Source organism: Lactuca sativa, chromosome 7, assembly GCF_002870075.4.
Source record: "Lactuca sativa cultivar Salinas chromosome 7, Lsat_Salinas_v11, whole genome shotgun sequence".
Classification (NCBI taxonomy): Eukaryota; Viridiplantae; Streptophyta; class Magnoliopsida; order Asterales; family Asteraceae; genus Lactuca; species Lactuca sativa.
The window spans coordinates 101,866,715-101,938,803 of NC_056629.2; the positions used below are offsets into that span (position 1 = coordinate 101,866,715).

General features: G+C 37.1%; 2 protein-coding genes and 1 long non-coding RNA gene across 8 annotated transcripts; 2 read left to right on the forward strand and 1 right to left on the reverse strand.

Moving 5' to 3' along the window:
- Positions 1 to 20,890: 20,890 nt before the first annotated feature.
- On the reverse strand, positions 20,891 to 23,624 carry LOC128127027 (uncharacterized). Its single transcript, XR_008225026.1, has 2 exons — positions 23,488 to 23,624; positions 20,891 to 21,369 (listed from the first exon to the last, which is right to left on the reverse strand). It is a non-coding gene; the product is annotated as an uncharacterized LOC128127027 (long non-coding RNA).
- LOC111888992 (uncharacterized protein PB18E9.04c-like) lies at positions 23,436 to 28,303 on the forward strand. Of its 6 annotated transcripts, none has more exons than XM_052765223.1 (4): positions 23,436 to 24,416; positions 24,824 to 25,356; positions 26,273 to 26,575; positions 26,753 to 27,671. In XM_052765223.1, the coding sequence occupies exons 3-4, from the start codon at positions 26,441 to 26,443 to the stop codon at positions 27,416 to 27,418; spliced, it is 801 nt and encodes a 266-aa protein (XP_052621183.1). In that variant the 5' UTR covers positions 23,436 to 24,416; positions 24,824 to 25,356; positions 26,273 to 26,440; the 3' UTR covers positions 27,419 to 27,671. The 6 variants fall into 6 exon arrangements, 5 of the variants coding, with proteins under 5 accessions (XP_052621183.1, XP_052621184.1, XP_052621182.1 ...); XM_052765224.1 differs by having other exon boundaries at positions 23,436 to 24,320; XM_052765222.1 differs by having other exon boundaries at positions 23,491 to 23,630.
- Positions 28,304 to 31,753: 3,450 nt separating this feature from the next.
- LOC128127299 (uncharacterized) lies at positions 31,754 to 32,397 on the forward strand. Its single transcript, XM_052765754.1, has 2 exons — positions 31,754 to 31,862; positions 31,934 to 32,397. The coding sequence occupies exons 1-2, from the start codon at positions 31,754 to 31,756 to the stop codon at positions 32,395 to 32,397; spliced, it is 573 nt and encodes a 190-aa protein (XP_052621714.1).
- Positions 32,398 to 72,089: the final 39,692 nt, after the last annotated feature.

Consider the following 72,089-nt stretch of genomic DNA (forward strand, 5'->3'; position numbering starts at 1 on the left):
AGTTAGGAATCTACCTGGGCATTACTATGGTTTCCATATTACTGCAGAAGGTGATACATTTATCAGTGATAGTACACTGGTAAATTTGGATGAACCTAGCAGCTATAGGGAAGCCATGGCAGGCCCTGAGTCTGCTAAATGGAAAGAGGCTATGGATAGCGAGATTCATTCCATGTATGACAATCAAGTTTGGAAATTGGTTGACAATGTACCGGGTCGTAAGACAGTTGGGTGCAAATGGATCATCAAGAAGAAGACCGACATGGACGGGAAAGTGCACACTTATAAGGCGTGGCTGGTTGAGAAGCGCTTCATCCAAACTCAAGGAGTTGACTAGGATGAAACCTTCTCACCAATAGCGAAGATTAAGTCTATTAGGTTTATGCTAGCCATTGCTGCATTTTGTGATTATGAAATATGGAAAATAGATGTCAAAACCACTTTTCTTAATGGAAAGTTGGCTGAGGATGTTTACATGAGTTAGCCAGAGGGTTTTGTCAATGAAAAGTACCCTGATAGAGTGTGTAAGCTTGAGAAATCCATTTATGGGTTGAAACAAGCATCTCGCAGCTGGAATCTTTATTTTGATGAGAAAGTCAAAGAGTTTTCATTTTCGAGAAGCGAGGATGAGTCTTGTGTATATGTTAGAGCTAGTGGGAGTATAGTTCGCTTTTTGGTACTGTTTGTGGATGGCATACTACTCATAGGAAATGACATCCCAACCTTGTAGGAGATTAAGTCCTGGCTTGGGAAGTGTTTCGCTATGAAGGACCTTGGAGAAGCTGCCTAAATCCTAAGGATAAGGATATTGTGAGATAGGAGTAAAAGACTAATTGGACTAGTCAGAGTGCCTACTTGGACAAGGTGTTGATAAGGTTCAACATGCAGAATTCCAAGAAAGGTGATTTACCGATCCAAAGCAATGCCAAGCTGAGTAAGGCTTAGAGTCCGAGTACAGAGGCTGAGATAGATGAGATGAGTCGATTACCATATGCTTCCGCTGTTGGCTCGATCATGTATGCAATGACTTGTACCCGCTCTGATGTGGACTTTGCTTTGAGCATGGTCAGCAGATATTAGGGGAACCCTAGCAAGGCGCACTAGACTGCGGTAAAGAACATTCTCAAATACCTGCGTAGGACTAAGGATTGGATCCTTACTCTTGGTGGCAATGAATACTTGATAGTAGTAGGGTATAGTGATGCCAACTTTCAAACCGATAGAGATAATTTCCGCTCTCAGTCAGGCTGGGTCTTTACCCTGAATGGAGGGTCAATTACTTGGAAAAGTTCCAAGCAAGAGACAGTAGCTGATTCGACATGTGAATCAGAGTACATAGCAGCAAGTGAAGTAGCGAAGGAGGCGATATGGCTGAAGAACTTCATCGGAGACCTTGGAGTTGTACCGGCTATAAAAGAGCCTATGGAGATTTTCTGTAATAGAAATAGTGCGGTTGCCTTAGCTAAGGAACCGATAGATCATGGCAGATCTAGACACATTGACAAAAAATATCACTTCATAAGACACAGGATAGAAGAAGGACTCCTCGTGGCAATGAGGGTATCGTCAGAAGAGAACCCAACATATCCCATCACGAAGGGACTGACTAGGGTTAAGCATTTGCAGCCTGCGGGGCGCATCGGGCTGAAGAACGATATTAGTTTTACTGATTAGATAGCTATTTCTGAAACTTGTAAATTGCAATTCACATTTGATGATTAAATAAAATTCGTTATTTGTTTAAGAGTAAGTTACTTTATTCAAACTCTCCACATTCAATCATACTTTGGAAGTAGGTATGAATCAAGACTATCATGAATTGGGCTTGTACATATCTAAGGTGTTTATACATAGCAAAATTTGATGCAACATTCATGAGTGCTCATAAGTTATGAGTATTGGAATAAACCCACGCTTACTTGTATCACTTCATGGAATTTATCTCGAGTGATCGTGAGACGGTAATATCATATAAGTCTTCAAACCTAGAGATATGAGTTGTTGACTATAAGTTGGTTATACATTGATTGTATGAAAACGCATCAGTAACTTGATGTTATAACACGTGCCTTTGTGTATGATTCAACAAGTAGTTAGTACAAGCATATGAGTCAAAGTTTATCAGTTCCTTTCAATCCTTGGAGGATTAGAAGCGATATTTGGGCCCCTTGATGATTTTGTTTAGACCTATATGTCATGCCCGGTCAGAACCAAATTGATTTGTTTAGTTTAGTTCTATGTCAAACAAATCGGAAATCGGGAAAGAAACTGCTAGACAATAAGTACGACATTGTTCCATGTATTTGTCTGACTGATATCTTGAGAACAAACGATTATATGATCACTTATCTAAAATGGCACTTCATAGTTCAACAGGGTTGTAAGAGCTACGATTGCTGGTCGATTCCTAAAGTCATACTTACGACTATAGTTATCAGACTTATCCAAGTGGGAGACTTTTGGATAAGGTGTCTAAGTCCATAACTATATTTGGTATCTACTTGACCCGACCCAACATGGTCTATTTGGGTTGCACTTCACAGGAACAATTTGTATGGATAGTCTTTTGAGAATAGTATATATATATATATATATATATATATATATATATATATATATGATTTATTAATATATTATAAGGTATAATATATTAATATGAAATCATATTATTTAATTAGAATTGATCAAGAACTAATTTGGAATTAATTTAGTGATTAAAAGGAAACTAATTAAATACGGACTCTTATAACATTTATATATATATATATATATATATATATATATATATATATATATATATATATATATATATATATATATATATAGAATGGGCCAATGTTCATTTAGGATGGTGTAACACCCGGTCTCAGCTACGCATTTAAATTCAAATCAACTTCATATTTACCCTTAGACTCGACGAGTTGAAGGCCCAACTCGTCGAGTAGGATCGACTCTGGGTCGGGGGATTAATTGACCTACTCGACGAGCCGGAAGGCCGACTCAACGAGTAGGAGCTGTCTGAGTGAAACCCTAAATTGGAGAGTTTGCACCGTATTTAAACAACTTATGAGGCTTCCACCCCAGCCACCATCACCTCCAGAACATTAATCCCGAAACCCTAATCCTCCCTAAGTGAAATTGAGCTTTCTTGGTTGTTTTGAGTGTTATTTGGTGCATCTTGAAGCTAATAGAAGAAGTGGAAGATAGAAGACTCAAGGGTGAAGGAGTAGATCTATGAACGACACTCCATTTGCCATCTTTTATGGTAATCAAGCTTATAACATGATCTTCTTTCTCTTAGATCTATTTTTCCCCATATTAAGAGGGTTTTGGCTCAAAAACCTTCGTCCTTAATGTTGGGACGTCCCAAGTGGTTCATATCTCAGATCTAGGTTCTAGGGAGGAGTACATGGCATAAAGATGCATGCTTTATGGCCATGATAACCCCATGCATCTTGTAGATCTCATTTTTGGGTCTTTTGAGCTTATAGTCCCATGCATCGTAAAGTTCATAACTTTACATGTTATATCGACCTTAGGAGTCCATATCTACCCTTTAGATGAGATTAGCAGAACATAAATCGAGTTATGGGTATGATTATTAGTCGACTCGACGATTCGTTCTTGGGACTCGGCGAGTCGGGGGGGATTGGTTCCCCAACCTTTGCTGAATCGGAGGGACCTAGTTGAGTCCAGACAGTATCTAGATGAGTTCAGAGGAAGGAATCAACAAAATAAACATAGTTATGGACCTGGAAACCATGGGACTCAACGAGTGGATGAACACACTCGGCGATTCCTAGGCAATCTCCCAACCTATGAAGACGGACTCGACGAGTTGTTCATACAACTCGGCGAGTCACAGACTAGACACAGTCATATGATGAAGATGAAATTGCCGAATCCAAGGACAAACTCGATGAGTTAGTTGAAGATTGTCCCGATGTTGATTGAAGGAGAACTCGTCGAGTTCTTGCTAGACTCGACGAGTAGAGTTGGGGTTGGGGCAGACGAAAGATTAGGGACTCGATGAGTTGGTGGGCCAACTTGGTGAGTCGAGTCGACTAGAAATTGAATTTGCCCCGAATGTTGAATTTATCCAGGGTAAAAATGGTCATTTTATCCTAATAGTAATTATCAGCTTTTGACTAAGTACCTTTATGGAAATTTATAGTCGGAGAGTCACCGTAGCAGCAGACAAAGATTTCTCACCCAAAGTTGCAGTAGTCAGTTGCACGAGGTGAGTTTTCCTCCAGTAGGAACGGGTCCAAGGCACCAACACCGACCCGTTATCTGGTTACAGTAAGTCGGGGTTAGCCCGATGCAGTTCATGTGTTCAGTTTATTTCGCACTTCGGTCCGATGTTGGGGTGGTCCCGAGAAGTAGTTTTATATGCCTGATGTCTTTGTGATTCACGCATGTCTATGTTATGTGTTATGTGTTCTGGAATCTGGTCCGATGGCGGGTAAGACCGATGCAGTTTATGTGAGTATGGTATATGTTTGAGCTATATTATGATTCAGTTTATTCTGGACTTTGGTTCGATGCTGGGCAAGGACCAAGTTATTACGGACATCGGTCTGATGCCGGGCAGGGTCCAATGCTGTGGGCGGGGCCCAAGTTACTCCGGACTTCGGTCCGATGCCGGGCGGGGCCCAGTATTTGCTATATGTGCTTAGTTTGGTATGTGTTAGTTTGGGGGAGCTCAATAATCTTCGTGCTTACAGTTTTCAGTTTTGGTTTCAGGTACTTCAGCTAGTAAAGGGAAGGGCTCGAGTTGATGGCATGGCACACACCACAGTTTTATTAGCCTGGGAGCTTACTCAGATATTTTATATGCGACCGTTATATGTTGACAGTTTTTATGGGATTCTGAGATACATGTTTGATGATTTTATTTTATGGTGATAATACTATGTTTGGTAAATGGTTTTAAAAACAATTTTTTGGCTTATATTTTTGGGATGTTACAAGTTGGTATCAGAGCCTTGGTTTGAGGGATTTAAGCATACTTTCGGGTGTGCCTAAACTCAAACTAAGGAAGTGGTATAAAGTTTTTAAAAGAAAAAAAAAACCATTTTTATAAAGGGATTTTGAGCAAGAGAAACAAACCTAGAAAAGTATAAGAGTTTTGAAAGGAGAAAAGGGTGTGGTGCATGCAATCAACCGAGCTCAAGAAAGTACTCCCAAATTACCCATACAAGTTTATGTTATGATTGTCAGCTTTACTAGAACAGCATGCTAGATTAGGACTAAGGATCTAGGAAGGATGCCTTATGTGCCTGCTATATGTGTTTCACCTTTATAAGAATTGCATGCTAGTACAGATTAGTTAGGATGATAGCCTGAGTAGTATATGCTTGATCATGTGTACTCGATGTCCGAATGCTGCTTGCTTTGTGCTTTTAGGAGTTCTAGTTGTCATTCACTAACTAGAAAACAAATATGTTAAGTTACATATTGCAAGGACTAAATAATTTCAGAAGGTTAGGTCTAGCGCTATTTTGTAGCTCATGTTTGAGTCCAACCGTTGTGGGGTAGGATCTCTCATTCGAAGAATTATCTAGCCTGAGTAATATGTGATAGTATTCGTAAGCTAGTTAGGGGAAGAAAGTAGGGACTTCTTATGCAGCTGATGGCGGAGAGTGGGATGGTGATTAACCTAGGGCAAGCCTAGGATGAGAGTAGCAGTAGAATGGGCTTGGTGGAGTCGAGGCAGTTCTTGAGGAAAGTATGGATAGATGTGGAAGGTAGTATGTGCCCGTACTACTGAAAGCAGAGGATCCGTACTCGAATCGGTGAAGGCTGAGACAAGACTATGGAACTTGTAGTAGATGTGATCCCTCGAGTTATATTAGTATTATGACGTTTTTCATTATGTGTTTTCAGAATGGTGGTTTTATGCCCTAGACCAACAGTCGGCAGTTTAGGTGCCGGAGAGGGATCAGGTTTAGGCTCTAGAGTTGAGCACTTGGATGAGTAGACTAGAGAGTTCATCTCCTCAGAGATCACGCGTACCATACTTGAGCAGACTCATATGATCTTCGGTTCAATCAAGGAGGGTATTATGGAGCTTATGGATGAGAGATTCAGTGCGTTTCACAATGAGGTGGCGGCCATGATGGGGTCGTGCACGCTCACGTTTAGAGAGTTTAGAGCATGTGGAGCTCCTAATTACCAGGGGGCTCGAGAACCCAGTGCTAGTACCAGATGGTCGGAAGATGTCGCCAACGCATTTCGCACCAGCAGGTGTCCCGAGGGGGACAAGGTTAGGCTCGCGTCCCGTCTTCTGAAGGGCAGGGCACGTGACTGGTGGGAGGAGGTCGGGAGAGCCATTGGAGACGACACTATATTGGATGCTATGACCTTGAGTGATTTCACGACTAGGTTTAGAGTTGAGTTCACACCTGTTATTGAGATGCAGTAGATTGCTAGGGAGTTTAAGGACCTCTAGCAGACGACAAAGACTGTGGCAAAGATTACCACCAAGTTTAGGGAGAGGGCCCTTCTTGTTCCACAGTATGCGGCGAACGAGGAGATGAAAAAGGCCCGATATCATGAGATGTTGCGGAGTGATATCCGCCATTTTGTGAGTCGATCCAGCTGCAAGACGCTGGAGGATATGATAGCGAGGGCTCATGAGAGGGACATTGACCTAGAGATGGAGAGGAAGAGGAAGCCAGAGGTGACGTCTGGCGCAACAGGTACAGACAAAAAGCCCAAGGTGTCTGATCACAGGTCTAGGGGATAGCAGAACCACAGTCGGTGTGGCAAGTGTGGCAGATTGCACGATGGAGTGTGCAAGGCAGGGAGTTCCGGCTGCTTCAAGTGCGGTCGGACCGGGCATATGAGCAGGGATTGTACGACTACGATCACCACCATAGCATCTGATCTGATTTGCTTTCATTGCAATCAGAGGGGACACAAAAAGTCCTAGTGTCCGAGTTTAGCATTAGCAGGACAAGTGGTGGCACCCGCTCCTGCTACCTTGAGGATTACAGACGGCTGATAGGGTTGGGCCGAGGCGCCAGTGGTGAAGAACAGAGCCTTCTAGTTGATAGCAGAGGAGGCACGAGCGACTCCTGATGTGGTTGCAGGTATGTATTTTCTCCATCATCTTTTTATTTTCACTGTTTAATTCTTATGTTTATGTGGGTCGTTCTTAGTGAACGACATCTCAATTATGGTATTGTTTGATTCGGGGGCTACCCGATCTTTTGTGTTGCTCGCTCTAGCAAGCTGTTTAGCAGAGCTCTGGGGGAGCTGGATCGCCCACTCGACGTCGAGATAGCTGATTACAGGACCGTCAGGGTCACGAGGGTTCATAGAGGATGTACACTTCAGTAATTTGATGAGCAGTTTCCAGTGGATCTGGTTCCTATTCCCCTGCGAGGGAATAAGGTTATAGTAGGGATGGATTGGTTGAGCCCCAATAGGGCAATATTAGATTGTGAGCAGCAGTTGGTTAGAGTTCGTACGTCCAATGGGGGAGGGTTAGTGATCCAGGGAGAGAGGCCACAAAATGAACCAATTTTCTGTTCTACAGTGAGGGCAAGACGCCACATTCAGCAGGGTTGTGCACAATATGTCGCATATGTCGTGGATACCCGGGATAAGGGTAAGGTGACAGGTGATGATGTACCATTAGTATGAGAGTACCCAGATGTATTCCCGAAGGATTTTCCTGGGATACCTCCGGAGAGACGTTGAGTTCTGGATTGACCTGGTCCCAGGTGCGGCTCCGATAGCCAAGGCACCGTATCAGTTGGCTCCTCTCGAGATGCATGAGTTGTCTACAAAGTTGCAAGAGCTGCTAGACAAGGGTTTTATCAGGTCGAGTTGTTTGCCATGGGGAGCCCCGATCCTGTTTGTGAAAAAGAGGACGGGTCGCACCGTATGTGCATAGACTACCGGGAGCTGAATAAGGTAACAGTGAAGAACCGTTACCCACTCCCGATGATAGATGATTTGTTCGACCAGCTTCACAGAGCATCTTGGTTCTCCAAGATTGATCTACGGTCTAGTTATCACCAGATGCATGTCAGAGATGATAATGTGCAGAAGACCGCTTTTAGGACCCGTTATGGTCATTATGAGTTTGTGGTGATGCCGTTTGGGCTCACCAATGCTCCAGCCGCGTTCATGGATCTCATGAACCGCGTATGCAGGCCAATGCTGGATCGGTCTGTGATAGTATTCATTGATGACATCTTGGTGTATTCCAAGAGTAAGGAGCAACATGAGGAGCACCTGAGGGACGTGCTAGAGACCTTGAGGAAGGAGAGAATTTTGGCGAAGTTCTCCAAGTGTGAGTTCTGGTTGTGCGAGATGCAGTTTCTGGGACACCTTGTCAACTAGAAGGGTATATTAGTCGATCCGACCAAGATACAGGTCATGATGCAGTGGGAGGCCATGAGTTCTCCATCTGAGATTCAGAGCTTCCTAGGTTTGGCAGGGTATTACCACTACTAGAAAAACAGCCTTTTACGACGCTCATTGCGCGTCGTAAAAGGCTCAGACGACGCGCAAATGCGCGTCAAGGAAGGCCCTGTCATAAAGAGAGACGACACGCATTTACGACGCGCAATTACGACGCGCGTTTACGACACGCAATGCGTATCAAGGAAGGCCCTGTCATAAAGGAAGACGACACGCATTCGCGTGTCGTAACCTTACGACGCACGTGTTAATAACACGCAATGCGTATCAAGAAAGCCCCTGTCAAGAAAGGCCATGTCATAAATGAAGATGACACACATTTTTGCGTATCGTAAATTTAAATATTTAAAAAATATATATATTTATATATTTATTAATTTTTAAATTAAATTTGCATTTAATGTGTCATAATAGAAATAAAATACCATATACAAAAAAATACAATCCATTGAATAAACTTTAATGTCATACAATTCTATTTCTTACAATATATAAATTTGCATTAATCTAATCTACTCTATGTTTCATACTAACAATTGAAATGAAGAATACAACACTTGCATTTTCAGCATCTTATCTCTTTCGGCTTGAGCTTTCTTTTCCACTTCTAACTCGAGAGCTATTCGCTTTCATCAACCCTGTAAACACAACACAACGATTTGAGGACACCACACTGCCATGGTTATTGAAAGAGCCAAGTGTAATATTGAAATATTGGAGACCATGTTGTATTGATGTCTGACAAACTTAAGCATTAAGCTCCAAAATCCTGCACCACCCAAACTTAAGCATTAAGCTCCAAAATCCAATCCAACAAATTCAAAAAAAAAAAATTAAGAGACATACTAACATCAACAAGACCCTCTTGGATAAGCAATTCAGAAAGCTCATCTCCTTTGTTATTGTTGTTCACACGAGCAGCAGCTTCAAACACAGATGAGAACACTACATATGGCGACTCGTGGTGTTCGATCTTCTTAGCCAAATCCCGCAGGTTCAACTACAAACAAAACACATCAGTTTCAGTTTCAGTTTCAGTTTCAAATACATCATTTGTCATTTTTACGAAACTTTTCAAACAAACCTGAGGAGCACTCGAACTATCATTTATGCTTCTAGGTTGAAGCGGTGGTTGTTGAGGCATGTTTAAACCAGATCCCCCACCACCAAAAGTTTGGGCAACAATCGGCATCATCTGTTGTTTCATACCCGACAGATCAAAACCACCACCGCCACCGCCACCACCACCACCCATACCGAAAAACATGTTGCTCAGATCTTGATTCCCATAAATCTGTTGAGCAATTTGATTTATCGTGTTCATCATTGCAGGGTTCTGAGTTAGTTGACCCAACATGTTCCTGAATACATCCGGTAGAGTAAAAATGTTGAGCATTTATTTTAATGTATAATCATTTGGCATTTGTAGGTACAAGCTGTTTAGTCAAGCATTTGCATGTGATAGGACTTAAGAGTGTCAATTTGCGTTCCAATAGAGTAAAAATGAGAGTTTATTATTTATGATTTGTTTTTTATTTTTTGTTTACAGGGCTCTGCATTTAAATGTGAACAAACTCACGGAGGAGTTGGGCAACGAAAAGAGATGATTGATTCAACAAAGGTAGAAGACATAAAGAACGAAACGTGAGACCTGCTTTTGTTTATCTTCAATGAATATTACAGAAAAATTGAACTTAAAGAAAATCCCAAGGTTATTTCAGGCCCTGTAATTATATTATTAGTTCTATTTCTAGGAATTAATGAAAATATCAATTCATGATTCCATTTCAAATAATGAAGTTGGCTACACATTTAATGATGGTCCAAAAGCATGGATATTTCAAAGGGAAAGTTGGTAAATTCAACAAAGACTTAGTGCAGTCCACCTTAGCGTTCAAGGTGGTGAGAGTTGGGACTTGACAGCTTTGAAGCTATGATATCACATAAAGAGACCTAAAGCAATATTTGTTATAAAAATAAAGTATTTGATTTGGTGGAGAATTTGTATAAAGGGGATAATTATCCAAATGCTTTTGAATATTTAGTTTCTCTTCAAAGGGGTCTATCATTTAGCAGGTAAGGTTTTTTTTTTTTTTAATTAAATCTTGAATACAACTTTCATATTTAGTTAATCACAATATTGTGTTACTAAATATGTTGTACATGAACTAAATCAATTCAAGAATTTCCTAGGCCATCTTTATTGATTCAGTAAGGTAAGTATATTGCTATTTGATTACTTTATTTGTATTCACATATCTTACTTTTTTGTTATGATTTTGCGATGATTGCTCCCCATGCATGAGGAGATGTTCTTATTTTGTGTTCAAAGACGATGTAATCACCAATCCCGGTTTGGCTTGAAACTCCAGACAAGAGACCATCAAGTGCAGGATTTGCCACCATCTGACTCATGATTGCAGTAGGATCCATCTGGCCAGCTGGACAAGAAGTAGGCGACGCATTAACAGGAGGCACAGGGGCATTACTAGTAGTAATCACTTCTGGTTTTGTCTGCCGACTTCGTCTCTAATATCACATCACATTCATAGAACAAGTCAAACAATGGTATATTGGTCATTTTTAAAAAAATATGGAACAAGTGCACACACCTTGGGTTGTAAACCTCCTATCCCAAGTCAAATAGGAACGGTTGGAGCATTTGTTGAGTTATCATTGGCTGGAGTTGATGATGAAGTAGAAGCATCATTTTGAACCTCACTTGTAGACTTTGTTGCACTGCTACTGGTAATGGCAATGGTGTTTCAGCACCTTCTATATTCTGCTCCATAGTCAATACTAGATTAGTGGCATTCTTGTAATTATAAAGTCGATAAAAAAAATTGAAAACATACCGTTCTAGTCTCAGATTCAGACACACTTCCATCTAGTTGGCCTGGATGTACAAATATCAAACTTTACACAAATCATTTAGAAAAAAACACCAATTAAACATGTTACGCATATGACGTACCTTGAGAAGCTGGATTTTCACTCCTTGTGCTATCATCAACAGTAATACCTCTACTTTGTGTTTGCACATTAATTCCTGCAGCAGCTAAAATTGTGGAATTTTAAAGAACAACACAGTTAGATATACTAGTTTTTGGTATGTAAAAGGAGATAGCAGTAATGGAATCCCATTTGATTCATGTATTCCAGTATACTACATCATAGCATTTTCACTACAAACCCAAATTTCATGTTATCCCCTGCATCATATTACCCTACCACCAGATTCACCTACAAGATCAAAAAAATTCAAATCAAGATAAACTTTTCAACAGACGCTTAACTACTCTTTCATTTTTATCATCATAATAAAAAATAAACATCATTTAGTTATTTATTGAGTTTAGAATCAACACTTGTCACTTCCTGAATACAATATTCTTCTTTAGTTGGCAGTGTGGTGCATTTAAAATCATTGGATCTTTCAAATTAGATGATAGATGGCATAGAGTGGATTAAAGAATAACAAACTACACACTACTATGTTGTGACTTGGGGAATGGCCAAGTATTCTTTTGAGGCATTTCATCTAACAGGTGGTAGAACCTATAAAAAGGTCTGACAAAAATAATAGAAATGATGATTGGTAATTTCGTATCCAGCAACAAGTGATTTTCAAAGGCTTTGAATGCAGAACAAAGTATTATAAGAATTGAACAATCAATCATTTTATGAAAGTAGGAAGCTTTAATAACCAAACTAATCAGCTTATATTGCTATTCATCCCATAAAATTTGTAGTTTTGTACTGTATAACCCCTGAGAAGATAACGAAATTACCTTTAGATTTGGAATAATCTCCATGTTAAGAGCATCTGGTTGGGGAAGTCTTTCAATAACATTCACATTCACCTACCTATAAGTAACACTCACACTGTCAGTTTCATCTATTCCAAAAAACGTTTTTGGTTCAAGTGTACAAAGTTTATTGAAATATGAACCATAAATAGTATAAATCAATGGCAAGAGGCTTATCGGAATCAAACAAAGGACTCAGTTGAAAATCAAATTCGACCTACTTGACAAACTTACCAATATTTTAGGGCTAAATTCCCTACAAATTGGGGGGAAAGCAACCCATCTCTCTCCCTTTTGAGCTACCTCAGTAATAATGTGGGTTGGCCTTGGAGTCGTTGTGAATCTACTTTCGCCCATCATTCTAAATCGACACCCTTTCTTTCACCTATACCGTACAGGCAGAAGACGATGTTAGAGGCAGTTTTGATTGAGCTATTTGAGTCTTGGGAAGGAGAAATCAAGAACTCATGAACATAAGATCAGAAAACATTACCAGAAGCATATTCATTCAATCACGTCAGATGTTCCAGAGAAAGGTCGTCGTTTTTTTGTACTAATGATTGGGAAGAGTAGTTTCAAAATTTCAGAACTTGGTAGCCATGGTGGAGGCGTGAAGAAGAACGGAGACGGGTGTTTAAATATCAGCGTGAGAATAAACAAGGAAGAAAGGCGGTGGTTAGGAGATCGTTGTAAAAACATGGCCATTGGCTTCACAGGGGAGGCGACGAGAAGCAAAATTACAGTCGGTATCCCAGAAACAGAGACGATATTACTGCCTAAGTGCCAGAAACAGAGACGATATCCCAGAAGCTGCCCTAGCTTCTTTTGATCTTCTATCTTGTGAGAAAGGGGAATTCGAACCTTTGTTTCTGGTGGTGTTGGTGGTTCGATGTAGATGGGGTGTTGGGGGCGGCAAGGATTGGATTTTTTTGAGAAAGCATGTGAGAATGTCTTTGCGGTGGTGTTGGCGGTCTGAATCTTGAAGAGTTAATACTTGGGTGGCCTTCCATATCACGGTTCCTTGTTTCATCGATGCCTATACATCCGAACAGAACACACTACAAATATGGTGGTGTGAGTGATGGCTAGGGTTCTTGAGAGAGAACAAAAGATTTTTTGAGAAAGTGTGTGAGAATATCTTTGAAGATATTGTGGAGAAAAGAATACAGAAAGAAGCAGGTCGAAGGAATAATGCAAGAACACTGTTGGCGAGTATTCTCAAGAACATCAAAGATGAAGCAGGTGAAATCACAACAGAGATGAAGTAGTTGAATGGAAATCAGAAGCATTTTTTCTTGATTGATATGATGAAGTCGAGTGATGGAGATGAAATTGTAACCTTGGATCTGTGATTGAGAAGTTGCACAACAGTGAGAGGAGAATGAAAGATGCATCAAAACACTTAGGGCAAAGAGGGTAGCGGGCTTTTCTAATTTTTTGGCTTTTCTTTTCCCGCTTGTAGCTAAGGAACGCGCGTTCATAAAATTATAAAGCGACACCTACAGAGAACGCGCATTTAAGATACAACGCACTCCGTGTTTTTAATTTTTTTCTTAGGGCACTAATTTAAGGGCGCGCAATAATGCGTGACCTAAATCCTTAAATTTTCTGAAGAGATGACACGTTTTTAATGTCACTCTCGGTTGCGTAACATAAATTAATGAGTGTCGTGGTTTGCGCGTCGTTAAAGGCTATTTTTCTAGTAGTGTATAGGAGATTTATCTAGGATTTCTCAAGGATAGTAGTTCCGCTGACCCGACTGACTAAGAAGTCGGTGGTGTTTCGTTGGGGCCCTGAGCAGCAGACAGCCTTTGAGACGCTTAGGCAGTAACTGTGCGAGGCACCAATTCTTACCCTACCAGATGGAGTAGATGACTTTTTAGTCTACTGTGATGCTTCGATCACAGGTATGGGAGAAGTGTTAATGCAGCGGGGGCATGTGATAGCTTATGCCTCGAGAGAGTTGAAGCCTCACGAGGCTAACTACCTGACGCATGATTTAGAGCTGGTGGCAGTGGTGTTCGCCCTCAAGATTTGGCGGCATTACATCTACGGGGTCCGGTGTACTATCTACACGGACCACAAGAGTTTGAGGTACCTCATGGATCAACCGAATCTGAACATGAGGCAACGTTGGTGGTTAGATATGGTAAAGTATTACAACTGTGAGATCCTTTACCACCTGGGCAAGGCCAACGTAGTGGCCCACGCCCTGAGCCGCAAGGCAATAGCGGCTCCAATCCGAGATATCTGTCTAAGGATGACAATGATTACTCCACTGCTGGAGCAGATTAGGGAGGTGCAGGTTGAGGGTCTGAAAGAGGAGTGCCAGAAGTGCGAGAGGATAGTGGGCCGAGTAGCTTCGTTTGATTACGATAGCCAAGGATTGTTGACCATGCGTAGGAGGGTCTGGGTACCATACTGGGGCAGAGTACGGCAGGTGTTGATGGATGAGGCCCACAAGTCTCGGTTCTCCATCCATTTAGGGGCGAAGAAGATGTACAGAGATCTTCCACCCGATTACTGGTGGCCCTGCATGAAGCAGGACGTAGCTTGGTACGTGGAGAGATGCTTGACCTGCACGAAGGTCAAGGCAGAGCACCAGAGGCCAGACGGCAAGATGCAACTTTTCTAGATATTCCCGTGTGGAAATGGGAGGATATCACTATGGACTTCATTATTAAGCTTCCCAGGACCGCATGTGGGGTTGATTTGATATGGGTCATCGTGGATCGGTTAACCAAGAGCGCTCATTTTATACCGATCCAGGAGAGCATCTCGGCCGAGAAGCTGGCCGAGATTTATGTGCAAGAGGTAGTGGCACGTCATGGAGTGCCTGTCTCGGTGGTGTCAGACCGAGACGTCCGGTTTACTTCCAAATTTTGGAAGCGGTTTCTTGACGAGATGGATACTCGTCTCCATTTCAGCACCGCTTTCCACCCTCTGACAGACGAGCAGAGCAAGAGGACGATTCAGACTCTCGAGGACATGCTTCGGGCATGTGTGCTAGATTTCGGTGGCAGTTGGGATACGTATCTTCCGTTAGCGGAATTTTCGTATAACAATAACTATCACTTCGGTATAGACTGGCCTCCCTTCGAGATGCTCTACGGGAGGAAGTGTAGGACCCCAATTTGTTGGGGTGAGGTCGTCAGAGAGTCATGGGGAGTACGGAGGTAGTACACAAGACCACGGAGCGGATTCAACAAGTCCGGAGCAGGCTCCAGACTGCTCAGAGTTGACAGAAAAGTTACTCCGATAAGCGGCGTTCGGACTTGGAGTTTCAGGTGGGCAATATGGTCATCCAGAGAGTGTCACCATAGAAGGGTGTTATCAGGTTTCGGAAGCGGGGCAAGCTGGGCCCTAGGTTCATTGGTCCATTTAGGGTTTTGGCCCGGGTGGGTTGGGTTGCTTATCTGTTAGATCTTCTAGCAGAGCTCAGCCAGATCCAGAGAACATTCCATGTGTTCTCAGTTGCGGAAGTGCTTAGTGGATGATTTAGCAGCAGTACCCCTTGAATACATTCAGGTTGATGATAGCCTGAACTACATCAAGAGACCAGTGAATATTTTAGATTGCAAGACGAAGGAGTTGAGGAACAAGAGGGTAGAGTTAGTGAAGGTGCAGTGGCAGCACCATAAGGGTTCAGAGTGGATGTGGAGCCCGAGGAGGATATGAGGGAGCACTACCCAAAGTTGTTTTCGGAGACAGCAGACTTCGAGGACGAAGTCTAAGACAAGTGGGGAAGAATTGTAACACCGGTCTCAGGTACACATTTAAATTCAAAGCAACTTCATATTTACCCTTAGACTCGATGAGTTGAAGGCCCAACTCGTCGAGTAGGATCGACTCCAGGTCGGGGGATTAACCGACCTACTCGGCGAGCCGGAAGGCCGACTCGACGAGTAGGAGCTTGCTGAGTGAAACCCTAAATTAGAGAGTTTGCACCCTATTTAAACAACTTATGAGGCTTCCACCCCAGCCCCCATCACCTCCAGAACATTAATCCCGAAACAGTAATCCTCCATAAGTGAACTTGAGTTTTCTTGGTTGTTTCGAGTGTTATTTGGTGCATCTTGAAGCTAATGGAAGAAGCGGAAGATAGAAGAATCAAGGGAGAAGGAGTAGATCTAGGAACTACACTCCATTTGCCTTCTTTTCTGGTAATCAAGCTTATAACATGATCTTCTTTCTCTTAGATCTATTTGTCCCTATATTAAGAGGGTTTTGGCTCAAAAACCTTCGTCCTTGATGTTGGGACGTCCCAAGTGGTTCATATCTCAGATCTAGGTTCTAGGGAGGAGTACATGGCATAAAGATGCAAGCTTTATGGCCATGATAGCCCCATGCATCTTGTAGACCTCATTTTTGGTTCTTTTGAGCTTATAGTCCCATGGATGGACGTAAAGTTCATGACTTTACATGTTATATCTACCTTAGGAGTCCAGATCTACCATTTGGATAAGATTAGCACAACAAAGTTGTAGCAGTTTGTTGTACGGGGTAAGTTTTCCTCTAGTAGGAACAGGTCTAAGGCACCAATGCCGACCCGTTATGTGGTTACAATATGTCAGGGTTAGCCCGATGCAGTTCATTTGTTCAGTTTATTCCGGACTCCGGTTCGATGCCGGGGTGGTCCCGAGAAGTAGTTTTGTATGCCTGTTGTCTTTGTGATTCATGTATGTCTACGTTATGTGTTATATGTTCTGGACTCTGGTCCGATGCCGGGTAAGCCCAATGCAGTTTATGTGAGTATGTTATATGTTTGAGCTATGTTATGATTCAGTTTATTCCGGACTTTGGTCCGATGCCGGGCGGGGCCCGATGCAGTGGGTGGGGCCCAAGTTATTCCGGACTTCGGTTCGATGCCAGGCGGGGCCCGATGCAGTGGGCGGGGCCCAATATTTTCTATATTTGCTTAGTTTGGTATGTGGTGGTTTGGGGGAGCTAACTAAGCTTCGTGCTTACAGTTTTCAGTTTTGGTTTCAGGTACTTCGGCTAGTAAAGGTAAGCGCTCGAGTTGATGGCATGACACACACCACAATTTTATTAGCCTGGGAGCTTACTCTGATATTTTATATGAGACCGTTATATGTTGACAGTTTTTATGGGATTCTGAGATACATGTTTGATGATTTTATTTTATGGTGATAATACCATGTTTGGTAAATGGTTTTAAAAACGAAAATTTTGGCTTATATTTTTGGGATGTTACAAGTTGCTATCAGAGCCTTGGTTTGAGGGATTTGGGCATACTTACGGGTGTGCCTGAACTCAAACTATGTTTGGTAAATGGTTTTAAAAACGAAATTTTTGGCTTGTATTTTTGGAATGTTACAGATGGGCTAAGCTTGCATGGAAGTCCATGGATAGTCCATGGAGCTTTTAACCCATGGATCCTATGGAAATGAAAGGTCATTGGTATTAGGTTTTACATGGATGTAACCCTAATCCACTATACTATATAAAGAGGTCTTTGGAACTTGAAATGGCACTAGTGTGTGAGATAACAAGGGTGGGTCGATTTCAAGTGTGCATCATATTCTTTCAAAGTCTTCCAAGTTGTTTTGGTGATTTGTGATTCCACTTGAGGCATTCACATCATTGGTGCTAGGCTCTTAAAGCTCCAAGCAATCAACCACAAGAAAAGGTATGTCATCCTACTAGTTTTTATATTACATGTACCCCCAATCACATGCTTGTTAGGATGAAACCTTGGAAAAAGAAAGTTTGCATGTATAATAGAGAAAACATAGATCCAAGGTTTCTAGGGTTCCATGAACACCATATGTGTGTTAGAATGCTCAAAACCCATCACTAAGACCATCTCCAACCCATCTCCATTTCCCCCCATAAATGGAGTAAAAAATGGAGTAACTAGTGTTTCATCTCCAACCCTACTCCATTTTCTACCCCATTCTTACCCCTAAAAGTATATTTCAAGAATATTCCATTTTTATAACTTATATTTATTGTCAAATACACCCCTCTACTAATTAAACTCTATATTTATGATGAATTAATATAAATTAGTATATAACACGATATTATAAATATTAAATATTGCATTTAAATTATAATTAGTAGATAAAATAAACTGGAAATGTATAAAATAAAAATGAAAGGGACTAAAATTGGCAACCAAAGTTCACCTCCTTTTTTGGAGATATGAATAGTATTCCCCCATATGTGGGGGAATACTATTCATATCTCCAAAAATGGAGATGAAAATGGGGTAGGATTGGAGAAGAATGGGGGAATAAATGGAGTTTGGGGGTGGGTTAGCGATGCCCTAAGGCACCAAGGTCGTCCCATTATGTGATTATGATATATGTGTTAGTCACTCTGTGATTTGATCTGCTATGTGATTGTGTGTTTTTGCATGAAAGACCCCGGGGGGAGCCTGTGGAATTGGATGTAAGACCATGTGGGGTAGCCCATGACATTCCTACGTAAAAACTATCTGGGGTAGTCCATAACATTGGATGTAAGACCATGTGGGGTAGCCCATGGCATTCCTAGGTAAAGACCATGTGGGGTAGCCCATGACATTGGATGTAAGACTATGTGTGGTAGCCCATGACATTCCTAGGTAAAGATCATGTGGGGTAGCCCATGACATTCTTACAAGTTTTATGTATGCATGGCTTATGTGATATATGTGTAGCTTTTATAGCTAACATGATATGTGTATGTGGATTGCGTGTTGTATGTTTTGGGGAACTCACTAAGCATTGCGCTTACAGGTTGTTGATTTGTTTCAGGTACATCTGAGCCCAAGGGCAAGGGCAAGGCGTGATAGCGTGGCGTGCACTCTATCTCTCTTTCACTGATATGGTTTGGGGACACTCTGATGTTTTTATACTAACATTGTAATGAATGTGGATTTGAAAACAATTGTTTTGGGATTTCATGATTTATGCAAATGTGTTTGGTTAATTAAAATGAAAATTTTCTTCGTAAAATTGGGTCGTTACATGTTAAACTATAAATTTAAATACCTACTTGAACCTTGCCAAAAACTTCATTTTCCCTTAAATCTTTAATAAATGCATCCAACTTGATCTTAAATAACCTAGATAATATATCCGGTCTATCTTCTGGATGAAGTGGAGTGTGCTTAAGAAACTTTTGAACTTTTGGCCATTTTGGATTACACGTAAAAGTTATGAGAAAAATCAGGATATCCAAACCATTTATAGAGCGACATGGCATCCAAATAGTTTTGCATCATATAGCGTGCACCACTGGTAAATGAAGAAGGTAAGATCACATGTTGCCCGATGTTAAAAATATATGTACTCCCAAGTGCTTGTTGATTACACAAATTCTCATAAGACTAGTGTTCTAAAAGGCGCGCCATGGCGTGAGGCGTGGCTTCGCCGTTACGAAAAGCTTCATAACGTTGCTGTTAGGCGTAACGCGTGGCAAGGCGTGATATGGCGCGCCATGGCGCGTTATGGCGTGTTATGGCGCGTGTTTTTTCGTTTGAGACACAATTTTTTTCGCTTCATTATGTCTTTTCAAATCGGAGATACAAGTATTGTGGTTTTTGTTAACTTTTTGTTATTAGTTATTGATCTAACACTTCTAATAAGTAGTTATATTTAATATAAATTTATATTTATGTGGTAATATAATTTTAAATTAATACAAAATCGCCGCCTTACATCACGCCTTGAAAAACGCCGTGGCTCGCCATGGCTCGTTAAGCTTGAGGCTTGGCCTTGCCGCCACGCCACGCCTCACGCCATTTTAGAACCTTGCATAAGACTCACATGTAAGAATTTTTTGTTGGTTAAGTATGAAAAATAGTCTCTCACTTTCAATCATGGTATAACCATCAACCAAAAATTGCTGGAACAACCTTTTTGCATTAAGAATTAATGAGAACGATTGATCCATGTCTTGAATTCTTTAAGCCAAAAATTCTCTCATTGTATAGGTTGGACGCTTGCTATTACTTGAAGATGTAATACCTCTATAAAGGATGTCAACTCTGTAACCACCATCGCCATATGGAAATAGTAATGGATACTGAAGAGTAGGGTAAGAAGGATGTAATTCACTGATACGTTTTAATAATCCTGATGAAGTTTGAACAACAATATCTCTTTTTTCAATTGAATCACAAATGTCACCAAAAACTAAAGTGGCAACCTCAGAAGAACTTGGTAAGTTATACGTCCTTCCATCTTGTTCTCTATTTCCAATTAATCTTAACTTCAAATTAGCACAAGGATTTTCATGTAGAGTGTCTCTTACCATCCTATAAGACTTGACCAACGCATTGTTTGAATCTAATATATCCTTCAAAAATTCTATAATCTGGAGATCATGTGATCTTGAAGTTGATGTTCGTTGGTCCATGGAAAACATTATAAACAATTATTTAATGTTAGTACAAAAAATCAATGAATTGAACTGATTTATTAAAGTTAATTGTAATAATATACCCAATACTTGTCGATCTATTTGAAATCTCGTTCTCTCTCTCTCTCTCTCTATATATATATATATATATATATATATATATATATATATATATATATATATATATATATATAACTAACAGAATTACGGTCTTGAACCAGGAGTAGGTAAAAGACTTCCCATACTATGATAATTTTGACTATTAAGTCTGAATATGTATGGTGCTTTGCCTTTATTGATGGATGAATCAACTTTGCCTCCTATCGATGTAAATGAAAACATTGAATTGTACTGTCGAATTTTCTTCATGAAGTGTTTGCTTTTTGAATCTACCGATCTATACAGATTTCGGTAGGATGACGATGCTTCTTTTAAGGATGGTAGCTCAACATTGCTATAACCGCAACATAGGGAATCAGATGTATTGCCTTTGTTTTGCCCTATAATTGATTCAAATTTCCATAATTTTGCATGACAAATCTCACATATAATGTCAAGTCAAACACATGTATAGCAAATATAGATGGATTCTTCCTTTTTAATTGATGTTTTCCTCTTGGTAACTTGATTGACGAAGAATTCTGGATTATTGTCGAACGATTGTCGGATGTCATGGCATTACCAAACACAAAATTATCTTTTTTAATAGATAATGGTGTTTGAAGGTTATTATTGAATATATAACTGCCTGAAAAAAAATACAAATTACAACGTTAGCATTTGGTATGATTTATATAAAAGTGAAGCATATATTTTTAAATTGGTGTATTTAGAAATACGTACCATTTGAAATGTTAGAAAAATGGAGTTCTAACATTTATATTTGTTGAAGGAAAATTATGTATTATCGTAGAACGATTGGTGGATATCGTGGCAGTACCAAACATAGACTTATCTTTGTTAGTAGATAGTGGTGTTTGAACGTTATTATTAAAAATATAATTGCTAGAGAAAATAAAAATACAAATTAGAATGTTAGAAATTGTTATGAATTATATAAATGTGAAGCATATATTTTTATATTTGTGTATATGGAAATACATACCATTTGAAAATTTTGAAAAGGCTGTTGTAACATTTATATTTGTTGAAGATGGATTAATAATTGTATGTTGATATACACATAATTTGACCGAGTTTATATTTTCATTGTCTAATGTACCATCAATATAGTTATCTGTAGATATTAATCTGCGACCACAACTGTAGACATCTCTTATATAATGAGAAAAAATAGTTAGTAATAATCGAAATAATATTAGTTATTAAAAATAGTAAATTAAAGAGTCTCGCAAATTTTATATAATTTTTATATTAAAAAATAAATTAAAAAAAACAAATATAAATACCACTATTCGACTTGTAAGAAACATGTGTAATAGATGAATTTTGATAGGTTGATGTGGTAATATTTTGGATTTTCTATTATCCAAATATAATTTTCTAATTTTTCTCATCGCTTTCACGTTTATAGATTTTATAGTATTATTTGAACCTGTAAAATAGTAGAAAACAATTTAAAGTCATATTTTATGATATAAAGTTAAATATATTTAATTTTTATTTTATTTAATTTTATTTTTTAAATAATAAATAAATAAAACATATAATCAATGCAAAATAAATTAAGAAAATTACCGTATTGGGTACAATGAATAAAAATGTATAGTAGGTGTACGATGAGATGATGATGTGGTATATTGTTTTTTGGATTTTTTTTTTATTCAAATATGACTTTCTGTTTTTACTTCTCTTTCTAGCGTCTGTTGCATTCATGTCATTGTTTGGTATGTAATGATAGTAACAGAATACAGTTAAAAAGAAAATTAATAATTTGAAACTAACTATTACAGACGACTGGTAGGTCATGTAATATGTATAAACTTGAATACATGAATTGATTAATAATGTGTAGCAAAAAAAACCAGGTTCGGAAGACCGAAACCGGTTAGAGTTTTTATGGGATGATCATATTAACGGGTTGGAATCATCTATTCATTTACCAAATATTAAATCTGGTTAGAAAATCCCATTCTGGACCAAGCGGTTATTTTAAAAAAATAATAATAATTTATAAAAACAACCAATAAAAGGGTTAGATTACTCAATTTCGTTTGTGTATGTGTGTGTATGTATGTGTTATATATATCTACCCTAATAAATAAGAATAATTTTGCCACTTGTCATTTTCACATTCAATTGGCCACATGTCATTTTATCATAATTTTGAGATATATTTATTTTCCACTTGTCATTTACTTCATTTTTCATTTCCAATATATCATTAATTTAGTTTCCATAAATTAAATACTATTAATTTCAAATTTCAAATTCTAAATTTTAATTTCAATTTCAAATAAATTTAAAGTTTAAACCTTTGTGTTTAACATTTTGTTATAATTTATCCATTTGGTATACAAATCTAATAACTAAACACATAATTTTAATTTATTTATTTTTTGCATGTTTTTTTCTCATAATTTTCAGTTATTTTAAATTTCAAATTCAAATAAAATTTTCATCTAATCGTTTATATTAACATTTTGTTTTAATTAACCCGTATAATATACGGGTCTCACAACATATATATATATATATATATATATATATATATATATATATATATATATATATATATATATATATATATATATATATATATATATATATATATATATATATATATATATATAAAACATGATTTCAACAAAATAAAAGAATGGAATCAGTTGTATTTTTTTTAAAATATGGGGACTAAATAAAAACTTTCTCTTGATGGAAAATAGATAACTGAAAAGGAACATACCTTCAGACGATGGATGCCCTTGTGCAGAATCGGAAGAACAGTGGTCGAAGGAGGTTCGATTTCCTGCGATTACAGAATGAAAGCGGGGAACTTTTGGCTAATATTGAACCAATGAAAGGCTTCTTAGCATGCGATTTCAACAGGTTAAAAAATTAGGGCTTTTTTTAGATTAAGATGCAAATTGCTTGAAATCAGGCGGAATACTTTCTCCTTATTCAATTATGAGGTCATAACACTTCTTTATGTATGTGTAAAAATAAATCCTAAATATTTCTCTAAAAATTTTTAGTTCCCGCTAGTGTAATTTCATTTTTGGGTTTCAAACTTCCCGCTTGTGTAATTCAATTTTTAAAGGGGATAAGGAGAAGAGTCTGATGTGATTAGGGATGATATACGTTTTTTTGTTTGATATTAGATACAAATTTTTCTATTTTGTGAATTAGTCACTAATCTGTTAGTTTTAATTTTGCTCAAAAGAGAGATGTGTGTATGAAAATTGCGAAGGGTAGAAACTTTGCTAAATCTGAGTAAATTCATGAATGCCATCAATTCTGAATTCACTGTTTGACCAAAAGTAAACAACCTTTATGTTTTTTTAAAAACTTTTTTAGGGGGTAGTATAATAGAAACAATTAACGACGTGGTTCTCTACATACCTTCAACACCCTTTTTCTCAATCTTCAAAATACCCAAAACCCATTTTGGCTCCAAATCAATGATTTGACCAAAAGTCAACATCTTTATATGTATTTTTTTAATCCTTTTGCTTACATGTCAACTTCTATTCCAAGGCATAAAAGTGGCGCGTGTCTTCAAATGGAGCCAGTGACATGGTATACATTTTATCATTTCTACTCCAATGGATCGATTTTCAATATTCATGTTTCCTTCAAACATGTCTAAATTTCTGTTACATGGTTGTACACAAGGTTAGTATCATAAATAAACAAGAAAACAATGAAGAAAATGTGTTTATAATAACATCCGTTGGTTTGTCTACCTTTTAGCTCTTGCCAGATGAGAAACCAAAACTTACTTCACTTGGGTGAAAGGAAACCATTAGAATTTTACCAATTTACATGTATTTTTTAATCCTTTTCCAGAAGTTCTTACTGTAAAATTACCTATTTACCCAGGTTGTTATTATGAAAAAACATTGAAATTGATTTGTAGTCAACATGACCTTCTTCATTATTGGAGGGTAGTTTGGACTTTTGATAAATAGTCAGGATCTCATAATTATTGAAGGTTATTTTGGACATTTGGAGAGAACACTATCTGTATGTATTTCATATTATAAGAGAAGACTAAGAGGGTGTTTGTTTTTTCTCTGCAGGTCTGCGTGACCTCTTCTGTCTGCGAGGCGCAGACCACGCGCAGACATAATGGTTTGCAGTCTGTTTGTTTTTCTGAAGTGCGCAGACATAAAAACGTCTGCGCGAGGTCTTCACCACACAGATATGGGATAGCATCTTCTAAAGTCTGCAAGCCCTTTAACCTAAAAAAAACGCGTCTTTTTTTTTTTTGCTTCCGCCTCCAGTCCTCGTCCAACCCTCCCAGAAAAAACCCTCGATCGATCGATCGATCGTACTCCACCTTGCAGCGACCACCACCGTCGCAACCCTCCTCTCCGATCAAAACCATCGATCGCCGCCTTCCTCTCCGATCCGGCGTCCTCCGATTTTCCGACCATCACAGTCGATTGCAGCAGCCGGCGAACAGCAAGGTCACAACGACAACTTCAACTAGCGACCAAGCGACGACTCCTCCCCTGCTCGCCGCCGTTAACCAGCGCCTCCCCTGTGAAGCCACCGGCCGGAGACCGTCGCCCCCACAGCTACACCGGAGACTTCGACCTCACAGCTACAGGTTCGTTTTTTTTTTTTTTTTCCTGCTGTCAGTCTTCCTTCTTCTCCCGACTTTCTGTTATTCCCTTCTTATCCGTTGCATTGAAGCTATAGTTCAGAATTTATGTTAATTGATGCATAACTTATAAAAGAGCTGTAAAATAAAAACATTTGTAATGAAAGTAATTTATCTTTGAATGTGAAATTGGATTTGTTTTGAATGAAATACCGAGATGTTAAACCTGTAACATCTCCAGCTTGGTCTGTTTGATCGAAAAAGTCCAATTGTGTATGTGTTTGTGCTTCAATTAGCAATTGAACCTGGATGCTAAACCTGTAACAGTAGCACCCAAATTTTCTGTTTAATTTTGTTATTGTCAAGCCTGGGCATGCCTCCTGTTGTTTTGAATGATGTTTTTATGATGCTTATATGATACCTTGAATGTAATTTGGGTTATGTACACCAACAATGTTAAATTTCCACTCACCCATATTATCAACAATGCTTATAATTAGAATTGATTGTATTACTTAAATATACAGTAATTCAAAGTTATATATATATATATATATATATATATATATATATATATATATATATATATATTATTGATTGTGTATATTTATATGATAGTGTATATGTATATGATTGTTGATTTTGTATGTATATGATAGAAAGCATCAAAAAGAGACATAAGTTTTGTTTATTTGATAGAAGTAAAGTTTTGTCGTTAAAGTGAAGTTTATTTGATTTATAAAGTTTTTTAGAAAACTTTGAATTAAAACACTCTAATTGAGGTTATTTATAATTGAATAAAAAGTTTCACATTATTGTGATTGAAAATAAAACAAAATTACAAATTTGTCGTGAAAATAAAAACTTTTTTTTTGAAATAATGATGTTACTTGTTCACTGTTTATTGTTATTTGGTTATTAGAGATGGGAGAAAAACAACAATGGACCAATGAGCACTTAAAATGCTTATTGGATACTTGTATTGAAGAAGTAGAGAGTGTTGGTAGAAAAGGATTGAGTTTGCAGAAAATGGATAAGGCTTGGAAGAGTTCTTAAGGAGAAATTTGGGGTTGAGTTGACTCAAAAACAAATGAAAAACGCATATGACAATCTGAAAGCCAAATACACTGGATGGGTATATTTAAAAAACAAAACCGGTAATATATACAATTCTCAAACAAACACTTTTAATTTAACAGCCGAGGAGTGGGATGATTTTAAGAAGGTATATATACATTAATATACAATAATATATATATATATATATATATATATATATATATATATATATATATATATATATATATATATATATATATATATATATATATATATATATATAACATTTACGTTTGAAGTTGCCAAATATTCTTATACTATTTCTTGTTACATTTGGGTTTAGGGGCATCTGAAAGCTGCTTCTTTGAGAATAATTCCACTGCCTTTTCCAGATCTTTGTGTACGTCTTTTTGATGGAAATAGTGCTACTGGTAATTTTAGGAGTTACTCAACCCAATCATCATCAGTAGCTGGCGCATCCTCCTGTCGTGTTCCACCACTTCAGATCACCGTCACCCCTTTTGATGCAATGGATGATGATGGTGTTGACACTTCTCATCATGAGCCACCACCTTCTGCTGCTTCACCTTCTGCTGGTTCACCTTCTGCTGCTTCACCTTCTGCTGGTTCACCATATACTACTACACCATCCGGTAACCCCAACAAAAGGGCTAAACCCTCAACTCCTGTAGCTCCTAGTGCCTCACCGTCTGCTTCTTCACCTGATGGAACTTCTGTTACTGTTGACGATTTAGCATTTGAAATGAAGAAAGCTCTACAAAGTTTGACTAAAGGGTATACAATTCCTCAGTGTTTAGAGAAGTTAGAGGTCCTTCAGTTAGGCCCTACAGATCCTTTACGCTTTGTCGCATATCATATTTTTGGAGGAACCATGAACATGAGAGAGATGTGGATGCATTTGCCCGATGTTCCCGAGATATTACGAGGGTGGCTTGAGATGACGGGTACCAGTTTAGGAGTTTTGAAGGATGGGAAGATTGTTCGATGATTTTCTAGTGTTGAAAGTATTTGTTATGTCTTTTTGCCCTTGTTGGAACTACTTTGTTAAATGTTTTTGCCTTTGTTGGAACTATTTTGTTAGGACTTTTTGCCCTTGTTGGAACTACTTTGTTAAATGTTTTTGCCTTTGTTGGAACTATTTTGTTAGGTCTTTTTGCCCTTGTTGGTACTTGAAATATGATTAATGGAATGTTTATTTGATACTTGAAATATGGTTTATGTAATGTTATTTTGGCTTGAAATATGATAAATGGAATGTTTATTTGATACTTGAAATATGGTTTATGTAATGTTTTTTAAAGTTCTACTTTGTTGATTTTAGGTTCAGATGGATCACGATCAAAAGTTACTTCTCGTAATTCTAATGTACCTATACATCCGTTATTTTTGGAAGAGGGGTGTGAAACGATTGCGGGATAATGATTCGGAAATGACGGGACACGAATACACATTGGAGTTATTACACCGTAATCGTTTACAATGTGTTGAAGTATTACGCATGTCCCGTGAATCTTTTGTACGACTATGTGCTCATTTTAGAGCAAATTACTCATTAAAGGACAGCAAACATGTATCAGTTGAGGAAAAGATGGCTATGTTTTTGATGATGATCGGACATAATCAACGTTACGTGATTATCAAGCGGAGATTTCAACACTCGAAGCAAACAATTCATAAATTTTTTTATGAAGTGTTGGAAAAAATGATGCTTTTCGCACAAGATGTTATAGTACCAACATCTTTTAATCTGAATCCAAACATTCCAGGACATAATAGGAGGCTACGAAGGGTTTTCAAAGGAGCAGTTTGTCACAACTGGAAATTTTGTGTCATGTAATCTATACATTCAAGCTAATGTGAATCAAAAACTTCAATCAAATACATCATACTAGTACTACAAATAGTCATCAAGCAATTGGAAACCTTAGAAGTCCTTGTTTAAGTCCATTTTGGACTAGGACTCCCATATTGGATCCACATGGACCAATAAGCTTCCAATTAGATTATCATGGGCTTAGAACCCTAATTGGGCTCTAACTGGACCCACATTCATTTATTTCAATATTATGGGCCATATTGGGCCTAGAATGAAATGAATTAAAAGCTTTTCTCCATAAATGACCTAAACTAGTCCAACAAAAATGTAAAAATCCTACCACATTCTTTTAGGTATAAAACACACCCTAACTAACTCTAATTTTGGGCTTAAAGGGAAAAAGCCCAAAATTTTCTTTTCCCTTTCAAATTCTCGGCCCAAGGCCCAAACCCAAGGAGAAATGGAAGTGTTGACTTTGGATGCCACCTCACTATTACCCAAAGGATATCCATGCATTGTATCTCATTCTTCCATGCAAGTATCACTTCAAAATCACATCTCTTCTTCCTATCTCTCTCACTCTCGGCCATACACCCACACACAACCACAAAAATCTCTCAAATTCTCTCTAGATCACTCAAGAACTCTCCTTCCTCTCCACTCAAAAATCTCGAGTTTTAGGAAGCATTCAAGAGGAAATTTCCACAAAATTCTTCATCTAAGGTAAGAAATGCTTGGATCTATGAATTAAATTCTTTGTTTTATCAAAATCCTTTCCTAATCTATGCAAAAATCGTGATCTTGCATCCTAGAACCATCTCAAACTCGAGATCTTCATCAAAGGGAGCTAAGGCCAAAAATCACTTCATTTTCCTTCCATTTTCTTTGCAAAACCGAGCCCCCACACCCAAGGTGAGCTTCATACCCCCTATTTTCTGTTTTTATGAGTTTTGTGGGGGGGGGGGGGGGGATACAAGTGAAAGTGTAGATCTATATGTGTTTATATGCCTTGTATGATTTCCATGCTTATATGTATGCATTTGTGTGTTATAATGTTGGATCTAGCCATAAAACCCCTCAAAACCGAGATATATCTTGTGTTAAATGATTTTAGCTTCAAATATATTTCTACATACAAAGTGTTTCAAGAAAAATGGTTAAGTGGTTTAGTAACAATTTTCTTTGGGTTAAAAACACAAATTTTGGGCCTAAAATGTGAAAAATACAAAATTAAGGGTCCAAATTGGCATATCACGAATTCTGATGGATGAGGTGTGCCAAAACAGTTTCAATAAAACAATTTCTGGAAATATACTCATTTAGGGGATTAAAAACATAAATTCCAAGCTTAATGGGCTAAAAATGACATTTTTGGCCCAATGAGGCCCATTATGCGAGATTTTCTGTTTTGGAGGGCCAAAACTGTATTTTTCTGTAAAACAGTGGACTATAAGTGTTCCAAATCCTATTCAAAGGTTTAAAATGCTTTTTAAATTTAAAAAGGACCAAAATTGCAAAAATATTACAATTTGGGCCAAAATTGTCAAAGTTGCAAAAAAGAAGGGTTATAACCGAGAAAACTGAAATTTCAGGGGCTTAAACTGTTTTCATTGAAAAATATGCAGAAAAATATTAATTTCAATAATTTTTGGTGTTTAAATGTCAAGAAAATCGATTCAAGGACCAAACCGGAAATTATTTAATAAAAGGGTCGAAAAGGTAAATTTTACAATCAATGAGGAGCTGAAACAGAAAACTTTCAAGGCTATTTCAATACATGCAAACAATGGTACCACGACTATCGACGAAATACAATACATTACAATACCAAAAGTCGTTGTTAAACGAATTGGCTCGGTCTCGAACCAATAGAAATCTACAACTACTAACACTACGACACTACGATACTACGATTCATACAAGTAACGTTTGATAATACATTATACACTAGTTGTGAGACCCGTATGTTATACGGGTTGATTAAAACAAAATGTTAAGTACGAACGATTAAATAGAAATTTTATTTGAATTTGAAATTGAAATAAGTGAAAATTATGAGAAAAAAAAACATGCAAAAAATAAATAAATTAAAATTATGTGTTTAGTGTGTATTAAACGGGTTAATTATAACAAAATGTTAAACATAAAGGTTTAAACTGTAAATTTATTTGAAATTTAAAATTTGAAATTAATAGTCATTATGGTAGGTTTAATTTATGGAAACTAAATTAATGATATATTGAAAATGAAAAATTAAAGTAATGACAAGTGGAAAATAAATATATCTCAAATTATGACAAAATGACATGTGGCTAATTTTATGAGAGAATGACATGTGGCAAAGTCATTTTCATTTATTAGGGTAGATGCGAGTGTGCACAGACGTCTACGCACCATCTTTGGGCCCTAAAAGTGTAAAATCTTGTTCGTTGAGCCTAGCTAGCCCAATGACCTGATCTTAAGGCCCGAAGACATTTTTTTTACGGAGTGTTGGGTTTTACCGATCCGACACAACGTATGGCTTGTATACTACTGGTCCCCAAGGGTCCTTTGGTATAGCTACTAAAGTCTACATTTTATGCGAGGCGGGTCGGGGACCCCTCGTACATTTTTATCCCCAACCGGTTAATGGAGTCATCGGGGTCTTCGTGACCTCTTTCTCTTCGGATGTGGGACTACACATAGTCAGGGCGATTGGGTAACGTGATTAGTACGGACGACGCCTACGGGATCGTTAGTATAGCTATAGACTAGTCGTTTGTGTAACACGTGTTTGTAGCAAATAATCATGCTCAAAAATAATCCAACGTCGCATGGGACTGACACTACACGCTATGCAATGTTTTCAATGTGACTTCATGGAATTCAAGGAATTAGGAAAACATCGGGTTTTCCTAGGGTTTTCAATACATACAGATTTGAAATGCATACAATTTTAAATGAACAATTTTTTTCAAGCATAGAAACAAACAAGCATACCTATGGATCTTCACAACATTTTCAAAAGCTTTTCTTTCAGAAAATGTCGGATTTTCTGGTAGTTTTCAAACAATACAAACATTGGATTTCAAACACTACTTATGAACTCACCAACATTTCATATGTTGACGTTTTTCAAAATACTTGTATTCTCAGGGAACCAGTGAACCAAAGGAAAACATATTCGATGATGGCTTGCAATTTGATTATGAACGAATCGAACAATTTATATTTTTTTTGGGAATGTAATGTTTAAACAATGTATGACATGTAAACGCTACCTGTTGTACTATATTAATGCATGGTGACGAATGTTGTTATGTTTCATATATATTCAATGTTATGGTATTCAATTGAGTCACGACAGCCCCCGGACGTTTCCGCCGTCTGGTTCGGGGGTGTGACACAGTTGGTGCACTTGATGGCACTTTGATACATGCTGTTGTCCCTGCTAAGAAACAAGACTTATATAGAAGTAGGGGAAAGGGAGATTGCTACCTAAACGTATTGGCAATATGTGACTTCAATATGATTTTTACATTTGTTGTGACCGGGTGGGAAGGGGAAGTGCATGACTCTAGAATATTATCAGAAGCAGTAGCCGATCCACAAGCATCATTCCCGTTTCCACCACCAGGTAATTTTTTGTTTTTTTTTAATATTTTCATTTTAATTTGAAAATTGATTAGTGTTTTGCATTTTTTTCAGACAAATATTATCTTTGTGATGCCGCGTATGCACACACTCGAGGATTTATGGCCCCTTATCGTAATGTGAGGTATTGGCTTGGAGATTTTCGTCAAAGATGTGCATTGACCAATAAAGAAAAATTTAACCATGGACATGCAAAACTTCGGAATGTCATTGAGCGTGCTTTTGGTGTTTTGAAAGCACGCTTCCCTATATTGAAGAGGATGGCACCATTCCCGTTTGTGACACAAAGAAACATTGCCATGGCATGCTTCGCGCTTCATAATTATATAAGGAAAGAAGGATTGAGTGATGAGTATTTCGCACGATACGATGAACCCAATGTCCCGTTTCGAAATAACAATGTGGCCATTGATGATGATGAAGACGGGATTCCAACACATGGTACTGCAGCAGACCGTGAATATATGACTCAGTTACGTGATGAAATTGCTGATCAGTTGATGCACAATATAAATTGAATTGTTTTAAATGAAATTGTTATTGTAAAACATTTTTTTTTTATTGTATGACTAATTTAGTTGCATGAATTTTATTTTCAATGTTATAAGACTATTATTATTAAAATTTTGGTGTTGAAAAATCATTTTAAGTTTGTAAAATAATTTTATTTAAAATTCAGTTTATTTCAGCAGCCTGCAGACGTTAAAAAACAAACAGTCTTCTTATTGCAGACTGCAGACGTTTGGTCCACCTCTTCTGCTGCAGAGGCTTGCAGATGTGGTCCGCAGACTGCATACATTTTGGCTTCAGAAAAACAAACAGCACCTAATGCTTTATGATCTCCTTTATTTGCAAAAATGGCTAGAACGATATTAAGAATCACAAAATATTCTAACCTAGAAAGCCTGATGCTTCTATTAAAGTGTTTGAAAATTATGGAGAACACTACATTTCTTAGTAATGATAATCAGGTAATTCTAATAGCACGTCCCCGAGTCATTAATTATGAAATCTCGTTTCAGGTATCTATTCTTCTATAGATCAAATGATCAAATCTCGTTTTTTTCTTTCTTTATTTTTATCCATTTATATAGAAAAACTTATAGATTTAGACACTTGATTGATGAAACTAATACATATAAACAACATTTTGCATCTTGTTTGGTATTTTTGTAAACTTGTAAACAATATTCTTTCCTTAATTTACCCACGAATGCCACATGTTACACCTTAATTCTCAAGATGATGAGAAACTCACCCCAAATCTAACAAGTATTAAATAGGGGTTACTGATGGTCTCTTAAAGGTATCCTTATAGCATAAAACAAAAGCTTTTGACAAACTTTTTGATCTGATTTAAAAAAATGTATTCCATTATAAAAGCTGCAAATCTTCCTATTGGCCAATATTTATTTCAACTTTTTAATTTGATTGTAGGCAGTGTGTATCACTCAAGTAGGGTGTTTAGTGATTTGAGTTCAAACGATAATGGTGTTTAAACAGGTATGCCATGTATGTTATAAAGCATATTTTTTTATTATTATAAATAGCATATATTTAAAGCATATTCCAATTATTTTTTGCTACTTTTTACAAGAGCTTAATTCCAATTGGTTTAACCGTTAAGTTGCGGTATAATATAAGGATTAAGATACGCTAAATTGGTATTAATGGAAGAATGTCTAAAATATGTTTCATTATGCGTAAAAAAACATTATCTATGATAAATATCAAAAAATATTACATTGATATTTTACAAAAAAATACTAAACTTCTTTTAGCCTATATATATATATATATATATATATATATATATATATATATATATATATATATATATATATATATATATATATATATATATATATATATATATATATATATATATGTTCAGGTTCATTTGAGACCATTCTAATTTTGTGAGACCGTGAGACCAAATCTAAAAATAATTTTAAAATGCAAAATAAATGGAAAAATCCAAAAATTCTTTTTTTAAATGTTATTTTCGGAACTTGAATTAACTAAAAAAAATATAAAAAAAATAAAAAAAAATAAAAAAAAAATCCGTTTTTTTTTGAAAAATACGTAAAATATTCTAAATAGAATATTTCACTGACATATTCTAAAAAATAATTTTAAAATGCAAAATAAATGGAAAAATCTAAAAATTCTTTTTTTAAATATTATTTTCGGAACTTGAATTAACTAAAAAAATAAAAAAAAAATAAAAAAAAAAAATTCTATTTTTTTTGAAAAATACGTGAAATATTCTAAATAGAATATTACACTGTACATATTCTAAAAATAATTTTAAAATGCAAAATAAATGGAAAAATCAAAAAATTCTTTTATTAAATATTATTTTCGGAACATGAATTAACTAAAAAAAAAATAAAATAAATAAAAAAAATAAAAAATAAATAAACAAATGCGTCTCACGGTCTCACAAAATATAAGTGATCTCAAATGAACCTAACCCTATATATATATATATATATATATATATATATATATATATATATATATATATATATATATATATATATATATATATATATATATATATATATATATATATATATATATATATATATATAGGCTAAAAGAAGTTTAGTATAAACTCGTAAACAATCTTCTATTATATGTGTTTAGGATTATTTTTGGAGTCAAATTGCCATAAAACCTAATGTCATGGGTTACTTTGTTCCACTTTGTATTATATTTAGCTTTTTCTATGTACATTGCATTATGCCTATTGATTTTATAGATGTAATATAATCATCTTTTGTGATTTTGGTAACAGCAAGGAGATATCATAAAAATATGAAGAGTAAATTACTGAAATCGTCTCTGTGGTTTGGTCAAAATTGCACGTTTGGTCCCTAACTTTTTTTTTTGCATTCGGATCGTCCTTGTGGTTTGATTTTGTTGCGTTTTTCGTCCCTATGGTTTGGTAAAAATTGCATGTTTGGTCCCTAACTTTATGTATGTAAGGGACGAAAAATGAAACAAAATCAAACCACAGGGACGAAAAACGCAACAAAATCAAACCACAGGGACGATCCAAGTGCAAAAAAAGGTTAGGGACCAAACATGCAATTTTGACCAAACCACAAGGACGATTTTAGTAATTTACTCAAATATGAAATATCTTTTTTTTGAGAATATTGGTTATGTGATAATTTAAAGAAACAAAAAATAGTAAATTGATAAAACGAAACACAATAAGAGCGTATTGTGAGTTCTATAAAAACAAATGTAACTCCCGTGTTTTTAGACTAGACATTAATATTGACGTAATGGTCTAGGTTAACCTTTGTAACTCATTTAGAAGAAATGAAAAGGAATTATATGAATTATGTGTTTTATGCTTAATTATTAGGGTTTAATTAATTAAACATAAAAATAAGCATCAAAATTAAAGTGTAAGATAAGCCCGATGTCTTTACATAAAGTTGTAGTGGTTGAAACAAGGATTTCGGGGATATAAAGAATACCGAAATCCGAGTTATAACGAAGAAGTTATGACCTGTCGAAGTTTCGCGACAAAACCGACACGGTGCCGAATGTCGTAAAAAGTGAGTTTTTGATAAACTACTTTTTAGCCTTAGTAATCTAAACGAAATTCGTAGTATTCGTTAAACCGAGAAGTTCGATAAAAAGAACGCCCAAATTTGACTTCGTATGATGAAGTTATGATTTTTCGAAGTTTCAGCTTAGCAGTAGACAGCTAAAAACTCGAATTTTAGATCGAGCGATTTTTAGCCGACACAAACTAAACAAGAATTGAAGGTATCATCATTAGGAGCACAACGGTAAAAAGTCTGACGAAAACGGACGTCGGATGAAGAAGTTATGAATTTTTAACGGATTTCCTGTCCCGGTCTGTTAAAAATAATAATATAAAAAATAAATTCAAAATTAGCCGACGAAGTCTAAACGGAAGTTGTAGAGCGTAATTTTAGCTACACGTGCATATAAAGAACGTAAAAAACGGGGCTCGTATGCGAAAGTTATGGATTTTAGAAGTTTTTTTCACAAAAATCGAGAAAATTCGCATAGTCACGCTTTTGCCACGTGTACTCGCCTCGCATATGCCACGTGGCGAAATCTGCTGAGTCACCCTCGCATGAACAGTAGCCACGTGATCCTCGCATGCAACCCACGTGATCCGACCCGCGTGTCGCTTGCTGATTGGATCGAGGGTACGGTCCAATGATCTTCCGACGCCTCGCTTCTGACTCATCATCCGAGCCTCGTTGGCCCAATCCGAAGGCGCCGCGTGCCCTTTGCGTGTCCGAAGCTCGCACCCGCCAGGTGTCCTCGCTCCGCGGATGCCACCTGCCCTCGCTGACTCTTCCTTCTCGGCCGAACCCTCGCAGCTCTCCCCTATAAATAGTGGCCTTGCGAGATCTTCCGGCTACTTTTGGAAAATGGCCATTTTTCACCCCTTTTTCAATATTTTAGCCATTTTCGCTTCCCCCGATGCCCCGAGATCATTTCCAACGCCCGGAACACGTCTCGGAGTGCCCGAAGGCCCAGAAAATTTATCTTTTTGGTTTTGAAGCCCGACCTTTCGCAGAGCCCGGTTTCTTAATAAAACTCCTGGTTTTATTAAAAACGATCGTTTTAGGAAACGAATTGCTGCCCAGTTATTATCAACAAGTGAGTGTATATTCACTTTCAATTTACACATAGATATGAAGTATTTACCTTAAAATACGTGTTACGTGTAAATATATTAATTGTTTATTTGAGGTGACTGTTGTGTTGATATTTTATACAAGTTTTAAACTGTATATATATATATATATATATATATATATATATATATATATATATATATATATATATATATATATATATATTTACAAATATGTTGGGTAGAACATGGGTAGATAGTTGGTGTGTGATAAAATAAAGTGATGAGAGGTATTGATGTTTAAGATGATCTAGTCATCTAACAGAGTATAGACAACGGCCACAGACTATTTTAGATAGTCCAGTGGAACGTTAGTAGACTCGTAATCGGTACGTATGTTTGAACTATATGTTCATAAAGTGTTCTTGAACTATATGTTCCTTAGGTGTTTTTGAACTATTTGTTCATCCGTTAATTCTTCTTTTTGACACTATTACGTGTCGGGGTACGAGAGCGTATGGGAGTACTTTATTAGTATTTTCCCAATGCTTTTATTTTGAAGAGATTTGGAGTCTTCGTTTCTTTTGTGAAGTGATTGGACGAGCTTCATGAGTCAGTGTTTTCCTTTCCGATGCCGGATAGGGGTGAGTCTGGGGGTTCAGACCACAGCCTAGGCATTAGTCAGTGTTTTCCTTTCCGATGCCGGATAGGGGTGAGTCTGGGGGTTCAGACCACAGCCTAGGCATTAGTCAGTGTTTTCCTTTCCGATGCCGGATAGGGGTGAGTCTGGGGGTTCAGACTACAGCCTAGGCATTAGTCAGTGTTTTCCTTTCCGATGCCGGATAGGGGTGAGTCTGGGGGTTATATACCTCACGATATTCAGACCACAGCCTAGGCAAAGTTCGATGTTGGATAGGGTGTGTCTGGGGGTTATATACCTCACGATATTCAGACCACAACCTAGGCATTAGTTAGTGTTTCCATTGCCGGATAGGGTGCGTCTGGGGGTTATATACCTCACGATATTCAGACCACAGCCTATGCAAAGTTCGATGCTGGATAGGGTGCGTCTGGGGGTTATATACCTCACGATATTCAGACCACAGCCTAGGCATTAATAAATACCCCTGACTTAATTGTCTTGTGGTTCTTTCTTTTATGAACAAAGGTGCGTAGTTAAACTTAGTCCATTCATTCAATATCTTTATCAATCCTTGTTTACTGCTAGAGGATTTCTGAAGTAGTTTCGTAGTTAGTTGTTCATATCGATCCTTTAGGCTAGATCTAGTAAGATCACTGTATAAAGTTAGTATGTGGGGATCAATGTTGTTAGTTCCTGTTAAGTAAACTTTGGTGATGATCTGACTTCATGCCTATTAGGTAAACCCTGGCGACTATGAGACGTAGTGCCTATTGGATAAATCTTGGCGACGATGTGACTTCGTGCCTATTTGACATAAATTGTTGTAGGAAAACAATGTTGTCACCCCTAATGAAAATCCTTAGGCTAGGTCCCTTGTGATAGTTGTTTTAGGGACGTAAGGTGAGGATAACGGGAATGGGTAATTGGGGTAATTTGGTTGACTGATTGATGTTTAAACATAATAAATTTATGTATTGCGGGTTGAAAACCCTATATGCTCACCAGGCTTCCAAGCCTGACCCACTCAGCTTTTTATGATTACAGGTAGTGGACCCCGAGCATAGTCGGATGATGATGATGAGTGATTTTGGATTATAGGCCATTAGTTATAAATAACTGTTGTAAGGCTTATAAGGTCTTGTTTCTGCTTTTGATCTGTATCGGAACATGACATCCCGAGGTTTTATTATGAAATAAAAATATATATTTCTTAAAGCAAGGTTTTGATAAATTTTTATCATGTTTGACTTTGGGAACAAATTCCATAACACTTTTAATGAAATGATTACTCTGATTTTACTTTAAAAAGCATAAACGAAATCGGTCTTTTCTGACCGTGAAATTGGGGATGTCACAACAAATATATTAAAGAAACAAATTACATGTACAACCCTAGAGTAGGATTTTTAATATACCAAAAAAATAGATTAAACAACTAATAACATTAACAAACACTTTTTTTATAAGAGCAAAATGTGAAACAATAATGTATAATCCATAATTTAGGTAAGAAACCACTAAAACAAACAATGATGTTTAACTATTGTTTCCACCTTTCAAACCAAGATCTTAAACAACCAACATGAAAAATAAAATTGTTGTTTACAAGTCTAAAGAAACAAACTTTTTCAAACTTGCTATTAAAATTAAAACTCAGCAAATGTTTTCTAATGTAACATTCACAATTTCTTTACTGTGTTTCAAAACCTATGCATTAGTCTTGAACTGAAACTTATGTATGAAAATCATCATGCTTACTAACTTGATTAAATTGAATGAGTGTATTTGTATTCGAAGATGAATCAGTGGGATCGTCTCCACCAAAACTAATTTTATAAGAAAAATAACTAATATTAGTCACATAAAGGGTAATTATAGAAATAAAATGATAAAACATAAATTACCTTTTCTTGAAAACATGATTCATCAATATCGGTGTTAATGAAAAGCTTTGTCATGGAAAACTATGTGTTAACTGTGGGATGATCTAAAAAAACTATACAAGTGTTATTAAATTATTATAAAATAAAATATAATAAGAAAATTAATTAGCTCTCCAAACTTTAAGCATCAATGTTATTTAAATTATTATAAAATAAAATATAACAAGAAAATTAATTAACTCTCCAAACTTTAAGCATCACAAATTGAAGGATGCCAATGATTCGAAGACCGTGTGGATTGTTATTAATAAATTCTTGCATTTTGTAAGCATAATGACCCACAAAGTGACACGAATTTGTAAACCACTGGAAAATAAATTATTAAATTAATTGATATACATATATATATATATATATATATATATATATATATATATATATATATATATATATATATATATATATATATATATATATATATAGAGGATGGTTCACTTGAGATTAAAAAAAAAATAGAGATCTTAAGATTCAATCTCAGCCACATATTTCTCATTTGCCTCTCTAATGCACCAGCGTACCGGCAGCAACGGGGTATGCCTAATTATCAATGATTATATGGCAGAGAGTTATAATCATATAGGATTATACATGTTTATACGTATGTGCCTAATCATAAATTATTATACATATAAGTCTATTCACAGATAGAGTAATCATAAATGATTATGACAGTTGGTGGCAGAACAGGTGGTGATGACAAAGTTGGCGTTGGTATATGTGACAGTAGTGAAGTCGGTTGGTGTCAGAGGTGGTGATAATGGTAATGGCTGTGGCGGTTATGGTGGTGGAGGAGAAAGGAATGGGCGGCACTGTATAATCACTTATGATTATACCAGTCCTGCAGCGCCGGTACGCCGGAGGGTTAGATCAACAGATGTGAAATACGTGGCTAAGGTTGAATCTCAAGATCTCTATTTTATTTTTAATCTCAACGGAACCTCTCTCTCTCTCTCTCTCTCTCTCTCTCTCTCTGTGTGTGTGTATATATATATATATATATATATATATATATATATATATATATATATATATATATATATATATATATATATATTGAAACATCCAAAAATATGGTCCCATAAAATTTTAATTTAAATAATAGATAAAATAGCAAAGTTTCATATCATCCAAACATTTTTAATAAACTGGTGTATCAATTTGTCATAAATTAGAGTAAAGCATCATAACAAAATCCCAATGGTGTGTGCGATGCAGTCATCCCGAGCTCTTTCCCTTGGAACCAGAAGTAACTGAAACTGTAAGCACAAAGCTTAGTGAGTTCCACCCAAAATACCACATACCAACCATACAATAAACACACAGTGAGCCCCGCCCAGTCATCGGACCCCGTCTAGTCATCGGGACCTGCCAGGGCCCCGACAGGTCATCGAGCTGAGCTCGGAAAGCATATAAACACATATACATGCAATATACAAATCATATAGATAGTCATCGGGCTTCGCCCGACATCGGACCTTAGTCCAATATCATATAAACATAGGCACATAGAAGAGTCAAAAAGACAGCTTGCATTTCATCATCATAACATAAACATGGGCCGATATTGGTGCCTTCGACCCACTAAACTCGTTAAGGAAACTCACCTCACACTACTGACTCTCATAAACGATCCCTGGCTGTTGGCTGACAGATTCCCGAACTGTTAATCATGAAAATAACCCCCAATTAACAATTGGGTTCCAATTCATAACCATAAATCCATACTTGGGGTAAAAAAGACTATTTTACCCCTAACCTAGATTAGTCTAAAACCAAGGCCTAAACTCACACTCTGGTGGCCCAAAATCCAAAAAAGGTCAACCAACACCCAATTATGGCCCAATTTTCCAAATTGGACCCAAACCCCTTACATTGGCCTTACCCTAAAACCCATCCAAATATCCTAAACCATACACTTGTTCTTAGATGGCCTAACAAGGACCCAAACACCTAAGCCCAAAAGAAAACTCAAACCCAACGAGATTAGGGTTTTCACATAAAATGACAATTAGGGTTTAGGAAAAACACTTAACCAATAAAGACTTAATCCAGTAAGCCCATCAATCTACTAGGTCAATCATATAATGGAGTCAGGCATAATTCATAATTTAATCCAACGGTCCAAAACACGGATCCAGGCAAGTCCCAAACAAAAGTCTCAAAGATTAGGGTTTTCTAAACACTAATTAGGGTTTCCAACCCAAACACATGCCAATTAGTCTAATGGTTAAGTTTTAGGCTGATTAGGGTTTTACTAGGCTGGGCACCACCCACTGCCACCTCGAGCGGTGGTGGTAGATGGTGGTTCACGGTGGCAGCCATCCACATACGGTGGTGACTTGAGGGACAATCCTATTAACCAAACACACACACACAAGCTGAACATCATTAACACACCAAATCACACATAGACAACCACCTCCTCATGGTGGCTGGTTGGCAGTAAAAAGAAGTAAGCTTAGCAGCAACCACCACGGTTGGTGTGACAACCCGAAATTTATTTCGTCATTTTTAACCCCTTCTTCCGTTAATAAGCCTCATTTTTATTTAACTGTCCGTTGACTTTTGGACTGATTAATTAATTTGGGACTTTTTGAATGACTTCATGAGGGTTGAAACAAATTAGAAACACCCACAAAATGCCCTTAAAAATGTTTAGTTTCAACCAAGTCAAAATTTGACCGTTTAATCGGGTGCGACCAAAAAGCCCCATTTAACGGTAGTATCGGGTAGATTTCCACTGAGCCTCGACTCAATCCCCTATCTAATGAGGAGTGGACTTCATTTCCACCCTTTTCACCCTCTCTCTACACTCTCTCTCTACAACTTGTTTTCGAGCCAAAAATCGTCCGTTTCGAGCCCCAAACGAGTAAGCAATCTACCCTAACTTGTTGTATAACTTAGTTAGCATGCATATTCATGTTTAAAACATGAATTAGGGGCCAATACATGTGTTTATGGTCCAAGAACTCTCTTCGACCGTGAACACCATTTAATGGGGTTTTTAATCCCCAAAACCCCTCTAAATTGCCCCTAAGGCTTAGATATGACTTGTAGGCTTACATATTCGGACTTAGAACACCTTGAAACGAGTTTTTGGAGAGTAAACATGAGTTTACTGCCCAAGAACATGCTTGGGCCGTAAACTCCTCTTCATGGGAAGTAAACTCAATTTTATGTGTTAGAATTGCCCACAAACACTTCCTATGGCCTTGGAAAAATGTCTAGAAGCAACTCCATTGTTGTAAAGGATTAAAACTTCAATAAAACCAAGGGAATAGGAGTTTACAGCTGTGAACTCCCATAGAATTGGTCCATGGGCTGTAAACTCCCATTAAGTGCCCAAATGATGCCTAAACTCCTTCATTTGACTTGGAAAATGCATAGAACTTTATTCCCTACCACTTAAGACCTTAAAACACCAAAGGAATATGTGTGAGGGAGTTTACAGCCGTAAACTCCTAGTTTACTGCCGTAAACTCCAATAAATGGTCCATTTGTGAGTTAAAACCCTTTCCAATGCATTAGACTCAAACCTAGATTTAATCCCCAAGTGTTTCAAGGCCATTTAGCACTCAAGAACCTCATCCATAAGTTTACGGCCGTAAACTCATGGGTATGAGGTGTTTAGGGCCGAAATCTCTCTTAAGAGTTTACTCTTGAAGAGTAAACTCCTCACCCAAGCCATACATGTCCATAAATGTTACCCGGGACACTCCAAACACTTAATCAAAGTGTTTTCCGCACTATAGGATGCGTCTACCTATTTAATTAGTATTATATGTACTAATTGTATGTAAACATATTTTATCATATGTTAATAGGTCACTAAGTGTGTTCAAGTCGTTACTTGACACCGAGCACCCAACCGGCACCTTAGTCGGATCCACTTACATCAGGTGAGTTCATACCCCTGAATTAACCTTTTAAATGTTTTTACATGCTTTTATTGGGGGGGGGGGGAATACAAGTTAAACATGCCAGTTATCATATCAATCGCATGTGATTGATAACCCGCATGCACAAGGATTTACTACACTGTTAACTGTTTTACCGAGAATGATACTGTAAATGGTTTTTCCAAAACGTCGTTACTTGTTCAACTTTTACTTATATTGTTTTATCGAAGTTTCATTTAAAACTTGTTTATGAAAGGTTTCCAAAGAATTTCTAAAGGTTTTCAAACTTATTTTATAAAAGAATACCAAATCGCGATTTTCTTAAGTATAAATGTTTTCCAAAGTTTTCACCGAAGTTTTCTTCCATGTTTTATACTCCTACTTCGTTAGATTCTACTGCTTCGTTATAATCCAACTTAGTTAATGCTCCTACTTAGTTATATGCTACTACTTGTTAACGCTTTTACTTCGTGATACACTTTTACTTCGTAATACGCTCCTACTTATTAACGCTCCTACTTCACGATACACTCCTGCTTCATGATACGCTCCTACTTCACGATACACTCCTGCTTCACGATACGCTCCTACTTCACGATACACTCCTGCTTCACGATATGCTCCTACTTCACGATGCACTCCTACTTCACGATACGTTCCTACTTGTTAACACTTCTACTTTCTGAAACACTTCAACTTCGTTAAATGCTTCTACTTAGTTAAATGTATGCCTGTGCTTGTATAGATATATATAAATAATGTTTAAAGGACTTAGGAAGGCTAGTTCGCCCTATTTCCTTTTCTTCGTTGAGATGTGGTCTGGTGGGATCGGATATCCATCCGAAGGTTGTTTGATAATTAGTTATATATCATGTATACAAGCGTAGACATACAGGTTTACATTAGTCGGTTCAGTTGTGAGTCTCTATCATTAGTCCAGTATTTTACATCAAATCTCACTACACGAGATACATCTTCAGTACACGGGCTTCTCCGTTGTCAAGTTGGTAACCAGAGTCTCTTGTAGGGAGAGCGGACATTATGTGTATATATCTATACGAGATTGACACCCCCGCACCCTGACTGCTAGCTACAGTCCACGGCCTACCAAGACAAGGGGTGACAAATGTCATACTTACACCGACGCTTGCAGGGCGTCAAGTTCTCTAGTGTCTATCAGTATGGTTACGAGTATCTCGGGGTTACCTTATAATTCATGGCTTTAAGGTAATGGGTTTTTAACACTGTTTTAGACCTTGCTAGACGAATCATTCAGCTGACACTGTCTGGGGTCTGTTCTCACTGTTTTAGACCTTGCTAGGCGTATCATTTAGTTGACACTGTTTGGGGTCTATTCTCACTGTTTTATACCTTGCTAGACGTATCATTCAGTTGACACTGTCTGGGGTCTGTTCTCACTGTTTTTAGACCTTTCTAGACGTATCATTTAGTTGACACTGTTTGGGGTCTGTTCTCACTGTTTTTAGACCTTGCTAGACGTATCATTCAGTTGACACTGTCTGGGGTCTGTTCTCACTGTTTTTAGACCTTGCTAGACGTATTATTCAGTTGACACTGTCTGGGGTCTGTTCTCACTGTTTTTAGGCCTTGCTAGACGTATCTTTCATTTGATACTATCTGGGGACTGTGTCTCCTCTTGTTAGACTGAGCCAGGCGTACCGTTCATTCGATACTCTCCTGGAGTCTATGATATCTTTTTGCCTTAGTCAGCAGTCCTCACTGCTGAGGCATATGTTATTTTTCCCTGATATTCTTCTACTTTCTTTAAAGTCAAACACCATATTTTGATAACGATAGTGTTTAAGGGAAAACTACTTTTTACCACATAACTTTGTCCAGTCTTGGTAGAAGACTGCTTTTAATTAGAAAATATAGGATTTTCTGGAAAGGACTCTAATTCACTGTATACTTTAAAACTACTACTTATATAAAGTTATTTGGATAAAATGACACTAAATACTTATGAACTCACCAACATTTATAAAAATGCTGATACTCGCTTTTCAAATAACTTGTATTCTCAGGTCAGCTTTAGACAGGTACATTCCAGGAGCTTTTGGATGAAGACAGTTTAGTACCAAGCTGCACCTATATTACTACTTGTATTACTTAATGTTTTCTATGTAATGTAAACCATGTAAAACTATTACTATTAATGAAATGGTTGTTGTACTTTGATTACTATACTGCATATGTTATGATACTTGACATGACGTCATCCACCCCAGAACGTTTCTGCCGTTCCGGTTTTGGGGTGTGACAGTTGGCTGCCATGGTGGTTTGCCTCACCTACGACCAACATAACCCTCGTCCGAATGCTTCACGGGTTCTAGCAGCAACACACATACACATACATGACACGAGACCACAAGCTCTCAACCACCGACTATGCGGCTAAAGATGCTGGAACAAACAGAAATGGTGACCAAGGGTCACCAACGGTAGCAACGACGTATACGACGTCAAACACACTGAGAAGAACGAAGGAAAGCAGACAGAAATGGCAGTTAACCTTATCGGGAACTTCCTGGTCGCTCACGACCCACATAATGACGAACACAACTTCAAACACCGACCTCGGTGGCTCTTCCGGCTGCATGCAACGTCCCACAACAATGGCTATTGTCGAGGTGTTCAACGAAAAGGTAGTAGGAGGTAGGGTGGCGGTCAGACTCGAATTTGCAGGCGATGACTGAGAAGCTTCCAAGATGGTGGAGACTGAAAAGAAAATGAGCTAGGTTTAGGGTTCGGTATCCACCAAAACGAGAGGGAAGGGAAGCAGGTTTAATTTCCGTGTTTTCTTTCGAACATGAGCTCAAAATCCAAGTTTGGCCCTCCTCCACAACACCTTTTTCAAATTAAGTCCCATAAATACCAAACACCCCTTGACTTCTGAAAATCTTTACAAACCAATCCAGAAATTACACTTAACCCCCAATATTCAAAAGTTATGACATTTAACTCCTAAAACCAATGTCTTGCTAAATTATTATGGATTTAGGGCTTCAATAAAATACAATTTACATCTTGGGGTTTAAGATTGATTTATTTACTTCTTTTATATATTTAATCTCAAACGAAATGTTACAATTCTCCCCCACTTAAATTAGATTTCATCCTCGAAATCATCTCTTACCAATCCCAGCAAGTCAACAACCTGAGAAACAAGACTACAACCCTGAGCATACCACAATCTTCCCAAAGCAATCGAAAAAAACCCTCTTAGGGCTCTCCAAATTGCAATTGAATGAACTTCTTGCAACAATCACATTTACTCAATTTGAAATCTGAAGTCTCGAGATGGTCTGACTCCCTGGCAGACCATCCATACTGAACTATTATTGTTGAATCCCATCCACTTATCTCCTAACCAACTATTCAACTTCTAATTACTTGAATTTCCCAATAGAAAATAGAATCATAGACCAAGTATCCTTACATAACACTTATACTGACAGAAGGCTCAAATAATCCTTCGTGTAGGAGACTTATCCCTATAATGGTTAGACTCAGACAAGTTGTGCAACAGGATCAAATCATTTACTATGAGATTATTCAAAATCAACTGCAAGTGACCTACATCTCCTTCGAATAACAAGCTACTCCATACACAAGTTCCAAATCAATAATACTGCCTTGACTTATCTTGATTCCCTCCACAAATAAAACCAATCCAAGGCACGGTCACAAGAGTTTTTCTACCATCCAAAAGTGAATCCATTTATTACCTTGAACCCTTTGACCAATGCCCTCGACATAAAGATACCCTAATCCTCAACCCACGTAAACGAAGATTCTGCACAAAACACTTGCGATACTTGACTCGAGATCTTACCCAATAACCAACCCGATACTCAACCCATAAACCGAGTTCCACAGATCTGCACTTGCATTTCACCCGAACACTTTCTGATAACGACAACCCTTGCTAGACCGAGATACAGAGGTTCCCAAACCAACTTGCACCTGGTGTAACCACCAGGTTCCCTAGAGTCCAAATAACAAGGCTACCCATCCTATAAACCTCCCTGCATCACACACTGACCACTACCTAATCCTGCGACTCAAGATCCAAATCCTTGATTGAACGGTCTTTACCAGGTCTCACATGTATTGCCAAAATAGCATGGCCCTCACCCACGGGTCCCACCCATCTATATCACAAAGTTGCCTTGCTCATGGGTCCCACCTGCCTAGTGCTATACATGCATTACTCCGCTATGGACCCTAATGGTCTTCGAGCCAAACAGAGAAATACTCCTTGACAGGAACTAATAGTAGGATCCTCCTTCCTGAAGGATTTTGGGGATCCACAAGCTTTGGGCTCCAGATGAGCCCCCAACTATCTTACTACAATCTCGGTCCGAAATAGGCCTGACAATTCTCGACACGACCCACGACACGACACAAAATAAACGGGGTTGGATTGATTTTTTCAACCTGCCAACCTATCAACCCGTTTATTAAATAGGTAATATATGGGTTTCTCAAAAAATATATGGGTTGACCCGCCAACCCGTTTAGAATTTTAATAAAAAAAATTATATATTTTTTAAATGTATTAAGTATTACACACTATATATTTTATACTTTATACTAGGATAGAATACCTAATATCATTGACCATTTGACCTATGGGCAACCATCCGCTGATTTGCATTGCAACACATTTGGTGTTTGCCATAAATAATCTAAATATTCCACAAAAACGACGACATGAACGATCGAATCATTATCGAGCGACGCCAATGCTTGCAATTGAATTTATCTATGTTTGTATTAATGTTTTAGTTTGAACATGTTTCCATGAATGTTTATAATTTTCATTTGGATGTTTAAGACTTAAGTTTCTAAAATTCGGATAGGTTTGCATCAAGAATTTACTCATGTTTAATTATCAGTTTTATTTATGGAATCTGACTCACGAACATATGAAGCCAAATTTAACCCACAATCCTGCCAACTTGTAAACTCGTATAAATAAATGGGTTGACGGCTCATATATGAGTTTTTGTTCCAAACCCGCTAACCCGTGACCCGCCAACCTGTGACCTGTATAATTAAATGGGTTATGTTTCGGTTGGTATATTTTGACATGTCGACCCGCCAACCCGCGACCCACCAACCCGAACACGACACGATTGCCAGACTTAGCCCAAAAGGCCCTGAAATGATTGTCAAAGAACTCTAAAATCCCTTCCTAGGCTTAACCTAAGACCACCCAGGTCCAGGCTAGAATACTGCTAGTAATCTCCGATGAGATAAACTCCTACATCCACACATCGATCGACTCAATGCTTGCTACTGAGTTGGAACCAAAATCTGAACCCCATACCTGAGTGCTCAACACCATATAGAAAGCAACATGCAAGAGATCCGAATATACCTAAGAATCCTCATCCCACAGGCTTCCTAGATTCTCCAAGGCTCTTCATGATTCGGGTATGGATCCTGTGCTTTCAATAGTATGGGCCCAACACTACCTTCCACACCTATCCACACTTTCCACAAGAATCCTCCCGAATCCTCTAAGTCACCTTCAAATCCATACACCACACACTCTCTAACCAATGCAATGAAACCCACTAAAGCAATTCCTTAGGCTTTCCTAGGTTTCTGACCTCACCTTGCCATCACCTGCTGAAGAAGTCCCTATAATTCCAGTCACCCACCTCATGAATACAATCACATGGATCAAAGCTTAGATAATCCTTCGAGTAACAGACTCATCCCTACAACGGCTGGACTTAGACAAGAGCTGCGTAATAGGGTCAAATCCATCACTCTAAGATTATTCAATCTTTGTCACATGTGAGTTGACATATTCACTTAGTAGCTAACTCCCATCACCTAGGAGTTCCACAAAGCACAAAGCAAGCAACATTCGTGCAATATCACTCCAATCCAACCTACTACAAAACATACTAGGAGCTCCCACTCCCTCTATTGATTGCCTTACGCATACTAACCAAACCCAACCTAACATCACATGCTTCCTAGACTACCAGGTACCACATATCACACCAACGTATCACTGGTTAATCAGAACTAGCATGCAAGTCTACAAGCTCATACAATAGGCAAACAAGGCATCTCTCCTAGATCCTTAACCATAATTTAGCATGCGATTCACAATTCAAAATTCATATCATATATATAAGCATGTATGGGTATTTTGGGATAACTTACTTGAGCTCGACTAATTGCACGTACCACACCCTTTTCTCTTTTAGAAATTCTTTTTATGAAAATGTTTCCTTTTTAAAATTTTTCTACCAAGCCCTTAATTTAAGTTCAGACACTACCGAGAGTGTGCCCAAATCTCTCAAACCAAGGCTTTGATACCAAAATGAAACATCCAAAAATATGGTCCCAAAATTTTTCGATATAAATAATAGATAAAATAGCGAACTTCCATGTCATCTAAACATTTGTAACAAACCAGTGAACCAATTTGTCATAAACCAGAGTAAAACATCATAACAAAATCCCAATGGTGTGTGCGATGCAATCATCCCGAGCTCTTTCCCTTGGAACTAGAAGTACCAGAAACATAAACTAAAAACCATAAACACAAATCTGAGTGAGTTCCCCTAAAATACCACATACCAAACATATAGTAATCATACAGGGGCCCCCACCCAGTCATCGGGCCCTGCCCGGTCATCGAGTTGAGCTTGAAAAGCATATAAAGACATACACATCCAATATACACAAAATACATATAGTCATCGGGCTTCGCCCGACATCGGACCTTAGTCCAATATCATATAAACATAGCCACATGCAAGAGTCACAAAGGCAGCTAGCATTCCATCAGCATAACATAAACATCGGCCGACATTGGTGCCTTCGACCCGCTAAACACGATAATGAAACTCACCTCACATTGCCGACTCACACTGACGATCCCTAGCTGCTGGCTGACTTATTCCCGAACCGTCAATCATCAAAATAACACCCAATTAACAATTGGGTTCTAATGCATAACTCCATAATTGGGTTAAAATGACTATTTTACCCCTAACCTAGCGTGGTCCAAAACCAAGGCCTAAACTCACACTCTGGAGGACCAAAAGCCAAAAAAGGTCAACCAAGGCCCAATTATGACCCATTTTTCCTAATTGGACCCAAAACCCTTACACGTGCCTTACCCTAAAGCCCATCCAAATATCCTAGACCATACACTTGTTCTTAAATGGCCCAATAAGGACCCAAACACCTAAGCCCAAAAGAAAGGCCCAACTCAAAGCTCAACAAGATTAGCGTTTTCACATAAAATAATGACTAGGGTTTAGGAAAATCACTTAACCCATAAAGACTTAATCTAGTAAGCCCATCACTCTAACAGGTCAATCCTACAATGGAGTTGGGCATAATTCATAATTTCATTCCAACGGTAAAAAACGCGGGTCCCGCAAGTCCTAAACAAAAGTCTCCAAGATTAGGGTTTTCTAAACCCTAATTAGGGTTTCTAATCCAAACACATGCCAATTAGTCCAATGTTTAAGTTTTAGGCTGATCAGGGTTTCACTAGGCCGAGTACCATCCACTGCTACCTCAAGCGATGGTGGTAGACGGTGGTTCACGGGGGCAGCCACCCGTACATGGCGGTGACTCGAGGGATAATTCCATTAACAAAACACATATACAAGTTGAACATCATTAACACACCAAATCACATACACAACCATCTCCTCACGGTAGTTGGTGGCGGAAAAAAGAAGGAAGCTTAGCGCAGCCACCATGGTTGGCTGCGATGGTCGTTCGCCTCAAATCCGACCAACATAACCCTCCTGCGAATGCTTCATGGGTTCTAGTAGTAACACACGCACATACATGACGTGTGACCACAAGCTCTCAACCACCGACTAGGCGCTGAAGATGTTGGAACAAATAGAAACGAAGAAACAGGGTCACTGGCGATAGCAACGGCGTACACGATGTCAAACACACCGAGAGAAAAGAAGTAGAGGAGAGAGGAGTGGTGGTTAGCATTACTGTGAACTTCCTGGTCACTCACGACCCACACAATGATGAACACAGCTTCAAACACCGACCTCGGTGACTCTTCCGGCTGCCCGCGACGCCCGGGAGTTGGGGTTGTTGTGGAGGCGTTCAACCGAAATGTAGCAGGAGGTAGGGTTACGGTCGGACTCGGATTTGCAGGCGACGACTGAGAAGCTTCCAAGATTGTGGCGACTGAGAAGCTTCCAAGATGGTGGCGACTGAAAAGAAAATCAGCTAGGTTTAGTGTTCAGTATCCACCAAAACAAGAGGGAAGGGAAGCGGGTTTAATTCCCGTGTTTTCTTTCAAACATGAGCTCAAATTCCAATTTTGGCCCTCCTCCAGAAAACCTTTTTCAACTTAAGTCCCATAAATGCCAAACATCCCCTAACTTCTGAAAATCCTTACAAACCAATCCGGAAATTAGACTTAACCCCCAATATTCAAAAGTTATGACATTTAACTCCCAAAACCAGTGCCTTGCTAAATTATTATGGATTTAGGGCTTCAATAAACTATAATTTACCTCTCAGGGCTTAGGGTTTATTTATTTACTTCCTTTATTAATCTCAAATGGAATGTTATATATATATATATATATATATATATATATATATATATATATATATATATATATATATATATATATATATATATATATATATATATATATAAAACATAATTTGCATCTTGGATTTGGATGTTGAGTTTGTGTTTTTTCATATCGGAATTATCTTGCAACATGTCACCAAAAGCAACTACCAATCTAGAAAAGTCATGACACTCCATAAGAATACTGTTATGGACAAAAGTAAGTTTATGATGAAGCCGATTTAACCTCAAACCACCCATCCTTTGTGATGCAAAGACTGGAAATTTTATGTAAAATGCATGCCCATTTTTTAGAATATCTTTGAATTTGTAGATGTTTTTTGTTGATACAATTGCTTGGATCTTGTTTCCCTAAAAGAAGTATGATATAAGTTGGCATTTATAAGTAAATTATATTAGATTTGTATGAGTAATGAAAAAATATTTTTAATTTATATAATTACCTTTTCATCTATTAAGATAATTTCAATTGAGTAAATTTTATCCTTGTTGTATAAAGCCATTTTCTTCCACAAGTTTATGACACGAAGTTTGAAAGTCAAGTCATCCCTAGTTACATCCACATCAGCTACGAAGGTAACATTTGGACCTGTCATTTCTGTGAAAAAAAATTAAAATAACAACTTCATGACAAATTGTTGTAAGATATTGAAAGTCATGTTTTGTATGTAAAAAATATTTGAAAATTTTAACTTTTTATTATTCTATACAACATAAATAGAGAAGTAAAAGAATACAAATATTATACATAAGAATATATCATTAGATTATGTACTTTGACTTTGCATATGCAATACAGTCAAAGTGTCATTGTATTTTATTTACTTGCATAAAGAACTCCAAATTGATAATTGTTAAAAGAAGTCAACTTTTCAACTATACTACACCAATCTGAAGGAGTTTTTGTGGTAAGCATATGCATATGCAAAAATAGGTTGCCCTATTAGGTAAAAGTATAAAACATGATATCTCATAATTACATATACACAAAAAGGCATAATTGTCCTTTTAGTGAAGAGAAACAATATCATTTTTTTCTGCAAAATAGTTCACTAACCATTAGGTTTTTGTTAAGGTAATCAATCCTTTTTAGCATATTGTGTAATAACAAAGTTAATAGAGAAGAAAGGAACAGAAAAGTAACAATAGGAATAACTATATAAGATTTTTGACCATAACATACACAGTCACATTCAAAACCAGTAAACTTTTTGTTGCAATTATGTACCAATAACCATCTGTATAAAACATGGTTGATGGGTAAATTTATAAGAAAAAAGCAACACAATATGTCGTATACAGAAAAATATACACATACCATGAGGAGAAGGCGAACTGTAAACAGAAGAACAATACTTCCTTTAAGAGAAGAAAAAAATATAGATGAGAATGAATTACTAGATTTGGAAAGAAGAAGACATACAGACAACCAAACTATGAAATACGTAAAGGTAAACAAATAATTTTAGATACATATTTATAAAAATGTAAATGATAAATGATAAAATCACAAACTTGATTACATTCCTATTATAATGCAGATATAATGGGTAAAAGATAAATAAATTCAAAAATGTTGATTAGAATTTGGCAACATAGATGCTAATTAGTAGGAAAACTCCCAAAATTCCGTTTATTTAAATTTGATTTGATGAAAATGTTTTGTATGTAAATTTTTGTAATTGATTTTCGTTATTAATGCAATGAGCGGGAAAATTTTCTGAGAAGTGAGAAACGGACACGTGGATTGATGGATTATATATGTAAATATAAATGTAAATTGATTAATTTTTGCAATATTATATCATAATGTTGTATATGTAAATTGATTTAAATTGATTTTCAATGCAGGAATAGAGATTACACAAAGCAGAAAATTCACCACAATTCGACTGCTGAAGATTATGGAAACAGATTTGATATTGAATGATAAATTGTGCGGGAGAAAAAAAATAAAAAGGTGTATATTCAGGTATTAAAATTAAAAATATCATAATAATCAACCTTATCTTTTGGGAATTGATTATCTTTTTTGAAATTGGAATACAACTAGTGATATGATAGCAATTACCATTTTATTGTTTTGATTGTAGGTCATTTAAGATATAATATAAAATCCTTAAATTGTGAAAACTGAAATGATGATTTTTTGGATCCGATGGTGGATTGATGGTGTGAGTTACTACTCTGGACATAATGTTAGATTTACGATTATTTTGTATTATTATTATTTTAACTTTTATTATTATTCATCGTTATAGTTGTGGTGATTATGAACATAGTTTAAGAAAAATATCATGAGAAAATCAAACTTTTATGCATTTATTATTTAAATTGCACAAAATAACTCCACTATTTGAAGTAAAGTAAAACTATAATTTGGACAAAGTTTTGTAGAAAGTAAAATTATAAAAGTATGATGCTACACCATGGTAATAAGACAATAAAAAGTTAAGATTGCCCTGATTGTTAATTTTACCAACAATTTATTATATGACGATATAATAAGAGTTTCTCTTATCAACATGTTGTAGTTGATTTAAAGAATATCATAAATTGAAAAAATAAATTATATATTATATATTATAACAACTTTACATACTAATATTTTTATGATATAATATGGTAGTTTATAACGTTTTGTTAACAGAAAAAAATTATGGAAAAAAAAACATAAGTTAAAAAATATAAAAAAATAGAAAACATGAATTCAGATAATTTTATGAATTTAGCATCAAACAACCATTTAAAAAACAATCATAGGAAACAAATTTTTGAACCATGAAAAACCACAAGGTGAAAAATCCATGGTGCAAATTAAAGGAAGTAATTGTTTATGTAATTGCAAAATGGAACACCTATTCAAATTCCCCACCACAGCATAACTCAGTCATTTTTCTCCAACTTTACCTTTAACAACTATTTTTTTTGGACAATTTGGATATACTTTTGGAGTTTTTGATGATGATAAATGATCATTCAAATCTAAATCGAAAACTTCTTCCATATTTCGCTTTAAGACCGGTGTTGTCTTCAAACTTTTCATTGGACTTGTTGTCTTGTTTTTGTCGATAGTGGAAGGAGTTATGTTATCGTCCATGCAAGAAATTGTGTCCAAAAAAATATAATCGTATATTATTTTTATTGCTAAACTGAAGTATTGTTTTAGAGAATCTGTCAAAAAATTAAAATGTATTTAATCTTTAAATTTTTGATCTTTTGAGATAGCAAATCAGCCGAACCAAAATCTAACGACTATGAATTAGAAGGCTATATAGTACAAAAAATAAACAATAAAATAATGTACTAAAAAGTAAAAGAATATTTAAATTAAAAACAACAAAAAATAAGTAATAAAATAACTTGTGACTCGGTCAACTTATTTTTCAAGTTGTTCGATTAAACTCTCATCATCCCTGATTCTAGCAATACCATATTGGTTGTTTTTGTTGGACACATTGAATTTTATAACATAAATTTTAGAGGCCAATTTCAAACCTTTCAATGCGTTAACAAACTCTTTCGGTGATTGCTTCAACATATACCTCCCTTCTCTCTCAAAGATGGTTAAGGTTAGAGTTTCAGTATTATCATGCACACGTATAGGAATCATAAACGTATAAAAAAAAAATAAAAACTGATAATAATATTAATATTGTGATAAACATGGAATATTAGATAGTTCATTATGATTCAAGTGTAATGTAACAACCATGGAACAATCGAAGTGGTAGTTTTTGTGCAGTTTTCATTATGACATTCAGAAGACTTTGTTTGATGGGCATCACTTTCATCTGATGGAACTGCTTTTCCGAAATAGTTGGTATATGCTTGATAATACCATTTTTGATTCTGTAAAATTCCCTTTAAAACCCACGATTACGAAATTGCATTTCTACAAAAAGGTATGTACTTTAGATTAACATACATAACGCAAATGCAAATGAAATATATTTAAATTATATAACACAAACGTAAAAAAACACAAACACACAGTCAAAATATTTAAAGCAACAAATAAAAATTAAAAAAAGTACAATAAAACATGAAATACCTCGACCGGTTCCTAAACTCCAACGATACCCTTCAAGTTATTTTTTACCATGATATCATCATATTCAAAAATTTGATTGGATGGAATAACTGAAAATGTATTTGTAAATAATCAGGACGATCATCACCATCCAAACTGTTATGTATACAAAAAATTAAAAAAGTATTACTCACGTAAACTATAATTGTACAATAAACACAATAAAACATAAATTACCTTTTGTTGAAATCAATAATTTCATCTATGTCAGAGTTAATGAACAAATTGAAAGAAGTAAAGTAGGTGTTTACACTTGGACGATATATATATATATATATATATATATATATATATATATATATATATATATATATATATATATATAATTTTAACGAGGATAACATAAATATTAATAACATAATTTGAATAAATCTCCAAACATTAATCTGACCAAACTAAAGAATAACAACATGACAATTGTCTGGATTGTTATGTATACACTCAAGCACCTTGTACGCATATTCGCCCCACAAATTGACATGAAGTTGCAAATGTCGGAAAAGTAATTTATTTATAAAAAATGATATAGTAACATAATCAATTTAAAATTTAAAAATTAAAAGATGTAAAAATATAAGAATACCAACTTTGCATCTTGGATGCGGATGTCCAGCCTGTGTTTTGATTTATCTGGATGACCTTGTTGAATCTCCGCAATTACGAAAACCAAACCATAACTTCTATAAAAAGAAAAAGACGAATGAAGGTTATGTTGGGAATTGGAAAACATAATATTATATTTAAACATAAAATGATATGTATTAACCAACAGATGTAACAATGGTTGGTTACATCTAATTTAAAATGTCATCCCATCCTTTACTATATTTTTGAATCGATATATGTTTCTTTTGGAGACCATTGCTTGGATTTTGTTCCCTTAAATATTTAATACAGTAACAGAAACTTATAAAGTAATTAAGAATAGCGAAATATGTATAAGAAATATATAAAAATAATTTTAGTAAGATACATGTTCATCCATTAAGATCATTTCAATTGACCAAAATTTATTTTTGTTGTAGAAATACATTTGATGCCAAAGGTTTATGATTCGAAGCATGAAAGTCAAGTCATCCTTAGTTACATTCACATCAGCTATCAAGGTAAGATTTAGTGCTGCCATTTATTTGTGAAAAATGTAGAAACAAGAAAAATTAATTAAATAGAAGAGTTTCATACCATATATATTAAATTATAAATAAAACTACGATTATTTCTATAAAACATAAAAGGACAATCATGCCATTTCCTATTTATGCCAAATTCACATAAAGGTTTATTATAAATATATAAATATGTTGTGTGTGTTTTGTCTGTGATGTTTATAAGTAGGATGCTATAAATGAAAATTTGTTATATGGACATAGATACAAATGGTGTACAAAAAAAGACCAATTCTAGTTCCTATACAAACATTTTTTTTTACAGAAATGACTTTTCCATTTGCTATGTGGACATAGATACAGACTGTGTACAAAAATAAATAAATAAATAAAGTCCAATTGTAGTCCCTATAGAGACAACTCTTTTACAGACATGGTCCAATTACAAAAATAAATTCTCATAATTACATATACACAAAAGGGCATAATCATCATTTTAGTAAAGAGAACAATATTGTTTTTTTTTTTCTGCATCATAGTTCACTAATCAACAAGTTTTTGTTAAGATAATCAATCCTTTTTAGCATATTGTATACTAACAAAGTTAATAGAGAAGAAAGGAACAGAGAAGTAACAATATGAATAACTACATAATATTTTCAACTATAACATACACATTCAAACTCAAAATCAGTTAACTTTTTGTTGCAATTATGTATCAATAACCCTCTGTACACAAAAGGGCATAATTATCATTTTAGTAAAGATAAACAATATCGTATTTTTGATGGAAAATAGTTCACTAATCAACAGGTTTTTGTTAAGAAGAAGAAATATACACATACCATGAGGAGAAGGCAAACTGTAAATAGAAGAACAATACTTAATTTAACAGAAGAAGAAATATAGATGAGAATGAATTACCAGAGTCGCAGAGAAGAAGACGTACAGAGAACCAAACTATGAAAGATGCAAAGGTAAACAAATAATTTTAGATATAGATTTATATAAATGTAAATAGTAAATGATAAAATCGCAAACATGATTACATTCCTATTATAATGTAGATATAATAGGTAAAAGAATTATCAATTCAAAAAGATTCAAAAAGATTGCTTAGAATATGGCAACAGAGTTTCTAATTAGTAGGAAAAATCCGAAAATTTCGTTTTCTTTTAATTTGATTTGATGAAAACATTTTGTATGTAATTTTATTTAATTTTGTAATTGATTTTCGTTTTTAATGCAATAAGCGGGATTTTTTTTTCTGAGGAGAAGTGAGAAACGGACACGTGGATTGATGGAGCATATAAATATAACACGTGGCATGTAGGAGAGGCAATTATTAAGAATGGAGATTGTTATAAAAGTTATTTTTATTTCGCAAATCATTACACAAACCATATTTAGCTTTGAAAAAAAAATTACAAAAACCAAATGAATGCAACAACACCCTCTACAAGGTATTAGTAAATAGACTGCTAGTATACGTTAAATCATCTAGAATGATTATTGGTTGTCATCGCACTTCATTCATATTCATCATAATTCTTCTTGACCATACTAGATCATTGCAAGGCACATCAACACATACCTCACAAGATATGAAATGACTCTAAATATATAACTACCACGACAACAATCAAACAGGACACACAATATAGTATGAAAACTAAAATAAATGCACCACATGCTAAATGAATTATTTATGCTTTTGATCTACAAAAAATGAAAAATCTTGGGTTTTGAGGCAATCACGACGTGAGGAAGTAGACCTCATGACCATCAATGCATAAACGTGCATCCTTTCTTGTGGGCCACAACATGACGAGCATGTTGCCAGGACGTGGCAGCCGCCTAAGGGTTAACCCTAATTTTTCTACGATTTACACCCTATCTAAGGAAATGTGGGGATAGGGTTTGCACACCCTTAGCCTCCATCACCTCCATTCTTTCCCTAATCAAATATAGCCTCCATTGTTTTATTTTGAGAGCTCTTTTGGTGGTTTTTAGCTCCTTTTTGAAGAAGGTGGTTCCTTCGGTGCATTGTTTCAGCAAGAAAGTCTCTTCATCACCTTGTGTTGTTTCTGGACCATTGTACGCCCTCAAGTTCTTTTCTTTCTCATTTAAGCAGGCTAGATTTAAGGTTTACCCACTTTACTCCATGTTTGGGGTGAGTTAAATGCATGGAATCCATAAAGTTAGAAACTTTATGGATCATTGAGGTCCTTTGACAAACATTAGTCTCAGATCTGAAGTTCAATGGTGGATTGGACTCCATGCATGAGATTTTGGTGCTTTTCTTCCCATTTTGACATAAGTTGAGCTTTAGACTTGCATTGGACATACATAACTGAACAACATCGATATTTGTGGTGTATTAGGATTTAAGAAGGTTTCTAGAGAGTTACAATGAGTGGCTTAACAAATTAAGAGTAGAATCTGTTAAGTTGTGGGAACCCAATTCCCATGACGTGACACTTAGGTAGCCACAACCTAGCGACTGAGGGATGACCTGAGTGTTTTGTCATGGAGTGCCCACGATGTGACCTATAGGTGGTCACAATGTGGAGACATGTTGAGGTGGAATTTGACCTATGACTTGTGATCATAGTTGACTTTTGGTCAGATTAAGGGTTTTAGGGTATAGAATGATGGAGTACTTCCTTATTGTTGAGTAGGTGTTTCGTAGTACCGGTCTGCATTGTGGTAGAGCTGTTGTACTTAGTCGATATCTGTGAGGTAAGCATTCTCACTATAATATAGGACATTGGGTGTCATTTTGTACTTGTTGTCTTTGTGAATTTTGTTGTATGCTTGTATGTTATGTGTTTGTAGGTTGATATGGACCCAATAAAGTGTTGGGTTTTGAGCAATCTAACACTTCCTAAGTGTGCATGCAACCCTAATAAACCTTGGATCTATGTTTGTCTAAATACATGCAAAATAATAATTTTCCAAGGTTCATAACCTATCTAACATGGCATGGGGTACTTTTGAACATAAAAGAATTAGATGAGATTACATACCTTTTGATGAGTTTTATTCCTTGGAGTTTGAGAGCCAAGCACTAATAGTATGAATGCCTCAAATGGAAATCACAAATCACCACAAACACTTGGAAAACTTTGAGAGAGTGTATACACACTTAGAAATTCGGCCACACACAAACACACACACTAGTGGCTATTTCATGCAACATAAACATGCTTATATAGCGTGCATGGTTAGGGTGAAACCCTAATAACCCATGACCTTTCCTTTTCCAAGGATCCATGGGTTAAAAGCTCCATGGATCATCAATGAACTTCCATATAAGCCTAGCCCATCAACAAATGAGTGTTAGCCCACACCATATAAAAATAATAGCCCACAATTTAATCAGTCTTCCTTTTAATCTCTAAATTAATTCATAATTAATTTAAGACTAAGACTAATTAAATAACATAACTTCATATTAATATATTATAACTTACAATATATTAATAAACATATGTGTATAACTCCCATAAAATTATCCATAAATAGTTCGGGTGAAGTGCAACCCAAATGGGCCATGCCGGGTCGGGTCAAGTATATACCAAATAAGTTATGGACTTAGACACCTTATCCAAAAGACTCCCACTTGGATAAGTCTAATAACTGTATTTGCTTATATTACTTTAGGAACCAACCAGCAATCATAGCTCTCGAAAACTATGTTGAACTATGAAGCGCCATTTTTAGATAAGTGATCATATAATCCTCTGTTCTTATGATATCAGCCAGAAAAACACATGTAACTATGTCTTGCTTATTGTCTGGCAGTTGTTTCTCGATTTCTGATTTGTTTGACAAAGAACTTAACTGAACACATCAATTTAGTTCTGACCGGGACCGGTACATGGGTCAACACAAAATCATCTAGGGGCCCAGATATCACTTCTATTTCTAGAAGGAACAGATAAACTTCGACTCATATGCTTGTTCTACTACTTGTTGAATTGTACACAAAGGCACGTTTTATAACATCAAGTTACTGATGCGTTTACGTGCAATCAATGCACAACCAACTCATAGGTAACAACTCATATCTCTAGGTTTGAAGACTTATATGATATTATCGTCTCACGATCACTCGAGATAAATTCCATGAAGTGATACAAGTGAGCGTGGGTTTATTCAAATACTCATAACTTATGAGTACTCATGAACGTTGTAGCAACCATTTCCATGTCTAAACACCTTTAGACATCTACAAACCCAATTCATGACAATCTTGATTCATACCTACTTCCGACGTATGACCGATTGTGGAGGTTTGAATAAATTAATTATTCTGGAAGTCAAAACATGCAAAACTGAAACAATAGTAAATAATTGACAATGATAGTAACACTTTACTCACAAATAAATCACAAATTTTATTCATCATCAAACGTCGATTACATTTTACAAGTTTCAGAAAAGGCTATCTAATCTGTAAAACTAATATCATCCCTCAGCTCGATGCGCCTCGCATGCTGCAAATGCTTAACCCTCGTCAGTCCCTTTGTAAGGGGATCTATAGGATTCTCATCTGACGATACCCTCTTTGCCACGAGGAGTCCTTCTTCAATCTTGTGTCTTATGAAGTGATATTTTCTGTCAATGTGTCGGGATTTGCCATGATCTCTTGGTTCCTTGGCTAAGGCAACCGCACTATTGCTGTCACAAAAAATCTCCATAGGCTCCTTAATAGCTGGTACAAGTCCAAGGTCTCCGATGAAGTTCTTCAGCCATATCGCCTCCTTTGCTGCTTCACTCGCTGCTATATACTCTGATTCACAAGTCGAATCAGCCACCGTCTCCTGCTTGGAACTCTTCCAAGAGATTGCCCCTCCATTTAAGGTAAAGACCCAGCCCGACTGAGAGCGAAAGTTATCCCTATCAGTCTGAAAACTAGCATCACTATACCCTAATACTCTCAAGTCACCACTCCCACCAAGGGTAAGGATCCAATCCTTATTCCTCCGCAGGGACTTGAGAATGTTCTTTACCGCGGTCCAATGAGCTTTGCCAGGGTTCCCCTGATACCTGCTGACCATGCTCAAAGCAAAGGCCACATCAGGGCGGGTACAAGTCATAGCATACATGATCGAGCCAACAACGGAAGCATACGGTAATTGGCTCATCTCAGCTATCTCTGCCTCTGTACTCGGACTCTGAGTCTTACTCATCTTGGTATTGCTTTGGATCGGTAAATCTCGTTTCTTGGAATTCTGCATGTTGAAGCTTTTCAACACCTTATCCAAGTAGGTACTCTGACTAAGTCCAATTAGTCTTTTACTCCTTTCTCTTAATATCCTTATCCCTAGGATATAGGCAGCTTCCCCTAGGTCCTTCATAGCAAAGCACTTCCCAAGCTAGGACTTAACCTCCTGCAAGGTTGGGATGTCATTTCCTATAAGTAGTATGTCATCTACATACAGTACCAAGAAGCTAACTATACTCCCACTAGCTCTGACATACATGCAAGACTCATCTTCACTTCTCGAGAAGCCAAACGCTTTGCCATATTTCATAATCATGAAATGCAACAATGGCTAGCATAACCCTAGTAGACTTAATCTTTGCTACCGGCGAGAAGGTTTCATCATAATCAATACCCTGAGTCTGAGTAAAACCCTTCGCAACCAGTCGAGCCTTATAAGTATGCACCTTTCCTTCCATGTCGGTCTTCTTCTTGAAGATCCATTTGCACCCGACTGTTTTACGGCCTGGTACATTGTCAACCAAGTTCCAAACTTGATTGTCATACATGGACTATATCTCGCTGTCCATAGCCTCCTTCCATTTAGCAGACTCCGGGCCTGCCATGGCTTCCTTAACACTGCTAGGTTCATCCAAATTTACCAGTGTACTATCGCTGATAAATGTATCACCTTCCGTAGTAATATGAAAGCCATAATAAAACGCAGGTGTGTTCCTAACCTGTGTGGAACGCCTCGGAGGTACAGACTCGTCAGCTGGCTCAACAGGAGTTTCCTCCTCAGGTTGATTGCTTGTGTCTGAGGTTCCTTCACCAATTGATTCTTGAATTTCTTCAAGATCAATTTACCTCCCACTGTCTCCTTGGCTTATAAATTCTCTCTCACGAAAGACCCCTCTTCTTGCTACAAAGACCACATTCTCGCTGGGTCTGTAAAAGAGGTAACTGAAGGATTTCTGTGGGTAGTTGATGAAAATACACCTTTCACTTCAGGGTTCGAGCTTATCATGAGTCTCACGCCTCACGAAAGCTTCGCAACCCCAAATCTTGATGTGGTCTAAATTGGGAACCTTCCCAGTCCACATCTCATGAGGTGTTTTGGTAACCTTCTTTGTAGGGACTAGATTAAGGATATGGGCGGCAGTCTTTAAGGCATACCCCCAAAAAGAGATTGGTAGCAAAGCTCGACTCATCATAGAGCAAACCATGTCTAACAAGGTTCGATTACACCTCTCAGCTACACCATTTAGCTGTGGTGTCCTGGAAGGAGTCAATTGTGAGACAATCCCACACTCCTTAAGATAGTCAAGGAACTCGGTACTAAGATACTCACCACCTCGATCGGATCGAAGTATCTTAATGTTCCTGCCCAATTGATTTTCTACTTCCTGTTTGAATTCCTTAAACCTTTCAAAGGTTTCTGACTTATGTTTGATCAAGTAGACATAACCATATCTACTAAAATCATCAATAAAAGCCACATAATACCGATTAACATCCCTTGTGGCGGTTTTGAATGGCCCACATACATCAGTGTGTATTAGGTCCAACAAACCCTCACCCCTTTCACAAGTTCCAGTGAAGGGCGATTTTGTCATCTTTCCAAGTAGACAAGATTCACAACTATCATCCGATTTAAGGTCGAATGACTCCAAGACTCCACTCTTTTGGAGTTGGCCTATGCGTTTCTTGTTTATATGTCCAAGACGACAATGCCACAATGATGCTTTATCTAGGCTAGTAGAAGAATCAATATACAACACATTATTTCCTAAGTTGTCTATAATCGACACAGTTTCATACACACCATCACAAGGTAATGCTTTAAAATAAAACACATTATTAAAGAAAGCATTAATACCACCACATTCATTATCAAATGAAAGGTAAAACCTTGTTTGTACAAAGCATGATAGGAAATAATATTCCTCGCTATTTCAGACGAGTACACACATTTATTCAAGTCTACTTTTAACCCATTATTCAGCAATAAAGTATAAACTCCAATCTTGGAAACAGGTGAAGCGTTCCTGTTCCCCATGATCAAGTTAATCTTCCCGTGCTCCACATCCTCACTTCTTCTTAGGCCCTGCAAATCAGAACATATGTGAATACCACATCCTGTATCAAGCACCCAAGAGTTAGAATATGGTGAGTAATTATACAGTATTGTGTAAATACTTGCATGAGTGGGTTTCACTTTCCCATCCTTTAGATCCTGCAAGTACTTAGGGCAGTTTTGCTTCCAGTGCCCCTTGTCCAGACAATAGTAGCAATCAACATCCTTAGGAATGGCAGAAGGAGTGACAGAACCGCTCTTGGTCCTTGATGGGGTGCCTTCAAGAGACTTTCCCTTGGTACCCTTCGAAGGGGACTTCCTTTTTTTCCCTTTGCCTTGCCCAATAGCCAAAACAGGGGTAGATGTTGGAGTAGGAGTAGTAGAGGCAACAACCGCCTTGCCCTTAAGACCGGTTTCAGCGGTCTTCAAGAGTCCTTGAAGTTTGCTAAGGGTAACTTCCTCCTTTTTCATAAGATATGTCATACGAAAATAGTCATAACAAGAAGGTAAGGAGTGCAAAATGATGTCGATTGCCAAATCCTTAGGGAACTTCACATTCAGCTTGAGCAAACGGTCCACATACCTTTGCATCTTTTGAATGTGGCCCGTGACAGATTCACCGTCCTTCATGCGGGTTGTTATCATGGAGGAGATTATTTCATACCGCTCCTGACGAGCACTCTGATGGTACCTTTCCATCAGGTCTTGGTGCATCTCAAAAGGGTAGAAGTCCTCATAGGACTTTTGGAGCTCGGCTGTCATCGTGGCCATCATGATGCATGCCACCTTAGTAGCATCTCTCTCATGTGTCCTAAATTCAGCGATCTCCTCAGGAGTAGCAGTGGACTCATCAAGCTCCTTTAACACCTTATCGAGGACATATTCCTTGTCCTCATAACGAGTAACCATCCCGATGTTCTTGATCCAGTCCATGAAGTTGGAACCATCAAAGATGACTCTCCCACAAAGATTCATGAGAGAGAAAGAACCAGTTGGGTTAGAGCCCGAAGCATTAGTGTTGGAAGACATCTGAAAGAAGAAAGCAAGTTTAGATTAGATATATAAAGTCCTTAATAAGACACCCAAATGTAATATTAAGGCTAGGATCCAATCACAATATATTATACTTAGAAGAGGGATGCCGTAATCTAAGTGATAACATATTTGAAAGGTAGGTGAATGACGATTCACCAATTTCCACCATGAAAAATGAAATGAATTATTAGGTTTTAATTGGATTTGAAATTCCTAGATTCTTTTGAGATTCATTGAACTTTTCAATGGCATGTTTCAATCTCGATTGTGCCCTTCAAGTTTCGTGACTGGGATGCCGAGGATCACAAAACAAGGTGTGAATAACCATGCTAATTCACTTGGTACCCTTAATATTATCACCTAATCAATGTGCCGGTTAACCACACACGCTCCATTGATCTATGACAAACATTAAGTCACCCTTCGTGATCCTTACTAGTCCAAGTTAGTGTGCCGGTTAACCACACACGCTCCACCAACGACTTGGTAAGGTACAAAGTGTGAATTCCATGGACTAGCACCATGTTCACATTTTCCTAAAGTAACTAAGATTGGGAATTAAAATGTTTAGTTAATTTATAATAATCATTATACTTTAATGAGAATTTAAAGTCTTTGTCTTACCCGTTCGGCTAACGACCCTCCACTGATCAAGGAAGCAGTGGTTGAGAGTGGACACCCATTAAGCTGCCATTTTATAGGCAACAACCTTATACCCCCTTATAGACCGGCTTCGTGAATGAGGCCTACTAACGATAGAACGACTTATTCATATACATATATATAATAATTAACTATTAATGTTATAAATAGTATAAGGGTTGAATTTTAACTATTAAAACTCTAAGGGTTGGAATTAAAGTTTATTAAAGTGTGTGAAATTTTACAAATTCCAAAACTTGAGGGTAAGTTTTGTAACTATCCAAAACTTTTCATTTCATAACTTATGAATTAAAGGTTCATAAAATGAAGACTCTTCATCTTCATGTAACTTATGTGTTTTAAATGTGTGTTTAAAATAAGTGACCTTTGGATATCCATAACTTGAGGACAAATTATGGACTCCATTAAAACGCATAAATGATTGAGAATTAATTCTAAACAATTTAGCAAATAATTCCTATCATCTTCTAAATTCATAAGAACATGTAACGCCCGGGTTTCAGGGCTAAGCATATTTGTCAATGTAATAGTCTAGGTCAACTCTTGTTACTCTTTTTGAAGTAATAAAGATGAAATATTTGAGTATTATGTGAATTATGTGTATTTATGTGCTTATTATTTAATTATAAATGTATAATTAATAAAGAATATAAATAAGCGTCAAAATCAAAGTATGGGATAAGCCTAATATCTTTATATAAAGTTGTAGTGGTCGAAACAAGGATTTAGGGGATATAGAGAATGCCAAAATCCGAGTTATAACGAAGAAGTTATGGCTCGCCAAAGTTTTACGGCAAAACCGGCACGGCACCGGGAGACGTAAATAGTGAATTTATGATGAATGGATTTTTAGCCTTAGTGATCTAAACCAAAGTTGTAGAATATGTTAAACCGAGAACATCCATAAAAAGAACGCCCAAATCTGACTTCGTATGAGGAAGTTATGATTTTTCTAAGATTCGGCTTAGCAGTGCACGACCCGAAACTCGAATTTTAGATCGAGCGATTTTTGGCTTACGCGACCTAAATGAGAGTTGAAGATCTCATTAATAGGAAATCAACGGTAAAAAGACAGACGAAAACAGAGTCCGTATGTAGAAGTTATGAATTTTACACGGACGTTTAACAGTATAATCTCCTTGTACTGTTAAATTTAAGATCGATCGAGAATTAACCGACGGAGTCAAAATGCAAGTTGTAGATCTTATTATTACCTACGCGTGGATATAAAGAACGTAAAAGACGGAGATCGTATGTGAAAGTTACGGATTTTAGAAGTCGGAAGTGTGCTGTGCGAAAATGGGTGATGTGGCACAATCTTGGCCATTGCTTTCTCCCCAAGGCTTGCCACCAGATGGTGACATGTGGCACCAAGTTCAGTCACATTTCACCCTATAAATACCACCTCTCCCACCCTCATTTTCTTCACACCTTTCTCATTCTTTCTTCTCTTTACTCTCTCTCTCTCTCTGTCACTCTAGAACCTCTATCTAGCCCCGAAATCCCCCGAAAAGCCTAGGGAACCTCCCTAGCACGAGGCGGAGGCCCCGGAGTGCTCGACGGCTCCGAGAAGAAGAGCTTTTCAGCTCGGGAACGCTGCTCCAAGCAAATCCTGGTTTTATATAAAACCCATTGTAAGTGAGCTATGCCTACGCTATTTTTAATATAGCTTTTATTTAATTATAGTAACGTTATTAGGAACTTATAATAAATACTTGGGCTATTATTATGGGTTATATAAGTATTTTTTAACGCTTATATAATAGTAATAATAGCTAGACTATTAATTAGTCTCAGCGAATAATAGACTAAAACTCTAGTGGTAATAATACTAGGTTTCGTCGAAGGAAATTATTTTAAAAAGCGAAGCGCTGTCTGATTTCGGAATCACCACCTTTTCAGGTGAGTCCATAGTTACTTTCATCTTACACATAGATATGAAGTATTTTATATATTACGTGCTATGTGTGCATTTTATTTGTATACTTGTTATCTATGCTGGATGAATGTTTTTATACAAGTTTTAAATGATTTAAACTGTATATGTATTTTATATCTACAAAAATGTTGGGGTAAAACATGGGTAGAGGTAATAAGATGATGTGTGATAAAATGATGAGAGGCCTCAATGTTGTTGTTGTTGTTGTTGTTGATCCAGTCATCTAGCGGAGTATAGATGATGACCACGGACTCTTCTAGACAGTCCAGTGGAACGTTGACAGGATCGCAACCTGTAGGTGTTGTGAACGATGTGTTCACCGGTGTACTCCACCCCCCACATGGTTGCCTTTAGCACATTTATTGCTGAGGAACCCCCTTAGGAGTAGTGTCCATCCCGATGATGATCCTTAGGATAGGTCCCTTATAATAGGTGTTTAGGGACGTAATGTGAGGATAACGGGAACGGGTAATTGGGTTATTGTTGATTGATGGAATTAATAAACTTATTTATTGTGGGTTGAAAACCCTATGTACTCACCAGGCTCCCAAGCCTGACCCACTCAGTTTTATGTATTACAGGTAGTGGTGCTTGAGCATAGATATGATGTTTGGACGAAGGATTACGGATATAGGCCTGTAGATATGAAATAATGTAGTAAGGCTTATATTGTATTGTTTATACTTATGTACTGTATCGAACATGACATCCCAAGTCTTTTAATGAAATACATTTCTAAGGAAATGCTTTTGATAAATCTTTATCATATTATTGTTTTGGGACAAATTCCGCAACCCTTTTTTTTAAAAGATAACTCTGATTTTGAAATAAAGTATAAACAAAACCGGTCTTTTCTGGCCGTGATTTTGGGGATGTCACAGTTGGTATCAGATCATTAGTTTAAGCGAATTAGGAATTTGTAGAATTTCTAGACTTCAACTTAGAATGCTAAGCGATGATTGTGAGGTGTGAGCACTAGCTTATTTTAGGAATTATGCCTAAAATGCTTTTATATGCTAAATGCTTTGTGCCTGATATGTTGTTAATTGTTCGGATCTATGGTCTGTTGCCGACCGGATCTGGAAACCTTATGTGTTTAGGATTCTAAACGTACGACTACGATATTAGAACTAGCATGTAAACGTTTCGGAGTGATAAGGACGATTTAAATATCTATCCTAAATAAAGATCTAAATTCACCTTATTCGGTGTATAGTTCAAGATGGCAAGGACCCGTAGCGGAAACGTGAACGCAAATGGGGATAGGAACCAACCCCCAGTGGTTCAGCAATTACCTGTTGTTGAAGAAGTTGCACCTGAGCCAGTCACCATGGCTGGAGTTCAAGCCATGATTCAGGCTATGCTAGCTGAACAAAGGGAAGAAATGAGACGGATGCTCCACGAGAATAGGGACGAACCTACCATACATGTTGGACCGACGGAGCCAATTCCCGAGCAATCCGAGGAAGGGAACTATAGCCGCCAAGTGAGTCAAATAGGGACTCAAGGTGAGCAAAGGGACGACCTAGAAGGGAGAAACAACAAGGATGGACAGATGTACAAAAGTTTCTTGGGTGCGAAACCACCAAGTCTCTCAGGAAGCCCAAAGCCTGTTGAGATCATGGACTGGATCTCCGAGATGGAGATGGTGTTTGAAAGCTGCGACTGCAACGAGAAGCAGAAGACTGTCTTCGCTATGAGACTATTGAAAACTGGAGTCTTGAGCTGGTGGAAGCTATTGGCAGATACAATGACGCAAGGAGAAGCTCTAAAAATGTCGTGGGATGAGTTCTTGGAACAACTGAAGGCGCAGTACTGTTCAGAGATAGATCTGATTGATCTGAACAATGAGTTCCAAAATTTGAAAAAGGGGAGAATGAGCATCGATGACTATGCTGTTGCATTCACGGAAAAGATGAAGTTGTTTCCATACCTAGTGCCAACCGAACTTTCCAAAATTGAGAAGTTCGCAAACGGACTGTCGACTGACTTTGGCCCAACAGTCAAGATGGCAACCACTCTGAAATCAGCCGTTCGAGCAGCAAAGAATGTGGAGACCCAACAAAAGGAAAGAGGTCTAGAAAGAGCTGAGGTTGGTGAGAAACGGAAGTTCGATGGATCCTCGAAGTCCAACAAGAAGAGTAGATTCTCGAAGTCTGGTTCGAGAGGAGGAGGATTAGAAGCGAAGTGGTGTGACAAGTGTAAGAAGAAGCACTCTGGGAAGTGTGATGGAGGGGTCACTTGTTTCTAATGCGGAAAGCCTGGGCACTACGCCAACGAATGCACGTTCACTAAGAGGGTCTGCTATGAGTGCAACAAGGAGGGGCGCATTTCAAAAGATTTCCCAAAGAAGAAGGAGGCAGGAAGACCCAACATACCACCGAAGCCGAAGGCGAGATCCTTCCAGATGACACTCGAGGCTGCGAAGGAAGCAACAGGCGTCGCTTCAGGTACCTTTCTTGTAAATGGCTTGCCTGCAAATATACTATTTGATTCCGGAGCCAACTACTCCTTTGTGTCACATAAATTTAGTGGGAAATTAGCATTACCTATAGAAAAACTTGATAATGCCCTGATTGTAGAAGTTGCCAGTGGCAAATTCGTACCTGTTAGTAATCGTATTAGGAACATCGTCATCGACCTAAACGAAAACGAATTCCATGAAGAGCTATTACCTATAGAGTTAAACGGTTTCGACATCGTTTTGGGTATGGATTGGCTTAGCGCCAATGATGCTGAGATTCAATGCCGAAAGAAGATAGTGAGGATGAACCCACCCAGAAGGGAATCATTTATGGTGTACGGGGACAAACGCAGAGTGAATTCTGGAATCATCTCCCTGTTGAAAGCCAGGAAATGTTTGTCCAAAGGATGTGCATCGTACTTGGCATTCGTAATCGATGCTAAGAAGGAAAAGAAAGAGGTGCAGAATATACCGGTTGTGTGCGATTATCTAGAAGTCTTTCCCGAAGATCTTCTCGGATTACCACCGGATAGACAAGTAGAATTTCGTATAGACTTGTTACTCGGAACAACACCGATAGCGAAAGCACCATACTGATTAGCACCGACGGAGATGAAGGAGCTCACGACACAACTTCAGGAGCTGTTGGACAACAGTTTCATTCGACCTAGTTCATCACCCTGGGGAGCTCCGGTGTTATTCGTAAAGAAGAAGGACGGAAGCATGAGAATGTGTATAGACTACCGAGAGCTGAACAAGGCAACGGTGAAGAACAAGTATCCATTGCCGAGGATTGACGACCTATTCGATCAGCTGCAAGGTTCGAGCTACTTCTCAAAGATCGATCTTAGGTCGGGATATCATCAGCTGAAGGTGAGGGAACGGGATATTGAGAAGACTGCATTCAGAACTCGATATGGGCACTACGAGTTCTTGGTTTTGTCGTTTGGACTAACCAATGCTCTTGCAGCATTCATGGATTTGATGAACAGGGTTTGTAAACCATTCCTTGATAAATCTGTGATAGTATTCATCGACGACATTCTGATCTACTCGAAAAGCCAAGAGGAGCATGGTAGACATCTACGGGAAGTGTTGGAAGTGTTAAAGAAAGAGAAGCTTTATGCCAAGTTCTCTAAGTGTGATTTTTGGATCTGAGAGGTCCAATTCTTGGGTCATGTGGTTAACCAGGAGGGAATAATGGTTGACCCAGCAAAAATCGAAGCTGTAATGAAGTGGGAATGTCCAAAGAGTCCCACAGAAATTCGAAGCTTTTTAGGATTAGCCAGATATTATCGACGATTTATCCAAGGCTTTTCTTCGATAGCCGCTCCATTAACAGCTTTGACCCATAAAGGAGCTACGTATACATGGAGTGAGAAACACGATGAGGTATTCGAGAAGCTAAAGAAGAAGTTATGTGAAGCAGCGATACTTTCTCTACCCGATGGAGTTGAAGATTTTGCGGTTTATAGTGACGCTTCTGGAGTCGGGCTGGGTTGTGTTCTGACCCAAAGAGAAAAGGTGATAGCATACGCATCTCGACAATTGAAAGAGCACGAAAAGAACTACCCCACACATGATTTGGAGTTGGCAGCAGTAGTTTTCGCTCTAAAGATATGGAGATATTATCTCTACGGCACGAAGTGCAAGTTGTTCACTGATCATACAAGTCTCCAATATCTCTTTAATCAGAAGGAGTTGAACATGAGGCAACGACGCTGACTAGAACTACTCAAGGACTACGACTGTGAGATACTTTACCACCCAGGTAAAGCAAATGTTGTTGCTGATGCTCTCAGTCGGAAAGTCAATCTTGAAAGGAAAAGGCCAAGAGCGTTGAGAATTGAAGT

Excerpts from the sequence above, each read along its gene's own strand:
- LOC111888992 (XM_052765223.1), top strand. The coding sequence starts at position 26,441 with ATGAAAAACGCATATGACAATCTGAAAGCCAAATACACTGGATGGGTA. Across the intron at positions 26,576-26,752 it reads AGTGGGATGATTTTAAGAAG|GGGCATCTGAAAGCTGCTTC; the intron begins GTATATATACAT and ends ATTTGGGTTTAG.
- LOC128127299 (XM_052765754.1), top strand. The coding sequence starts at position 31,754 with ATGATTTTTACATTTGTTGTGACCGGGTGGGAAGGGGAAGTGCATGAC. Across the intron at positions 31,863-31,933 it reads ATTCCCGTTTCCACCACCAG|ACAAATATTATCTTTGTGAT; the intron begins GTAATTTTTTGT and ends CATTTTTTTCAG.